The following is a 72,089-nucleotide window of genomic DNA, read 5'->3' on the forward strand; positions in this document are numbered from 1 at the left end:
CCTTACAGATCGCAAGATAATATATAGTGATAACAATAATACAAGTATCTAAATTGATACTTACTAGAATTCTTTATCATGTGTAAGGTAATTACTTATTGGATATAAGTTTTAAAAGAAGATGAAGTTACCAATTACTTCACTATACTTATACCATTTTTAGAAATCTACTTGAACTACTACTGTTCAAAGTATAATAAGATTCACGAGGTCATCCCATAGATGAGACCACAATTAAAACTTGAATATATTTGATCTTTGAAATGTTTTGAAAAGAAATGAAGTTACGAGATACTTCATTCAATGGATACACCAATAAAACAATTTTGACCCTGTCAATGCTTCGGCAACCACCCATTCGTAGCCTTTCGATCGAAATGCTACGGGTAGTGTTGCAGAATTATCCAAATGGATGATGAAATCATTACAGGAGTTTGCCGCGCCAGGAAGACCACTTACGATGATCAGTCATAGTAGTACAACCCCACCATTTTCTACATGTAGAGGAGAACCTGTCGGATTTACTTGTCAACCGAACACTGAACTCCTAAGGAATGGACCGCCTTAGTGGAACTTCCAGGCCATTTGGGCCAATATAATAATACGGCTGGGCCGGCGCTACTCGGCCACTTACGCCACTCCTAGTTCAGCTGAAATCCATGACTCTGAAACGTAAAGCTCGTCCCCACTTTCCCCAAGTAGAAACTTGTTGATACGGCTCCACCAAGAAGTCGTATCTAGTTGGAAAGGAAAACTCACCGATATTTCCCAGGCGATGCCTGTTAATGGATTAACTTGTTCCAAGAATTTTACTTCCCGAGTATTGGGTAAGTAATCAAAAACTCTTTTATCAAGACAACAACCTTGTTGCGAATATAAAATACACCACAGAGCCGGATACCTCCGGTTTTGAGCGAGTATTTAAATCCCCTTTTTAAAAGGAAGATCTTAAATATAAAAATGAGTTTTGGGATCCGCTCTAACTTTTGAAAATCATTTTAAAGACTTGAAAACACTTTAAAGAGTGTTTGGAATAATGCTAATTTAATAAAGTAAATCAGTCTCAATAAAAAGAAATATCTGGATATTATTATTTAAATAATATTTCCATAAAGAATAATCTTTATAAAAATAATTGAAGTAGAAGTTTTAAAACTCTTACTTGAATGAAAATTAAATAATCAAGGATATACTTATACAAAAGTACTATCTTTATTTGAATAATCGAAAATAAGTTTGATTATCGAAACATTATTCTTTAATAAAATAAAGAATATTATTAAATAATAAGCGGAGTCATAATACCTCGAATGAATATTACAAATAATATTCATTAAATAAAATAACGGAGTCATACATCCTCAAATGAATATTCAAGTAATATTCAATAAATAATATAAAGGAGTCATAAGTCCTCGAATGAATATTCAAGATAATATTCATTAATAAAATAAAGTTATCGAATAAACCTTATTCGATTAATAGTTTTGAAAACTATAACCATATATATATAAATATATATATATATATATATAAAATCTACTCGGGATCCTCGACTCCCGGTTTTAAAAAATGTTTTCACCTTTGGGTCCCTATACTAAGGGTATATGCAAATTACCGCTTTTCTCTAGCATAGGTTTTATCAACTGAACCAACAGATATATATGGAAAGAATACGAAATAGGCATGCATATGCACCATATCACATTCTACAATATATCGCAAGAATTTGCTAATATAACCATCATGCATCTATTACAAGATAATGCATATACAAGTGTATACATCACAACAACAATATAACGGATAAAAAACTTGCCTGAGCGACTGGGGGTGATAAAAGGCTCGGGACGAGTCTGGTAACCTATAAACAACAAGTAAGTTGGAATTAAACCAAAGTCACTTGTAAATCTATACTTTAACTAACTTAGACTCTAACGCTTGTTTTGCGCTTACTGATTCTCTTAAGTCACTCGAGTACCCTCGGCTCCACCATTTTTAATAATTTAACCATTACGAGTTTTAAGGTGATTCCTTCGCGAGTGTCTTACCAACTGCCTAACACTCTTACCATAATTGTTTCATACATTAATTAACCCTTTTTGGTCTTTAACCTATGTTTCAAAGTAAGGCGAGGGGAAAAGTTTCGTTCGCGAAATGCCGTTACTTAAAACGGTCGTTTCTCCTAAACCGTACATCGGAATCAAACGAACTACATATCAAAACGAAGCTCGTAACATGAGCTATCTAAACATGGTCAACATATAGCAGGGGGTTCTCGGGTCCTAATGTTATGAACAAAGCAGTCTAAAGTAAATTGGACATTACGACGGCTATGTTTACGCGATTTCCCAAATTTAAACCATTCCAAAACCATCACAATTCAACCCCAATTCACAACCCAATCAAACCTCCATCTAAACTACATTACAACAGCCCCAAATCAACTCATTATAATCAATCTACTTAATCCAAAAACTTGAATTTAAACTATACTACATTCTTTAACCAAATCATAAGATTTCAACAAATCAATCACCACCATTCCAACCCAAACTCTTAAACAAACAAGTTTCAAGCTACTCTTTACCCTCACAACCATAATCAACCTAATATACAAATTAAAGCTAGGGTTTGGAGATGATATACCTTCCTTGAAGTGGTGTGAGTAGCTAGGAAGCCTTAGGAAGCCTTGAGGAGTCTTAGGAATGCTTGGATCTTAAAGGAAAATCAAGAAAATTTAAGTTAAAAACCTTGAAATCACTATTCATTGTCTTCTTCATTGATTTTTTGAAGAAGATTGAGAAAGAATTGAAGGCTTAAACTCATAATATAGCCATAACTATGCATAAGGAATACTAGGGAATTATCTTACCAATTTAGGAAGTCTTGATCTTGAGTTTTGAAATTCTTTCTCTTTGAAATAGTAAAAAGCCGAGAGCAAGAAGAAAATAAAATGCCTTCTGTTCTTGTTTTGATGAAAAATGAATTGTTTGTCTTGGTTGGTTGAATATTTGATTTGTTTTTGGTTAATTACCAATTTAACCTTGATTTTTGTGTGGTTAATATTCCACCACATTTCCTTCCCTCTTATGTCATGCTTGCATCACTTTATGATGTCATCATCCCTCCTTTGTCCTCTTTCTATTGGTTAGATGACATCATCCCCACTAATCTCTATGATTAACTTCCTAATTGTTTGCCTAATGACCGTTGATCTGTTATACGGTTCGCTTAACTTTCGTTTTCGTTTATCATTTGAGGGATCATACCCGGGATCTTATTACTTAGGTTCCCTTAACGTTTCTCAATATATTATATTCCTTTTATGATCCTCTCTTATAATCCTTTAATTTAAATCCTTTTTATCCTGTTACCTTATACTCAATTCTTTCCGTATCTAATGGATTTCCGGGAAAAATCAAAGTGTTCGGTATTGGATTCTGATGATCTTTACATACACTTATATACCATGTAGAGTACTAATAAAATCTCAGAATATCTATAACAGAACCCCTACATAGTGTGGCATGAAAAGTTTTCTCATTCAGCTAAAACACTATTCATAAGGGTTACAAAAAGTTGAAAATTTTGGGGGTTATTACAATTAACAGGCATCGCCTGGGAAATATCGGTGAGTTTTCCTTTCCAACTAGATATGACTTCTTGGTGGAGCCGTATCAACAAGTTTCTACTTGGGGAAAGTGGGGACGAGCTTTACGTTTCAGAGTCATGGATTTCATCTGAACTAGGAGTGGCGTAAGTGGTCGAGTGGCGCCGGCCCAACCTAATTATATTGGCCCAAATGGCCTGGAAGTTCCGCTAAGACGGTCCATTCCTTAGGAGTCCAGTGTTCGGTTGACAAGTAAATCCGACAGGTTCTCCTCTACATGTAGAAAATGGTGGGGTTGCACTACTACGACTGATCATCGTAAGTAGTCTTCCTGGCGCGGCAAACTCCCGTAATGAGTTCATCATCCAATTGGATATTTCTGCAACACTACCCAGAGCACTTCGATAGGAAGGCTACGGTTGGGTGATTGTGGAGTGTTGGCAGGGAACAGTTTTCAAAATGATGTTTGCATCAAATGAAGTATCTCGTAACTTCATTTTATTTTGATGATATTTTAAAGATTGATTCTATACAAGTTTTGTCTTGTAGCTTAATCTATGGGATGAACTATTTATACATTGAACGATGGTAGTTCAAGTAGTATTCAGAAAAGATATAAGTATATCGGAGTATCTTGTAACTTCATCTTTTAAACTTATATCTAGTTAATGATTGCTTATGAATGACAACGGTTTCAGGAAAACGTTGAGACAAGGTTAGATATATTAGATCACCTTGCAACGATATTTTTATACAGTTATAAACTGGAACTCTTTGTATATTATGCATGGAAGAGGACTTCCAAGATTTTGAAAAGTATATATGTATCTATACTGAATATTTTACGACTTGGTCGCGTTAAGATATCAGCTTGGTTCATTTCCTCTTGACCAAGACTTTCATGAGTACTATGAGAATGCTCATATATTGTTAATCATTATACATATTGTTTTGGTGGGCTTGTTGGTCACCCTTGCTTTCTTCTTTCATCACACAACAACAGATAGAAAAGATGAACATGACCAAGCTCCCGATTCGCAAGCGGTTAGGAAACGTTCCGCAGTTTCTTGTAGGCGTTGATGCCGTTATAGCCGAGGTAGGATCTACCAATAGGCTAGGCTTTCAACTTCTGATGTACCAGATTTATGTATATTTATGAATTGTAATAATGGCAAAGAAATGTAAATTTATTTAGAAACCCTTTTAAGGTGTAATGGCTTATAATTGTGGAATAAACTGACTTGTGTTATTTTTTGGGTATTTATCTCTGAGACTATAACTTGCGGCGTGTGTGTGTATATTGTGGGGTCACAGTACGCAGTAATTGGTTGATTGTTAAGATTAAGTATTGTTAAGGGATATGGAACTCGTGACAACCCGAATCCCCGACCCCGGATTTTGGGGGTGTTACAGAAATGGTATCAGAGCTAAGCGTTATAAACCTCAGAGATGATGTGACTTTAAGGTAATAAGTTCACTCAGATAATAAGAACTCTTGCCAAGTTCATGGTCGGACTACTTAACGTAGTACTGACAGTTAAAACCCTTACGGGAACCCTTATAAATATTATGATAGTAATATAGTTCGTTCTCGTATAGGGCAGCGGGGCACCGAACCCTAAGGTTCAGGAGCATCAGTATGAGGATGTTTTATTACATGTTGGAGATCAAATTGTGAATCCGATAGAGTACCCTAATGAGGGACCGGATGAGATTCATATTGAGAATGTTACGGTTGAGGATGTTATCCCAGAAGGGATTGTTGCTGAGGAGGATCTCGGGGAGGATCCTGGAGAGAATGAAGAGATGACCGCTGAGGAATTGATGACCGTAGTTAGGGCGACTACCAGAGCAAGAATGGACGTGAGGGTGGCACTAGAGGATGAAGAGTTACCGAGGGCTCAAAGGTTAATGAGGGCAGGAGGAGTGGGGCCTTCCATGACACCAATTACACCAGTATCAGACCCTCTTCCAGAGGTTCCTGAAGATATCCATGAGGTTCCACCAATTCCTGTTCCCTCCCCTGTACAGAGCCCAGCACCTACTGAGGAAATGCCACCTTTATCTCCTGCACCATTGTCACCTGATACTGTGCTAGGTTATCCATTTGGATCTCCTGGGTCTGCACCACCTGCACCCCATGGACTGCTAGATGCTACCACTCAGGCTTCTCTTATCGCCAATTATTATATGACTTTGGGTGGCCTGTCTGAGGCCCGTAATGTTAGGAGTGATCTGTTGGATCGACTTACTGCACCGAGGATTGAGGGTGGGGTACTTCCGGCAGGATTAGCTCATAGCATGGAAAGGATTGAGGCTACCACCCGTGTTACAGCTAGAGGCCAGCTTGAGGGTCAGATTGATCCAGCTCTACTTGCAACTATCCTAGATCTCATCACCGCTTTAATGGAGCAGGTTAGGGATGTCGTGCGTGCCCGTATTTCTTGATCCATAATAGTGTGCAGAGTCTGAGCAATCTGACAAGAATTTCATGTAGCACCGCTTTTGGAGGATTAGCCTAAGTTATGAATCATTAGTTTTAATGACTAGATGATTATCTATGGTAGTACTTTTGGGATAGAAGCGATCAGATCAAATGATGTAATTCTCTTTAATGTGTTCAGCTGTCGTACCCTCGAACAAATGGTTATGTATATATTCGTTAATTTCAGTTCAGATCAGTCTGTTTGTGATAAGTTCATATTGTTAATTGCACTATTAACACTTAAGAGAGTGTCATGAAGTTTATAGAACTTGAGAATTTATAATTTGCAATCATACAAGGACGGAATGAAGGAAAGACTTAAGCAAAGTAAATAAGACAAATATCCAGAGATTCTCAATTTTTTTCCAAGCATTATGCCCCCATGAGGAATAAGATAAGGGGCAAACCTTGAATGTGATAATCAGGGAAGTCGTAATTAAGCTATAAGGAACCCATAATATAATGAAGTGGAAAATGAGGATTTTAAATTAAAAGATGACCCCAATTATGGGGAGTAGGAAGAAATATTTAGACTGAGAAAATAGAAGTCGAGCAAGATAGGAAGAACCAGGATGGTACTCCTATTGGGCAATCCATGGACCTGCCTAAAACAAAACTTATACTTTTACCCCTAACCACCACCTTGAGGAAACAATGTGGTGTGAAATTCTTTCAGGACCTTTAAGTCGCTAAGCCCTTAGAGTTCCAAGGAACAAGCTGACCCAGTCGAGGCAAGAGCCTGGCTAAAGGAAATATAGGAATCATTTGAGATTCTAAATGATGGACGAATCACAAAAGACTATTTTTGTCACTTACCCTCTTAAGAGAGAGGCCACCCGCTGGTGAAAGGCCAAGGAAGGCACGGAGCAAGTGATTATAATAAGCTGATTAAAGTTCAGTGAAATTTTTTTCGAGAAAGTAAATCCCAAGGTTATGGAGATAGTGTAAAAGCTTTAAGAGCCAAAACAAAGGTGGACGGATATGATGAGTTATGAGTCTAAGATTGTAAAAGTTGTCAAGATTCGTCTGGAGGACAAGAATCCCAGAACGACGTGATGTTTGAAGTCAATGATTAGTGGGTTCGTGAAATGGTTGTAATGGAAACGAAAATAAAAGACTGAAAAGGGCAGGAGTATAAAGGGATATAAAGGAAATAGAATTGAGAAGTGATAAGGGAGTTAGGTATGGGAAACCCTAAGAAACCCTTGCAATAAATATAGAGAAGTGTGTCATCATCAGCGCGATGGTGACTGATCATGAGATAAATTCAAGGTTTGAAGGGATAAGCGATACATATAGTTAATTCCCTTGAAGTTGACAGTATTCGATGAAAATTTGAGATAGATCGATTGATTAATAAGGAAACACGGATGGACTGAGGAGACAAGAAAGTAAGAAATTAGAAAAATTGGATGAAGGAAGTGACCTTCAAGAATGTGAAGTGTAAGTAACGCATGTGAAATGATACCCAGAAAGGGAGACGCCAGGTATGAAAGATATCCCAACATTGAGATGACTGTTGAGATAAATAAAAGAGGTAATTGAGTAGTTAGAACTAAAAGGTTCACGTTGAACACGACCAATATCTTCTAGAACATCCCTGTTATCATTACTGAATCAGGCAAGAAAAGTAGATAATCGTTGTTATCTTTTGGAGGCCATATTGATTGACCTCATTTTGAATACGGATGTTATTGTGAAATTAGGCAAATACTATCGAGGTGGGAAGGATTGAATAAGGCACCCTTATCAGGGATATATGACTTAATTTATCCATGAAAGGATGCATGTACCTTTTTAAAGGTGGAATTAAAGATAGAACATCGGTAACTTAAAATGAATCCTAGGGGAATGCATAAAGGTTGGCATTTCACCCTTAATAGGGATAGTATGAGTTTTGACAGTATGAATTGGAAAAGATTAAGGTAATAACAACCTTTAAGTATCAGTGGAGAAATTTTCCAGAAACATATAGACAATGGTTCTAGTATTAGTATAGGGTATTTTGATATGCCCTGTATCTAGGGAATACAGGAGGAACGATTCAAGGATAACCTTAGAGGTTTTACAAGGAGAAAGGTAATATTCAAAATTCTCAAGAATAGAAATGTTGATAAAGGAAATATGACGTAATTATAATGATGCCAAGTGGGGCACGTGTTAAACCACGAGAAAGTATGGATCGAACCAGTAAAGGTTGAAATTATTCAGGGAAATTAGGGCCTAAGATAAAAGATGTTCTAAGTATGATTGAGAGTCAGTCGTGACAGTGATTAACCTCTAAAGACTGAGGCAATAACTTATGGAAAAAAATGGTGATATTTTTTTTCTCATCAGATTTTAAGGAAAACATTTTCACATAAGCAGTGATTGAAATGAGATAGAAAATTTATTTGGAGGTGGTTAAAACGACATTAATGGTAAGGAAATTTTACTATCAGGAAAGGCCAAAGAGGTGGCCGACACTTTAAGTGTAAGAGAGCAATTATAGGCGCTCGTGCCAGAGGAATATAGTGATAATGGTTGAAGCCGTAAAGGTTGTATTATGGGTTGGAAGATTGACATTCCTTCTGATGATTGTACAATACCCAACTGTAATAGTAGTTTGGTAAAGGTTTAATTCGTATAATCGCCATGAGCGGGCTATCTATCTTAGAAGGTACTATCTTGAGATAAGCCAGGACCATGTTGCAAAATGACTAAATGAACCTTTGAGATGCATGTCTCCCAATAAAGACATACGATTAAGAATGGTATTAACCTGCTATCGTTGCCTTCATTGAAACTCTTCTGCAATTTTATCTGCTTCATGTCATATGTACGTCAAGTTCAGGAGTGTTCTTCATGAATCATGAACGGTGATCATGCTACCTCCTTAGAAGAATTCGATACGAGATGCATGGACTCCGTATAGTTAGCTATTAAGATTTCATCGAAAATGAATGATTACAGTAGGTCAACGGTGGACCCTAGTAGTGCAGCAATGATTCTGCGAGCAATGAGTGGATTACAACCATGAGAGTTGTATTGGAATGGATTTTGAGATTGAGTACCACTAATCGGGTCGTGGTGGTGTATAAGTTATCATTGATAGACTAATTAAGTAGATTATCTACCTATTGAATACTTATTCCTTCTTATCAATAGAGAGTCGTATTACTATACGAGGACGGTTGCGGTGCAAGCATAGAATTCTAGTAAAGATGATGTATAAAATGAGATTCCAGATTCGATTTTCGATGTCGAGGGAGTTTCAAAGGTGATTGGGTATAAGCTCGAGGAAGAGCATAGGTCCATAGAATGATGGACGGAATTGCAAAAATATTTAGGCATGTGAAATACGATGCTATAATACTTGATATTGATATATATATGTATATGTTTTGTTCTCCTATGACAAACCTCTATAGTTCAGAGGTAGATTCCAAGCCAGATATTATGTGGCAGTATATTTTATATATATACAATTCTCTTTAATTCGTTATTTTCTCTCCTTTTCATTTCATATAAGCTGAGAAGAACAACCCTTCCAGAAGGGGAGGTATTGCCGAATGACTATCTATCTGTGTGATAGAAGCCTAGTAGGATACCACATGTTGTTTAATTGCTTGTCAAGTACTAAAGGATGGCCACCTTCTGTACTAACTATGCAATAGAACAAGTGTTCATGATCATAGTGATCTCTCAACAAATTCCTTTACTTCTATATGATTGATCAAACTTTGGAAAATAGAAACAGCTGAAAAAGGAGTAGTAAAGTTATGGTGGTATTCGGAATGGAAACACATTCGTGATACTAAGGTTGACGTGGTTATTAAAAGGTTATAGAACGCTAACGAGCAAGAATATAACCAGTATAATATTAGGAACGGAAGGTAGTAGCGATTACGAACTGGAAAAGAATGGGTATGGAGAAGCAAAAGCTCAAATGCTAAAAGCTATAATGAGAGTCTGTGCAATAGACTTGAAAGAATTTGGAATGATCACTTAACGCGGGTTGAGTTTTCTCACGATAATAGATCGTATGTCAGGTATCGAGATGTCGTCTTATGAGATCTTTGAGGGAAGACAATGTCGATCCCCCTTATGTTAGGATGAAGTTGTAGAGCGCAAGATGCTCGGACCAGCAGTGATCCAAAGGACCAAGGATATAATAGATTTAATCAGAGGACGGCTGGTAGTAGCCCAAGATGGGAACACGAAGTATGCTGATTTGACTCGAAAGGACAAAGAGTATGAAATAGGGGACCTAGTGTTGTTATAGGTATTCCCTTGGAAAGGATTGATGAGGCTCGGAAAGAAATGAAAGCTACGTCCACAAATTGTTGGACCCTTGGATATATTAAGACGTATTGGGGAGTTAGCATATGAGCTAGCCCTACCCCCGAACATGTAGCAAGTCATAACGTGTTTCACATATCAATGTTAAGGAAGTGTAATTCAGATGCCAGATAAATAGGAGCATATGAGCGCCTAGACATGCAACCAGACGTAACCTATATGGAGCAACCAGGAAAGGTTATAAATTGAAAAAGGAACAAGTGCTTAGGAGAAGGGTTATCAAACTATTCAGAGTTTGATGGAAGAACCACAATGTGGGAAAATTTACTCGAGAGTTAGAAAGTGCAATGTTAAGAGAGTATCCCTATTCATTTTCTATCTGATTCCGGGACGGAATCCTTTTAAGGAGGGGAGACTGTAATAACCCCAAATTTTGGAATTTTTGAAACTCTTATGAATAGTGATTTTTCTGAATAAGAAAACTTCTCATGCCACACTATGTAGGGGTTCTTCTATTGTTATTATGAGATCTTATTAGTACTTTATATGGGATATAAGTGTATGTAAATATCGTCAGAATCCAAATTCGAACACTTTGATTTTTTCCGAAAATCCACCAGATATCGAAAGAATTGAGTATAAGGTAACAAGATAAAAAGGATTTAAATTCAAGGATTATAAGAGAGGATCATAAAAGGAATACAATGTATTGATAAAGGTTAAGGGAACCCAAGTAATAAGATCCCGTGTATGACCCTCAAACGATAAACGAAAACGAAAGTTAAGCGAATCGTATAACAGATCAGCGGTCATTAGCCAAGTAATTAGAAGTTAATCAAAGAGATTAGTGGGGATGATGTCATCAAACCAATAAGAAGAGGACAAAGGAGGGAGGGTGACATCACATGGTGACATAAGCATGACCAAGCAAGTGTGTTGTTGGTTGAATTAGAACCACACAAAAGTTACCATGGTAAAAAGGTAATAAAACAAAACAAAACAAATCAAACAATCAACCAACCAAGCCAACAATTCATTTTCACCAAAAACACAACATTTTCTCACCTTTCTTCTTCCATGCTCTCGGCTTTTTCTTCTTTTCCAAAGCAAGAAAATCAAAAATCAAGTTCCAAGCATTGTTAAATCACAAGGTAATTATCTAAGACTCCTTATGCATAGTTATGGATATCCTATAAGTTTGAGCTCCTAAATCATTCACAATCTCTTCCTAAAAATCATGGAAGAAGATGGTGAATAGTGTTTTTCAAGAACTAAAATTTTTGTTCTTGAAGTTTTGTTTAGTTTAAGCTTGGATAAGGACTTTAAGGGTGATTCCAAGCCATTCTCTTGATTCTCCACTCTCCAAGGAAGGTATAACCCCTCCAAACCCTAACTTTATTTGAGTAATTAGGTTTAGTTTTGTTGATTTTAATTCATGAGAGGCTTGCTTGTTGTGAATGTAGAGATTAGTTAGTTTTGTGAAGTTTTGGAGTGGTAATTCTTGGATTGTTGATTAATGAACTTAAGTGTAGTTAAGTTCAAGTTTAAGAATAAGTATAAATAGTTAATGTTGAGTTGTTGGGGCTGTCATGATGTAGTATGGATGGATTTTTGATTGGGTTGTGATTGTGGATTGATTGTGGGTTGAATTGGGTGTTTTAAATTTGGGTAATCGCGTAAACATAGCTGTCGTAATGTCCGATTTACTTTAGACTGTTTTTGTTCTTAACATTAGAACCCGTGAACTCACTGCTAGGTTTTGACCGTTGCAAGGATTAGATAGTTCATGTTATGAGCTTCGTTTTGATATTTAGTTCGTTTGATTCCGATGTACGGTTTAGGAGAAACGACCGTTTTAAGTAACGACATTTCGTGAATGAATCATTACCCCTCGCCTTACTTTGAAACATAGGTTAAAGACCTAAAAGGACTAATTGGAGTATGAAACAATTATGTAAAGTGTATTAGGCAGTTGGTAAGACACTCGCGAAAGAATCGCCTTAAAACTCGTAATGGTTGATTTATTAAAAAATGGTGGAGCCGAGGGTACTCGAGCGACTTAAGAGAATCAGTAAGCGCAAAGCGAACGTTAGAGTATAAATTGGTTAAAGTATAGATTGATAAGTGACTTGGGTTTAATTCCAACTTATATGTTGTTTATAGGTTACCAGACTCGTCCCAAGCCATTTGTAACCCCCAGTCGCTCAGGCAAGTTTTCTATCCGTTATACAGTAGTTGTGATGTATACATTTGTACATGCATTATCTTGTGATAGATGCATAATGGTTACTTAGCAAATTCTTGCGATATATTGTAGCATGTGATATGGTATATATGCATGTCTGTTTCGTATTCTTGATACATATATCTGTTGATTCAGTTGATAATACCTATGCTAGAGATAAGCGGTAATTTGCATATACATATATATATATATATATGAATAATTTTCAAAACTATGAATCGAATAAGGTTTATTCGATAACTTTATTTTATTAATGAATATTATCTTGAATATTCATTCGAGGGCTTATGATCCCGTTTATTTTATTATTGAATATTATTTTGAATATTCATTCGAGGGCTTATGACCCCGTTTATTTTACTATTGAATATTATTTTGAATATTCATTCGAGGACTTGTGACTCCGCTTAATTTATTAATGAATATTATTATTTGAATATTCATTCGAGGAGTTATGACTCCGATTATTTACTAATTATTATTCGAATATTCGCAACCAGTTTGCTATTTTGATAAAAGAGTTTTGATTACTTACCCAATACTCGGGAAGTAAAATTCCTGGAACAAGTTAATCCATTAACAGGCATCGCCTGGGAAATATCGGTGAGTTTTCCTTTCCAACTAGATATGACTTCTTGGTGGAGCCGTATTAACAAGTTTCTACTTGGGGAAAGTGGGGACGAGCTTTACGTTTCAGAGTCATGGATTTCATCTGAACTAGGAGTGGCGTAAGTGGTCGAGTGGCGCCGGCCCAGCCTAATTATATTGGCCCAAATGGCCTGGAAGTTCCGCTAAGACGGTCCATTCCTTAGGAGTCCAGTGTTCGGTTGACAAGTAAATCCGACAGGTTCTCCTCTACATGTAGAAAATGGCGGGGTTGCACTACTACGACTGATCATCGTAAGTGGTCTTCCTGGCGCGGCAAACTCCCGTAATGAGTTCATCATCCAATTGGATATTTCTGCAACACTACCCAGAGCACTTCGATTGGAAGGCTACGGTTGGGCGATTGTGGAGTGTTGGCAGGGAACAGTTTTCAAAATGATGTTTGCATCAAATGAAGTATCTCGTAACTTCATTTTATTTTGATGATATTTTAAAGATTGATTCTATACAAGTTTTGTCTTGTAGCTTAATCTATGGGATGAACTATTTATACATTAAACGGTGGTAGTTCAAGTAGTATTCGGAAAAGATATAAGTATATCGGAGTATCTTGTAACTTCATCTTTTAAACTTATATCTAGTTAATGATTGACTTATGAATGACAAAGGTTTCAGGAAAATGTTGAGACAAGGTCAGATATATTAGATCACCTTGCAACGATATTTTTATACAGTTATAAACTGGAACTCTGTGTATATTATGCATGGAAGAGGACTTCCAAGATTTTGAAAAGTATATATGTATATATACTGAATATTTTGCGACTTGGTCGCGTTAAGATATCAGCTTGGTTCATTTCCTCTTGACCAAGACTTTCATGAGTACTATGAGAATGCTCATATATTGTTAATCATTATACATATTATTTTGGTGGGCTTGTTGATCACCCTTGCTTTCTTCTTTCATCACACAACAACAGATAGAAAAGATGAACAGGACCAAGCTCCCGATTTGCAAGCAGTTAGGAAACGTTCCGCAGTTTCCTGTAGGCGTTGATGCCGTTATAGCCGAGGTATGATCTACCAATAGACTAGGCTTTCAACTTCTGATGTACCAAATTTATGTATATTTATGAATTGTAATAATGGCAAAGAAATGTAAATTTATTTAGAAACCCTTTTAAGGTGTAATGGCTTATAATTGTGGAATAAATTGACTTGTGTTATTTTTTGGGTATTCATCTCTGAGACTATAACTTGCGGTGTGTGTGTGTATATTGTGGGGTCACAGTACGCTGTAATTGGTTGATTGTTAAGATTAAGTGTTGTTAAGGGATATGGAACTCGTGACAACCCGAATCCCCGACCTCGGATTTGGGGGTGTTATAATCTCCCAAGATATGAATTCTGGTTATAATTGATTATGAGCTATGATTGCTTGGTTAACTACCAACCGGGAAAGGTCCATTTAGGAACAGACGTTCAAATAGAAAGAACAGAGTGAACACCATTAGGATTATTGTGAAATGGTTAAAAGAATTGCAAAAGTTAGGAATTGAAGAATAGGTTTTGAGCCGTCTTCTGGGTTATGCTGATAGTTAATTTGTTGTTAAATATCAAATGTGGTATTAATGTAGATGATTGATGTTGACTTCTGTTACGACCGGCATTTTATGTAATATTATTTGTGAATTTGGTATAATATTAAGTCAAATGAAAATATATTCAATGATTGTACGTTTGTGTGAGTGAAAATTTCTGCATTATAAATTTGCTTTGGGTAGTATATGATTTTTCAAAGCAAGAGTTTATTTAATTTCTTTATTTTTGATTTATAAGGAATATTCTAAGCTTTGGAAAAATCTTCTTTTAAAAGGCATTTTGTTCACAAATTTTGAAAATGATTTTATAAAGTCTCTAAAAATACAAGTTAATTTATGGTATAAATTTTATAATTTTTGAACTTGTATTTTATTTTATAAAAATAAATCATTATAAATTTTAGTTGTCATATTTATCAAATTACATGAATAACCTTGCATGCAAACTCTCTTCTATTTAATCAAAGGGCAAAGAAGACATTCTCAACCCCACTAACTCACATTTTGCTAACCAATTTACCCCTTTACCCTTGCATGCAAATCTACCTAACTATATTGGAGGGTTATTCTTGTAAAATCTCAAACTCACTCACATTATAGTCAAATCAATGCATAAAAACAAGTCCAAGAAGTGATCATCACCACACTTCACCCCACCACTTCACTCTCTTCTCCCTCCCTCCTCCCTCACCTCTCGGTTTTTCCCCTCCCCTCTCGGCAACCACCAAAACCGAGCCCCATCCCCTTCTTTCTTCAACTCTCACTCAAACAATCATCTTATATCCAAGTAATTTTACTCCCTATATGTTATTCTTATATATATTTCAAAAGTTTAGAGTGAAAAACCTATGTTTTGACCTTGCATGGTGATGTTTTTGTTAAACTCAAAGTGAACCTCCTTGATTCTTGTGAATCTAAGGCTTTCACCATGAGATATAGTATCATAGGGTCAAGAATGGCTAGACATAAGAGTGTTACACTTATGAAATGTTGTTCTTACCCTAATCCATTCGGCCATGACTTGATAGGAGCCGAATGGATGGTGTTTTGTTGCCTTGTTACATTTTTGTGTATTTTGTGATGATAACGTGAATTTTATAGTAAAAGCTTGATAAAACCCTTTTGCATGCTAGTTGATCATTTAGTTGTAATCCATGTTAGGCTTGCATGTTGAATTATGATAAAAATTTATTTGGAAATCATGTTGCTTTGGCTTGAAAGATCCGAAAGCATGCATGCATGTAAATCACTTTTGTTTTTTTTGGAAGTTTTGATCATTTAGATTCATGTTGTTAGTGAGCCTTAATTTCAGTAGGAATAATGTATTAATATTGATCTATACTTCTTATTGCATGGTAATAATTCGTGGTTATCTATTATAAAAACAATATATATATCTTGTTGCTTCAAGAGCATAAAGGTTTGTGATTTGTAAAGAGTAGTCTCTTTTGTTTTGCCATAGTTGCACCTTAGGTAAGGATGATCTCACCAAGGTTATTTTGAGAAAAAGGGAGTTAGTTCAGTAGAATACCATGTATAAGTCTTTGTTTAAGTTTTGAGTTGTTGTTAGATAGGTTTGTTAAGTCAAAGCCTTGAAAAATGAGAGTTATAGTTTCTGCAGAAAAATCAGTTTAGTACCCTGAGGTTTAGAGTGAGTTTTGACCATGTCATTGATGTGAACTTTGAGGCCCAAGCTACCAGAAGTTAGTATGGGGAGTATATAATAGGTTTTAGGAGTTGGGTGGAGGTTTGCATGTCATTTGGTTAGGTGCACAAGTAGAATAACAAAATCTGTCCAGCAGGGGACAGTTTTGTTGCAACTTAGAAATAGGGAGATTTGGCCATGTCATCGGTAGGCCCTCATTAGGCCCAATTGGGCCTTAGTTAGAGGGTATGTCAGAGAAGTTTTTCCAACCATAGTTCATAGGATATGAGCTAGAACCATGTGTCACAAGTTAATTCAAGTCAGGGCATTTTCTGCCCAGAAAAACAGGGGAACCTTGGACTTTTAGCTTAGGCCCAAGAAGGCCCAAGCCAGGCCTTTGAGCCACATCAAGCTTTTGAGATGCCCTTAGGTCAGGAGAGTCTTGTGTAAAAATTTTGAAGAAAAACTTGTAGTTTAAGAGTGTCTAATGCACTCAAGAAACCTTAGTTACCATTCTGAAATTTGCACCAGCGAGCACTTTCACTTATCACATAGCTTTAGAACACTTAGAAGTGAGTATTAGGTCGACCACCATAGTTTTAAGATAGTATAAGGTCAGTAGAGCAAAAGGCACAAGTGAGGGTCAATAGGTTTTGGATAATTTAGGAAAGACACATTGAGTTAGGAAGCCCAAATTTGAAGACTTTGTTTAGTTAGCGACCAAGTGACTTAAGTGGTGAGTCGAGATCATCCAAGCCTGGTGTGGCATTATGGTGTATATGATGTTATTTGGTATTAATATACGATATGTGATTATGTGGCTACGTGTGTACATTTGAAAATATAATGGTGGATATGAATTAAGTGCGTATAGGCCTAAGTGCCATCCATGTTTTATTTCGGGTTGTAAATAGGTTAAGATGGTAAGAATATATTATAATGAGGATTATTATTATTTATGTAGGATCTCGAGACGAGGGAAAACTTGCCATAAAAGTCGAGTGAAGCTCCAGTTGTTGCTCCTACCAGTCAGACCAGACCAGTCTATCTCAAGGCAAGTGATTCAACTTGACCTTCGTATTTACTGTAAACAGTTCATATATATATCGATGCAATTATCCTGAGTCATTTTGATATATTTAAATCAAGCGTATCTTTTGTTTATCTTTGAGTTACATAGAGATGCCATGAACCCTCGAGTACGTATTGCAAGTAGTTCAAAAGTCTTTCATGATAGTTTAATGCCATGATAAAATGAAGAGTTGATATATTTCTTGATTGATCCTCTTGATTAACATGTTGATGTTTCCTATGCATTGATATCTCATCCTGATACTTGAACCCCTATAGAACCTTACTTTGAATTCTGATAGTCAGATACTTCCCAGCTTGATTCCTCATTAATTGATACCCTCTTTCTTATCCTAAAGCTTGAAAATTTTGATGTACCCTGAGCTAAAAATCATTCTTCATACCTTAACACCCTTAATATTCATGAAGCTTACATTCTTAATGATCCAGCACTTGAACCTTGATGAGAAACCATTACTTTGAGCCCAAATTGGCATTACCCTTCATATTATCCATTAGCCTCACTAAATCCTCTTGTCCAATCTTTGATATATGAAAACCATTCAATTTCTTGAATATAGAATAGTTTTGTGAATCATGGCTCTGATATTCAGTACCTTGTTTCCCGTGTTTCGAGTTGATCTATAATTCCTTAATAAAAATATTTACTGTTAAAAGAGATTTTGTTACAATTCGGCATCAGCTTTTGAAATAAATAAAATGTGGATTTTCAGTCCCAAAGGGGGATAAATGTTTTCTTGAATGGTGGATCTGGACTGAGACGCGAGTCCTTTCCACACTTATATTAGGCTTAAAAGTTGCCTAGGGATTCCCAATAATGTTTTAGAACCCAGCGAGGTTCGGGATTACTTCGCGGCTGATCACCAGCTGTAATCCGTAGCGTCATAAAATGATTTTGATTAAGAATGATTTTAAAATTTGTTTTGATGCAAGCAAAATGATGCCAACTCACATAAGTTTTATCTCTCGTTATCATTGATTATGTCTTTCCATTGTCATTCGTAAAGGTATATCTCGATTTATGTTTTGCATTGTACTGTTAGCACTTGTTGAGCTTTTGGCTCACTTCTTGCTTTACCCTGATATTACAGCTAGCAGCTATGGTTAGATTCAAGCAGACTGCCCGTAAGACCTGTGATGCTGATGCTTATGTTCGAGCTCAGGTAGAATAAGTAATAATAGCTGTGAGGATTCGGTATTTGTAATCAGATGTAATAGCTGGTAGTGATGGGCTGTTCCAAACCCTAAACTGTAAGATCTTGGATTGGTTGTGTATCCTTCATTAAAATGATGTAATAACTATATTTATTTCGCTATTTAAGTTGGGGGTGTGACAGGTTTTGGTATCAGAGCTACGGTTTAGAGTCCCTGGACAGCCCAAATAGGTTATAGGATTTGTGTGTAGGTTATAGATATTATGTGAGAGAGTAGGTTAAGTAAATTATTATTAATACTCCTCTTATTGGTTGTCAGCAAAGGGCGCATTCCTCGTCATCCTCTGGGTCGGACGACACTATTGCTTTCTCCGTGTATGCTGAGTTGAGGCGCGAGTTCGACATGCTTCAGGGCAAGTACGACCGACTGATAGACCGACTGAAGAACGTGTATCCGGACAGCCGAAACTACGAAGGGAAGCCCAAGGAGCAGATGACTGCGAGACTTGAGACCTTGGTTCAGTACGTAAACACTAAGCTTGAGGAGATGCCAGCGCACCGGGACCGTACCAGCCAGTATGTCATTCAGATGGTGGCGGATGAGCTCCAGAGCATTGTGAAGACGCTTCGAGAGGAAAAGACTACCAAGCCCCGTTCAGATGGAGTGGAGCCTTAGTTCTTTCCATTTACCTTTCATGTTGTTGTACTATTAGACTCTATGGAATCCCCAGTTGTTTCCTTCTTTCCTTTAAATAAGCCTGTTATTCCTAGAATCAGACTATGTCCCAATCCTATGTACTGTGACCTTTAAAATTTCAATAATTATGTGCTATTGTTCCATTTGCTCTCAACTGTTATTTTATGTTTTTATCATCATATCTGCTTAATTTGGAAACTTGACCCCATATGTAAATGAGAATGTCATGCGATACCCTCGAATCATTTTATCATTCATATCTGTTTTGACACAACTCTTATTTCAGGATCATGCCTCCCAAAAAGAAGAACCCAACAACCACCTTCACCACAGACCCAAATATTCTTCGACTACTGGAAACCTTGCAACAGCAAACCAATGCTATAGCTCAACAACAACTAACTCTTCAACAACGAATTGAAAACCAAGATAACCGTGAGCCACACCAACCACCTGAACCACCAGTACCACCTAGACAAATTGTCACTTTCAAAGCTTTTCAGAATGTGAATCCACCTGTATTTCATGATACCACTGATCCAGTGATAGCAAACACATGGATCAAGGAGATGGAAAGGGCTTTTGAGTTGGTACAGTTAGGAGACGATCAGAAGACGCCGTATGCCACTTACTTCTTGAAGGGAGAAGTCATCTATTGGTGGGAATCAGTAAAGGCTATGGAAGTCACTCAGCAGGTTTCTTGGGAGAGATTTAAAAAGTTATTTCTGGACAAGTATTACCCTAAGTACATGCAGAATCAGATGGAGCTAAAATTTCTTGAGTTGAAGCAAGGGAACATGACTGTATTGGAGTATGAGAAGAAATTCACTGAGTTGTCAAGGTTTGTGACAAAGTATACCAGCACTGAGGAGGAAAAAGCAAAGAAATTTCAGCAAGGATTGGAGCCTTGGATCAGAGATAGGGTGGCTATGTTTGAGCTTGAAACTTATGCGGGAGTAGTACAGAAAGCTGCTCTGATTGAGAATAATGGGATGCAGTCAAGGAAAGAGAGGGATAACAAGAAGAGGAAGGTTCCATTTTATGGAGAAAAGTCTGAAGCTGGAAGTTCGCAAGATCGGAATGTAAAGAGGATTGGTTTCCAAAAGGGCGGAAATTTTCAAAGGAAGGGAAATCTGGGCAAAAGGCAAGAATTAAAAGGGAACAATCAGGCAAGCCAAGGGCAAGTTGGAGAAAACAGGTTCCAGAGGCCAGAATGCAAGCACTGTGGAAGAAGGCACCCCAGAGTATGCAATAAGCTGAGTATGACCTGTTATAGGTGCAATCAGAAGGGACATTTGGAAAACGAGTGCAAGATGCCGAAGCCAGGAGTTACGTGTTACAAGTATGGGAAGACTGGACATATGGCTAGGGAGTGTAAGGCAACAGGACCAGTCAGAGCTCTGATGAACGTGGCAAGTACCAGTGCAAGCGTGCCAGCTGAGGTATTGGCATTACCTCCACCACCCGCACCAACCCCGCAAGCAACAGCAAGGACATTTGATCTAAAGATGAAAGATGCTGTTCAGAATTCTGAGGTGATAGCAGGTACACTTTTACTCAATAATGTCAAAGCTAAAGTATTGATTGATTCGGGAGCAACAAGATCTTTCATATCAGAATCTTTTGTTGATAAGCTCCAATGTGATAAAACGGTTATGAGTGAGGTAGTAAATGTGGTAATTGCGAACCAAGAGAAGATTCCTGTGAATCAATTTTGTCCAAAATGTGAGATTGATATTTCGGGATATAAGTTCTCAGCCGACTTGATACTCTTCAAGTTGGGAGAGTTTGATATAATTTTAGGAATGGATTGGTTAGGAGAGAATAGCGCTCAGATAAATTGTAAGACCAAGAGAGTGTATTTAAAGACGAAGAGTGGAGAGAAGGTAGTATTTAAGGGGCAGAGGCAAGAGCAACTATTTCTTACAATTATTCAGGCTAAGAAGTTACTTAGAAAAGGTTGTGAGTCGTTCCTAGCATATGTAGTGGATTCAGAGAGAGGCAGCCCCAGCATGGAAGATATTCCTGTAGTTAATGAGTTCCCCGATGTGTTTCCCGACGAACTACCAGGCTTACCACCAGATCGACAAATTGAGTTCGAGATCAACCTTGCTCCAGGCACGAAACCAGTTTCAAAGGCTCCGTATAGGATGGCACCAGCAGAAATAAAAGAGTTGGCGAGCCAGCTACAAGAATTATTGGATAAGGGAGTGATACGACCAAGTACGTCGCCATGGGGAGCACCTGTTCTCTTTGTGAAAAAGAAAGATGGGAGTATGCATCTATGCATAGATTACCGGGAGTTGAATAAAGTAACGATCAAGAACCGCTACCCGCTACCAAGGATAGATGACCTTTTTGATCAGTTAAAGGGAGCAAAATGCTTTTCGAAGATTGATTTGAGATCGGGATACCATCAATTAAAGATCAAGGAAGAAGATATTCCCAAGACCGCATTTAGGACCAGATATGGGCATTATGAATTCCTAGTAATGCCGTTTGGATTGACCAACGCTCCGGCCGCATTTATGGATCTGATGAATCGAGTATTTAAGAAGTATTTGGATAAATTTGTCGTAGTATTTATTGATGACATCCTTATTTATTCTAAGTCGGAAGAAGAACATAAGCAGCACCTCTGGATAGCATTGGAGATACTCCGACAAGAGAAGTTGTATGCCAAGTTTACCAAATGTGAGTTTTGGTTAAAGGAAGTTCAATTTTTGGGGCATGTTATTGGAAATGAGGGAGTTAAAGTGGATCCGGCGAAGATTGAGGCAGTTATGAGTTGGGAGAGGCCAAAGACTCCTACGGAAGTGCGAAGTTTTCTAGGATTGGCTGGATACTATAGAAGATTCGTCAAGATTTCTCGAAGATTGCCACGCCATTGACCAAGTTAACCAGAAAGAATCAAAAGTTTGAATGGAGTGCAGAATGTGAAAATAGCTTTCAAGAGTTAAAACAGAAGTTGGTAACAGCTCCGGTGTTGGTACTTCCAGATGATCAAGGGAATTTTGTAATATTCAGCGACGCTTCACATAAGGGTTTGGGTTGTGTGTTGATGCAACACAGTAAGGTAATAGCCTATGCGTCAAGACAGTTGAAGCCGCATGAGTTAAAGTATCCGACGCATGACTTGGAACTAGCCGCCATAGTGTTCGCACTCAAGATTTGGAGACACTATCTCTATGGAGAGAAGTGTGAAATCTACACGGATCACAAGAGTTTAAAGTACATTTTTACTCAGAAAGAGCTCAATATGAGGCAGAGGAGATGGCTGGAATTGATCAAGGACTATGACTGTTCGATAAATTACCATCCTGGAAAGGCGAACGTAGTGGCCGATGCGCTGAGTCGGAAGGAGAGATTGAATATGATGATAACATCAAAAGAGTTATCTGAAGAAATCGGAAAATTGGAATTGGAACTTTGTGCTTATGGGAAAGTCAAAGAAGTTTGTCGTGCAATGACCTTTCAGCCAACACTAATGGAAAAGATAAAGAAGTGTCAAGAGGAAGTAATGGAAAAAGAGAAAAATCAGTTATCTGGAAAAGAGATTAATACTAAAAGGGATGAGCAAGGAATACTAAGGTTTTCATCCAGAATATGGATTCCTCATGTACCTGAATTAAAGAATAAGATCCTCCGTGAAGCCCACCATTCAAAATTTTCAATCCACCCGGGAAGCACCAAGATGTATCAAGACTTAAGGAAGAACTTTTGGTGGCCAAATATGAAGCGAGATGTGGCAGAATGGGTTGCGAAGTGCTATACTTGTCAGAAAGTAAAGGCAGAACATCAACGACCAAGCGGATTAATTCAGCCCCTGAAGATTCCAGAATGGAAATGGGAAAATATCGCTATGGACTTTATAGTAGGACTACCGTGAACAAAATCCGGACATGACGCAATATGGGTTATAATTGATCGTCTTACGAAGTCGGCGCATTTCCTTCCAATAAATGAGAAGTCGTCACTGGACAAGTTGGTTCATCTGTATGTGCACGAAATCGTGTTAAGGCATGGAGTACCCATATCAATAGTTTCAGACAGAGATCCCCGATTTAACTCGAGATTCTGGAAGCAATTCCAGGAATATCTTGGCACGAAGTTGAATATGAGCACGGCGTATCACCCGCAGACTGATGGTCAGAGCGAAAGGACGATTCAAACAATTGAAGACATGTTGCGCAGTTGTGCAATCGATTTTGCAGGAAGTTGGGACGACCACCTGCCATTGATTGAATTCTCATATAATAACAGCTATCATTCCAGTATCGGCATGCCACCATATGAAGCTTTGTACGGGTGAAAATGTAGATCACCAACAAGTTGGGATGAAGTAGGAGAAGGAAGAATTCTCGGCTCAGAATTGGTACAACAGTTGCATGACTCAGTCAAGTTAATTCAGAAAAGGTTGCTTGCTGCTCAAGATAGACAGAGGAAGTATGCGGATCCAGCGCGTAAGGATGTTCAATTCCAAATTGGCGAAGCTGTGTTGCTAAAGGTGTCACCTAGGAAAGGGTTGATGAGATATGGCAAGAAAGGAAAGTTAGCACCTAGATACATAGGTCCTTTTGAGATTTTGCGTCAAGTAGGAAAGGTGGCCTACGAGTTGGCCTTACCACCTCAGTATCGGCATGTGCATAATGTGTTCCATGTGTCGTTACTTAAGAAATATAATCCTGACACTAGCCATGTGATAGAATATGAACCCGTAGAAATTCAGGCAGACCTGTCATTTGTGGAGCAACCGGTTAAAATACTCGACTGGCAAGTAAAGAGTCTTAGAAATAAGTCAGTAAAGTTAGTAAAAGTACTTTGGAGGAACCCTAAGGTCGAAGAGTCGACTTGGGAGTTAGAGTCTGATATGCGTTCCCGGTATCCTCATCTGTTCTCTTAGATTCTGGGGACAGAATCCCTTAAGGGGGAGAGGATGTTACGACCGGCATTTTATGTAATATTATTTGTGAATTTGGTATAATATTAAGTCAAATAAAAATATATTCAATGATTGTACGTTTGTGTGAGTGAAAATTTCTGCATTATAAATTTGCTTTGGGTAGTATATGATTTTTCAAAGCAAGAGTTTATTTAATTTCTTTATTTTTGATTTATAAGGAATATTCTAAGCTTTGGAAAAATCTTCTTTTAAAAGGCATTTTGTTCACAAATTTTGAAAATGATTTTATAAAGTCTCTAAAAATACAAGTTAATTTATGGTATAAATTTTATAATTTTTGAACTTGTATTTTATTTTATAAAAATAAATCATTATAAATTTTAGTTGTCATATTTATCAAATTACATGAATAACCTTGCATGCAAACTCTCTTCTATTTAATCAAAGGGCAAAGAAGACATTCTCAACCCCACTAACTCACATTTTGCTAACCAATTTACCCCTTTACCCTTGCATGCAAATTTACCTAACTATATTGGAGGGTTATTCTTGTAAAATCTCAAACCCACTCACATTATAGTCAAATCAATGCATAAAAACAAGTCCAAGAAGTGATCATCACCTCACTTCACCCCACCACTTCACTCTCTTCTCCCTCCCTCCTCCCTCACCTCTCGGTTTTTCCCCTCCCCTCTCGGCAACCACCAAAACCGAGCCCCATCCCCTTCTTTCTTCAACTCTCACTCAAACAATCATCTTATATCCAAGTAATTTTACTCCCTATATGTTATTCTTATATATATTTCAAAAGTTTAGAGTGAAAAACCTATGTTTTGACCTTGCATGGTGATGTTTTTGTTAAACTCAAAGTGAACCTCCTTGATTCTTGTGAATCTAAGGCTTTCACCATGAGATATAGTATCATAGGGTCAAGAATGGCTAGACATAAGAGTGTTACACTTATGAAATGTTGTTCTTACCCTAATCCATTCGGCCATGACTTGATAGGAGCCGAATGGATGGTGTTTTGTTGCCTTGTTACATTTTTGTGTATTTTGTGATGATAACGTAAATTTTATAGTAAAAGCTTGATAAAACCCTTTTGCATGCTAGTTGATCATTTAGTTGTAATCCATGTTAGGCTTGCATGTTGAATTATGATAAAAATTTATTTGGAAATCATGTTGCTTTGGCTTGAAAGATCCGAAAGCATGCATGCATGTAAATCACTTTTGTTTTTTTTGGAAGTTTTGATCATTTAGATTCATGTTGTTAGTGAGCCTTAATATCAGTAGGAATAATGTATTAATATTGATTTATACTTCTTATTGCATGGTAATAATTCGTGGTTATCTATTATAAAAAAAATATATATATCTTGTTGCTTCAAGAGCATAAAGGTTTGTGATTTGTAAAGAGTAGTCTCTTTTGTTTTGCCATAGTTGCACCTTAGGTAAGGATGATCTCACCAAGGTTATTTTGAAAAAAAGGTAGTTAGTTCAGTAGAATACCATGTATAAGTCTTTGTTTAAGTTTTGAGTTGTTGTTAGATAGGTTTGTCAAGTCAAAGCCTTGGAAAATGAGAGTTATAGTTTCTGCAGAAAAATCAGTTTAGTACCCTGAGCTTTAGAGTGAGTTTTGACCATGTCATTGATGTGCACTTTGAGGCCCAAGCTACCAGAAGTTAGTATGGGGAGTATATAATATGTTTTAGGAGTTGGTTGTAGGTTTGCATGTCATTTGGTTAGGTGCACAAGTAGAATAACAAAATCTGTCCAGCAGGGGACAGTTTTGTTGCAACTTAGAAATAGGGAGATTTGGCCATGTCATGGGTAGGCTCTCATTAGGCCCAATTGGGCCTTAGTTAGAGGGTATGTCAGAGAAGTTTTTCCAACCATAGTTCATAGGATATGAGCTAGAACCATGTGTCACAAGTTAATTCAAGTCAGGGCATTTTCTGCCCAGAAAAACAGGGGAACCTTGGACTTTTAGCTTAGGCCCAAGAAGGCCCAAGCCAGGCCTTTGAGCCACATCAAGCTTGTGAGATGCCCTTAGGTCAGGAGAGTCTTGTGTAAAAATTTTGAAGAAAAACTTGTAGTTTAAGAGTGTCTAATGCACTCAAGAAACCTTAGTTACCATTCTGAAATTTGCACCAGCGAGCACTTTCACTTATCACATAGCTTTAGAACACTTAGAAGTGAGTATTAGGTCGACCACCATAGTTGTAAGATAGTATAAGGTCAGTAGAGAAAAAGGCACAAGTGAGGGTCAATAGGTTTTGGATAATTTAGGAAAGGCACATTGAGTTAGGAAGCCCAAATTTGAAGACTTTGTTTAGTTAGCGACCAAGTGACTTAAGTGGTGAGTCGAGATCATCCAAGCCTGGTGTGGCATTATGGTGTATATGATGTTATTTGGTATTAATATACGATATGTGATTATGTGGCTACGTGTGTACATTTGAAAATATAATGGTGGATATGAATTAAGTGCGTATAGGCCTAAGTGTCATCCATGTTTTATTTCGGGTTGTAAATAGGTTAAGATGGTAAGAATATATTATAATGAGGATTATTATTATTTATGTAGGATCTCAAGACGAGGGAAAACTTGCCATAAAAGTCGAGTGAAGCTCCAGTTGTTGCTCCTACCAGTCAGACCAGACCAGTCTATCTCAAGGCAAGTGATTCAACTTGACCTTCGTATTTACTGTAAACAGTTCATATATATATCGATGCAATTATCCTGAGTCATTTTGATATATTTAAATCAAGCGTATCTTTTGTTTATCTTTGAGTTACATAGAGATGCCATGAACCCTCGAGTACGTATTGCAAGTAGTTCAAAAGTCTTTCATGATAGTTTAATGCCATGATAAAATGAAGAGTTGATATATTTCTTGATTGATCCTCTTGATTAACATGTTGATGTTTCCTATACATTGATATCTCATCCTGATACTTGAACCCCTATAGAACCTTACTTTGAATTCTGATAGTCAGATACTTCCCAGCTTGATTCCTCATTAATTGATACCCTCTTTCTTATCCTAAAGCTTGAAAATTTTGATGTACCCTGAGCTAAAAATCATTCTTCATACCTTAACACCCTTAATATTCATGAAGCTTACATTTTTAATGATCCAGCACTTGAACCTTGATGAGAAACCATTACTTTGAGCCCAAATTGGCATTACCCTTCATATTATCCATTAGCCTCACTAAATCCTCTTGTCCAATCTTTGATATATGAAAACCATTCAATTTCTTGAATATAGAATAGTTTTGTGAATCATGGCTCTGATATTCAGTACCTTGTTTCCCGTGTTTCGAGTTGATCTATAATTCCTTAATAAAAATATTTGCTGTTAAAAGAGATTTTGTTACAATTCGGCATCAGCTTTTGAAATAAATAAAATGTGGATTTTCAGTCCCAAAGGGGAATAAATGTTTTCTTGAATGGTGGATCTGGACTGAGACGCGAGTCCTTTCCACACTTATATTAGGCTTAAAAGTTGACTAGGGATTCCCAATAATGTTTTAGAACCCAGCGAGGTTCGGGATTACTTCGCGGCTGATCACCGGCTGTAATCCGTAGCGTCATAAAATGATTTTGATTAAGAATGATTTTAAAATTTGTTTTGATGCAAGCAAAATGATGCCAACTCACATAAGTTTTATCTCTCATTATCATTGATTATGTCTTTCCATTGTCATTCCTAAAGGTATATCTCGATTTATGTTTTGCGTTGTACTGTTAGCACTTGTTGAGCTTTTGGCTCACTTCTTGCTTTACCCTGATATTACAGCTAGCAGCTATGGTTAGATTCAAGCAGACTGCCCGTAAGACCTGTGATGCTGATGCTTATGTTCGAGCTCAGGTAGAATAAGTAATAATAGCTGTGAGGATTCGGTATTTGTAATCAGATGTAATAGCTGGTAGTGATGGGCTGTTCCAAACCCTAAACTGTAAGATCTTGGATTGGTTGTGTATCCTTCATTAAAATGATGTAATAACTATATTTATTTCGCTATTTAAGTTGGGGCTGTGACAACTTCAGTATGAAACGTTATGAACATCAAAGTTCATATTGATATCTAATTTGATATGATAACAAAATGAGTATTAGTACCGAGAGACCGGGTTGGGAATAAAGTTATGATTCATTCCATTCCAAATCGATATATTTCCTTTCAGACAGTAACAAATTCTCGCTTGATGAATCTATTTGATAGTGATTGAAGGAAATTGAAGTATGCCACAAAGTGGTAAGTTAAATGCAATTGCCGAGATTTTCATTTCTAGATGTAGAACATTCTGAAGCATCAGACATTATGAGCTCGGGATATCAGGCGTAGACGAATTGGAAAATACAAGGGACCGATTAAAGATTCTCGAATCTGATGAGAAAATGAGTATAGGCCAAACTAACCAAACAGAAGAGGACATGAGCAGTAAAGTAGAACAGTCAGTGAAAATAGAAAGTTCATGAACACGAATTATTGGAATTAGAAAGAAAAGAAGGTTAGTGTAAATTAAGTTGGTCCTTTGAAATAGTGAGATAGATAGAACGATTGTGAATGAGTTGGTCTTGTTGTCACAGGTGTAACGAGTCCATAAGGCATTTATGTGTGTATGACTATGAAGAGTAATTTAGCTCCAAATATGTTAAATAAAAGATTGAGTTAGGGGTTGCATGAGCAACTGATAAATCTGATGACGGTAGAAAACTGTTGAAACGTGATTAAAGTAGTGAGTCCTGAGAAGTTTTAAGTAGATACTCGAAATGTAGCAGTGTTTATTCTTTAGCATGATTCTGAGGACAGAATCCTTTTAAGGGGGAAGAATGTAACGCCTGGGAAATATTATGTAAATATAATTATTTTCGGATCCAATATGTAAATATAATTATTGAATTATTAATAAATAAAATGTGTGATGGTTCTGTCAGATATGTGTTGCTGTATTATTAATTGTTTGTGATTTGTTGAATGCGAAGATTAATTTTATAATTAATTATCGAGTTGTATGAACTTAATTCATTTTTAAAGTGATTATATTGAATATTTATTCTTATAAATGTTAAAATTGTCTCTAAAATTATTTTTGTTGTTTTATAATTTTATTTATTATTTTTAGGAATTTACAAAATTTACAAAATCAATATTTTATTTATTAGTTATCTTTAAATAATTTTCTGACTCCATTTAAATTGAAAAATCAATATGTAATTTTAAGATGTTTCAAAAATCACGAAATTTTTATTTTATTAAGTTCGTAATATTCCAAGAATTTTAAAATTATTTTGAAAAATTTCTGGCTTTTATTTAACTGCATGTATATTCGTTAAATGGTAAGTACGGGTCCGATGCGCGTTATAAAAAGGATTTAAAAATCTTGCAAATCTAATTTTATTAACTCTTAATAATTTCGGAATTTTTAAAAGAAATTACTTTCGTAAATTTTCGAATTATTTCACCCAGCAACTACTCGTTCAATTCCCAAATTGCGATATCGAAATTGAGATTTTATCGCAACAAAAATTATAAAAGCCCCTCATGTTTATCTCCTGCACCGCCTCTTTCTCTTACCTGTGCGTATCTCTCTCGTTACTCCCTCTTTCTCATCTCTCTCATCGATCTCTCAATCTCTCCTTCCTGCTTCTCTCTTTCTTGCTTCTCTGTTACTCCTTTCCGTTAAACTCTCCACCTTCTTCTACCTTCTTGTTGTTCCCGATTTATTACCCTTCTTCCCCGACTGTTTCCGGCTACTACTACTTCTTTTTCCGGTGAGCCGCCGTCGGACTTCGGTTTGGCTTGGAGGTTTATTCGTGTGGGTATTTATCTGTGTGCGTGTGTATATCGTGTGCGTATGTACGTGCGATTGTGTGCGTGTGTGCATTGTATGTGTGTGGGTTGTGTGTGTTTGGTGTGCGTGGGCTACTGTGCGTACTGGTTGTTGTGTATGTTGTTGCCTTTCCCCTGTTTCATTTTTCCGGTCGCCGCCCTCGCTGTGTTTTCCGGCGAGTGGTGGCGCGTGGTTCGCCTGTTGCGTGTGTTCCTCCTGTCGACTGGTTGCGGTTCTGTGTTGTTAATTGAGTCCCTATTTGATATTTTTGGAAATAAAAACTCTAATGAATTTCTATGATTTTCGAATTATGATTTTAATTATTCGAAATTATTAATCGGTGGAATTTATTTGGAAACCCGAATTTTTGGGCACCAATAAATTTTGCCGCTGTTGACGATGACTTTTAACGAGTCAACAGTGGACCGTGATGAATTAATTCTGAGTCTCAAATTATAAATAAATAAAAGTAATTTTGAAATAAATTTTGGAACGAAAATGAATCATGATAACTAATAGAGTGAATTCTGATTGGTAGACGGGATTGATAAATGGATTTATGGATTGGTTGATGTGTGATTGACGTCGATTTGACTTCGACGGTAGGCCGATAAACAAAGGAGACGCTGCCCGATTTTCGGGAAATAAATTCCGAAAATACCGGAACGTAACCTATAATTATCAGAGATGTCGAATAATCATATATGATTATATTATATGAACTTAAGTGCGATTGAGACAAAATAATTTATGAATTATCGATTACCTGTTTTTCAAAACGACAAATATGCGTATTTTTTGAAATTAAATACCGAACCGATTTTCGAAGATGTGAACCATAATTGCTATGTGTATTTCAATAATACATATAAATATAAGTTGAATTATGAAATCGTATGGGTAGAATAGGATAGTGGTGTTATGTTAAGCGAAATGATTTTCTGAATTAGGGTATTTCAACCCTGTAGGTCTTAGTCGGAAGACCCGAGACGTGACGTTGGACTAGGAATGATCTAGTGATTAGATGTTGGGACTAATGAAGTTCCAATCGAAGAACCTGAGTGTCGGGATCGTATCCAGAATAGAATAGTTGTAATAACCCCAAAATTTTTCAACTTTTTGTAACCCTTGTGAATAGTGTTTTAGCTGAATGAAGAAACTTTTCATGCCACACTATGTAGGGGTTCTGTTATGGATATTCTGGGATATTATTAGTACTCTATGTAGTATATAAGTGTATGTAAAGATCGTCAGAATCCAATTCCGAACACTTTGGTTTTTCCCGGAAATCCACAAGATACGGAGAGAATTGAGTATAAGGTAACAGGATAAAAAGGATTTAAATTAAAGGATTATAATAGAGGATCATAAAAAGGAATATAATGTATTGAGAAAGGTTAAGGGAACCTAAGTAATAAGATCCCGGGTATGATCCTTCAAACGATAAACGAGAACGAAAGTTAAGCGAACCGTATAACAGATCAGCGGTCATTAGGCAAACGATTAGGAAGTTAATCAAAGGGATTAGTGGGAATGATGTCATCCAACCAATAGAAAGAGGACAAGGAAGGGAGGATGACATCATGAGGATGACATAGGCATGACATGGGAAGGAAGGAGGTGTGGTGGCTTTGTAACCACACAAATTCAAGGGCAAAAAGGTAATTGACTAAAGCAAGCACAAAAACCAAGCAACCAAGCCAAGCAAAAATCATTTTCATCAAAAATCAAAAAGCAACCAAGGCTTTGTTCTTGAAGCTCTCGGCTTTTTATTATTCATAAGGCAAGAACAATTCAAAACTCAAGATCCAAGCTTCCTTAATTGGTAAGATAATTCCCTAATCATCTTCATGCTTAGTTAGGACTATATCATGAGTTTAAGCCATTAATTCCTTCTCAATCTTCTTCATTTAATCAAAGAAGAAGACTATGAATAGTGTTTTCAAGTTTTTTTAACTTGAAGTTTTCTTGTTTTTCTTGAAGATCCAAGCTTTCCTAAGACTTCTCAAAGCTTCTTAAGGCTTCCTAGCTCATCCCACCACTTCAAGGAAGGTATACCATCTCCAAACCCTAGATCCCTATGTATTATAAGATGATTTTGATTAGTAGGATGATATTGTAGCTTGTTGTTGTGATTTAGAGTTTGGGATTTGGAATGGTAGTAAAATGGAATGGTAAATGTTGTGGTTTTGATTAAAAGAACTTAAGTATGGTTAAATTAAGCTTAGGCATAAGTATAAATGATTAAATTGAATTGGTTGGGGTTGTTATGATGTGATGAGGATGGATGTTGGTTGTATGTTGGATTTGAGGTTGGTTTGTGGTTGGTTTTGAATGGTTAAAAATTGGGAAATCGCGTAAACATAGCCGTCGTAACGTCCGATTTTCTTTGGACTGTTTTTGTGCATAGCATTAGGACCCGAGAACCCCCTGCTAGATTATGACCACTGCCATGTTTAGATAGCTCATGTTACGAGCTTCGTTTTGATATGTAGTTCATTCGATTCCGATGCACGGTTTAGGAGAAACGACCGTTTCAAGTAACGGCGTTTCGCGAACGAAACTTTTTCCCTCGCCTTACTTTGAAACATAGGTTAAAGACCAAAAAGGGTTAATTAATGTATGAAACATTTATGGTAAGTGTGTTAGGCAGTTGGTAAGACACTCGCGAAGGAATCGCTTTAAAACTCGTAAAGGTTAAATTATTAAAAATGGTGGAGCCGCGGGTACCCGAGTGACTTAAGCAAATCAGTGAGCGCAAAACAAGCGTTAGAGTCTAAGTTAGTTAAAGTATAGATTTACAAGTGATTTTGGTTTAATTCCAACTTACTTGTTGTTTATAGGTTATCAGACTCGTCCCGAGCCTTTCTCACCCCCAAGTCGCTCAGGCAAGTATTCTATCCGTTATACTGTTGTTGTGATGTATACATTTGTATATGCATGATCTTGCGATAAATGCATATTGGTTATTTAGCAAATTCTTGCGATATATTGTAGCATGTGATATGGTATATATGCATGCCTGTTTCATATTCTTGAAATATATATCTGTTGGTTCAGTTGATAATACCTATGCTAGAGAATAGCGGTAACTTGCATATACTCTTAGTATAGGGACCCAAAAGGTGAAAATATTTTCTAAAAACCGGGAGTCGAGGATCCCGAGTAATCTTGTATATATGGATATGGATATATATATATATATATTTATATATATATATATGGTTATAGTTTTCCAAACTATTAATCGAATAAGGTTTATTCGATAACTTTAGCTTTATTATTTATTGAATATTATTTTGAATATTCATTCGAGGGCTTATGACTCTTTTATATTATTTATTGAATATTATTTTGAATATTCATTCGAGGGCTTATGACTCTTTTATATTATTTATTGAATATTATTTTGAATATTCATTCGAAGGCTTATGACTCAGTTTATATTATTTAATGAATATTATTTGAATATTCATTTGAGGATCTATGACTCCGATTATTTGCTGAAATATATTCTTTAGTTTATTAAAGAATAAGGTGTTAATAATCAAACTTATTTTCGATTATTCAAATAAAGATAATACTTTCATATAAGTATATCTTTGGTTATTTAATACTCGTTTCAAGTATAAGTTTTAATACTTCTACTTCAATTATTTTTATAAAGATTATTCTTTATGGGAATATTATTTAAATAATAATATTCAGTCATTTTCTAAATATTCTGGGGACTGATTTACTTCATTAAATCAGCTTTACTCCAAACACTCTTTAAAGTGTTTTCGAGTCTTCAAAATGATTTTTAAAGTCAGAGCGGATCCCAAAACTCATTTTTATATTTAAGATCTTCCTTTTTAAGGGGATTTAAATACTCGCTCAAACCTGGGGAATCCGGCTCTGTGGTGTATTTTATATTCGTAACGAGGTTGCAGTTTTGGTAAATGAATTGATTACTTGCCCAACGTTCGGGAAGTAAGCCCATCTAATTGAGTCGACATAAGCGACAGGTCGGGGTACGGTCTATGAATGTGTAAGTGGCTGGGTGGCAGTCCATCAACGCGTGAGGGGCCGGGTAACGGTCTAGCGCGAGGTCCTAATGCGGCCAGGGTGATGACCGGTGAGGAATTCATCCATCTACAGTAGAAAAGGTTACTTATTGGTATCTTTGCCTGATCAGCAAGATATTTGGTTTATGTCAAAATTCTTTTCCTTTCCAAAATTCATTGGATGTTTCAAACTCTGTTCATACTTTACATAACAGAGGTTCCAGGAAATGTTTAAGAGATATATATATGTGGATATATATATCGGGACTAAATAAAGTATCTCATAACTTTTTCATTCAATAATATTTCAAAGATTGAATCTATTCAAGTCTTAACTTGTGGTCTCATCTATGGGATGTTTTTCTTAAAACTTATAATACTTTGAACGGTGGTAGTTCAAGTAGCTTTATAAATGATATAAGTGTAGTGAAGTATTGGTAACTTCATTCCTTGTTTTTACTTATATCTAGTAAGTAATTATCTTACACATGATAGAGATTCTATTAAGTATCCATTTAGATACTTATACTATTGTTATCACTATGTATTATCTTGCGAGCTGTAAGGCTCACTCTTGCTTTATTTCTTCATCACACAACAACAGTTAGGAGAGATGGCCAGACTCCAGCAGACCCAGCGCAAGCGCGTGGGAAGCGTCCCGCGTCTTCCCGATGATGTTGTAGCTGCTATAGCTGCAGAGGTAGATCCATTGTAGTTCAGACCATCTACTTTTGAGAATCAAATTATGTATAATTATAACTTGTGGCAGATAATGGCAATTAACTGTAAATTTATCAAGTAATCATTTTGGGTTGTAATAACTTTTAAATGGTGGATTCAAAGACTTGTACTTATTTCAATTTCATCTCTGAGACTATAACGGGTTGTGGTGTGTGTTAGTATGGGGTCACAGCATGAGGTTATTTATTATTAATTAAGTGAAGTGATATTGTGGAAAGAAAGACCGTGACAACCCGGATCCCCGACCCCGGATCTGGGGGTGTTACAATAGTAGTTTGACAATAAAGCCGAACGATCAAAATCGAACCAAAGTCAATAGCGGTTAAAGCTTATTGAGGCAAGTATTCTTGAATTTTCTTTTAAATACTGCAAATATTATTCACTCCTATTCTAAGTTCAGAATAGTTAACTGTTTTACATTTCGCTTCAATTACTCTGATTATGCACGTTCCTTTCATTATTGTTCCTATAATTCGATTGCTCTCGTGAGCAAATACCCATTCTTTCGGGTTATTTGCGAACCCTGAATTGGGAAGTTTTGACTTCAAAATGGTTTGACATCAAAACACTCTACGGGCTGGATAGTGATACTTTGGGGATTAAGTTTTACTCAATCCTAAGGACGAAAACATAATCGGTGCCTTGAGATGGGCCGTAGTGCCTGGGGACCCAAATAGATCTATATATTGAGATATAGATCTGCATTATATTCTGACTGATCAGCAGAATATAGATGTGAACTAGTGTCCAGTCTAATTTGTTATTGATCGCCATTAACGGCATTCTCTCTAGAATGATTTCATGATTCCCAAAACCGGATGAAACCCTGATTCAGGAGATGAATCGGGGAATCGCTTAACATTTTTGGATTTTAGTTAAAGGCTGGTGACAGCCAACGTTTATTCGCTCACTCACTCAAAATAAATAGAATGATTTAAAATTGTTTTAAGATTTTGTCTGGAAATTTTCTTTGATATTAATGTTTGAAACTCAAATTATATACTTGTTGGGCATTTTTGGCTCACTCTTTCTTTGTCAATTCTTATTTCTGCCAGAAACAGATAAGGATAAAAGTGAATAGCTTGAATAGACAACAGGAGTTAGAGAAATTTCCGCTGCGAGAGGTTGAAGGTGTTAGAAGAAGGTGACAAGAGCATTAATTCAAAGGTATTTATAATTGTATTTTAGTTATTGTGAGTTGTAAAGGGTTAGATTCTTGTTTTATACCATAACCTGTAAACGATCTGGAGTCAAGGGGTCAATTGAATATTCTTTTGTTTTATGTAAAGATTGTTTAGTGACACCAAATCTTGACCCCGGATTTGGGATGTTACAGTATACTTACAGTTTGTAAGCATTACACGACGGATAATGGGTGGAATTCTTACATTTTATTTTTAAAACGGCTATTTTAGGAAATTTCTATTGGTTAATTTACTCTTCTTTATTATTTTTATCCGTTGTTTTTGAGATAGTATAAAAGCTTATTTCATTCCAATTATTTTCTTTTATCACTCTCAAATTCAACTGCTTCTATTTCATTCTCTCTCAAGCAAATCTTGTCTTTCTCTCTTCAAGCTTTCTTTCTCTAACAATGGCACCTGTAGTAAAGATTATGTTTCAAACTGGGTTCATTTATGAGAAGAACAACTTCACTGCTTTGGTCAATAAGGGTATTCAGCAATCAGAAGACTATCACAAGATGATGGACTTTGTGAAGAACTGCAAGTTAAATTATGCCATGCTGGAATCACCCACAATTTTCTGTGAAATTATTGAAGAGATGTTGACCACTGCAATCTACAACTCTACTGACAAGACCATCACTCTAACCATCAAAGGTAATGAATTTTGTATCAATAGTGATGTGATAAAAACATGTTTCAAAATTCCTGATAATAATGTAACTTCACCACACACTGACACTCATATTATCAATATGCTTAATTCCATGCATTATGCACTTCCTACTTCTAAACTAAGTGATATTAGAAGAATGGGTCTTAGGAAGGAGTGGAGTTTCTTGTGTGATGTAGTTACTAAGGTTTTCTCTGGAAAAATCAGTAATTTTGATTCTGTAAACATTTCCATGCTTAACATGCTATACATGCTAGTTACAGATAAATTTTACAATTTCAGTGACCTTGTCTTGATTGAGTTAGGTTTTAAACTAGTTGAGTTAGCTAAAAGAGGAAAGAATGTGTATTATGCTAGATTCTTCATGTTATTAGCTAACCATCTATGTCAAGAAATTGTGCTTGAGAACCCAAATAACAAACTGGCTTGTTGGGTTCAAGAGAGAAGACTCATTGCAGATTTGAACAGAGCCAACCATCACAGGAATGTGCCAATGTTCTATTTTCCTGTAATGTAGACACCTCAGGTAAGTGATGTAAGTTCATCCATCCCTACAACTATTCCAACCTCCTCCATTTCTTTGAGTTCAGGAATAGCTATGGCAACTATGACAATGACCAAACAGTTGCCTACCAAAGCTGCCAAAACCACTGAAATTTCTAAATCCAAATCAAAGAAAACCCCCTTCTGGTATCTCTCAAAAGGTACCAATTGAAAAATCCACCAAAGCCAAAGAGGGGAGTGTGAAGGAGGGTAAGTTAGGTGAGGGAAGGGGTGAACATCAAAGAAACCCCAAGAATAAGGTTGGAGAGTTGAGTGAATCCCAGCCTAGCCACACTGCAGTTTCTCAACAAACTGCAGTGCTTAAAAAGGACAAAAGCTCACTTCTAGCTGTATCCTCCCAAAAGGATGTAGTTATTGAACAAAGCTCTCAGCCAAGAGCACAGGCCAAAAGGGTTAGGGACACAAGCTCACCCCAAACTTACACAAGAAAGAAGAAATCCAAAACCAATGGGGATGCACAGGGCACACACACAGTGCAAACCGGTGCTAAAGAAACAGTCCCTGCATTTTCTCAAATTCAGTTTGATGTGGCTCCAATAAATGTGGAGTCATAGCCAAAATCTCTTATAATAGAAGCATCTGATACACCATACTCACCAACAAACTCTCTGGAAGTGGATATGATAAACACTTCAATTCCTGATTCCCCTTCTTTAACTCTGTTGGGGAAGCCAAAATCTAGTGCAAGTGAGCATCATCTTTTAGATGATTTGTTGGCTCACTTGCCAATTCTTTTAGATACTATTGTGACATCTGTGCCTCAAATAACTTCAATCAATACAGAGTCAACAATAGTTTCTCTTCCCACCTCATTCATTTCCACTCTCGATGGATATCGTTCATCCGTCGAGTAGTGATTGTATCCCGACGGATAAGCTTAACAGCAGTTATCCGTCGGATAGCATTACCACTCACTCGATGGATATCACTTATCCGTCGAGTATCTCTGCACAACTTCAAACTTCAATTATTCCAAGTGCAGAAGATTTAGTGGTTGTACAGTCACTCTTAGGACTGAGAGAGGAGAGTGTATTGAGTGAGAGGCTGGGTTGCTCCCAGACAAAAGGAGAGGAAAAGAGTGAAAATCAGCAATCCATTTATTCAGGATTGGCAAAAGTGAGTGAGAGGAGTCCCACCTTAGTAGGTGAAGGTGAGGGTGTGAGGGTGGGGAGCCAGGGTGAGACCCTGATGCAACAAAAGAGAGATTTTGAGAGAAAAGCAGGTACAGGAGAAATAAGGGTGGATCCAACCATTGCTAGTGAGTCAATGATTATGGGTGATGCTAAAAAGGGAAGACAATTTCAACAACATTACAAAGCTGTAATTGATAACATTTCCTTGGATGCTCACACTTTTACTCATCCTGTGTCAGCCTATCAACTGTTGGCTGCTCAGGGCAATATGGAGGCAAAACAGACTTTAAACTTAGTACACACCTCAGAATCTCTTCAAAGAGATAAAGCTGCTGTAAATAGGATGCCTTCTCAAGCTGGTGAGCCATCTAAAGAATTTTAAGCAAATTATAATGATGATGACTCTGTTTCTTTGGATGGAAGCATGAACTTAGGGGGAGATGAAGGCCCAAGTTCTGTTTCAGATTTACCTGAATGGGCCTGGACAAAGGAATCTACACCAGTACAATTTGGTGTATCCTTGGTTAAACAAGTGATGGCTATTCAAAAGGCCCTTCAGGAAACTTCAGATGCTGGTACCAAGGCTATTCTTCAAGCTCATCTAGACTCTCTACATCTCATGAAGATCCAGCAGTTAAGACAGAATTTGAGTGTGGATGAACTAAAAAGGGATATAACTGACTTGAAGACCTACAGTTCTCAGAAGCTGGATTTAGTCATGCCATATGGTACCATGCAAGATCTATTACTAAGATTGAGGAGAGAATCAGATTCTGAAAAGAAGCTGGCCAAGCTGGAAGATAGAGTTCAAGTTATTGAGAATTCAGTGGCTATCCTTCTTCAAAATCAACAGACTCAGACAAATCTTCTCATGCAACTGGCTAAAGCACAAAGCCTAACTCCTCAACTTGATGATAAAAAAAAAGGGGGAGAGAGAATCAAGTAAGGGGGAGAAAGGACCAAGGTAGGGGGAGAAATTTCTAGTACAAATTAGCAAAGTAATTGTACCTTCAATTACTGTCTCCAATCCACCAGTTGCAGATGGTATAGATCTAATTCAAGCAGCAGCAGCAAATTTGAAAGTTGCTGAGAAAGGAAAGTTGAGTTTGATCAACTGGAATAAGATTGATGAGGAGATACAGAAAAAGTTTGAACTTGTCAAGGAGCCAGGTAATTCAGCCATCCATCACTCTCAAGTCAAGTCAATCAGTGTGAATGAGATGAGCATGAATTATCTGGAAAAAGGACAATCTTCCTGCATCAAGTCTCCAAAGGCTGAAACAATTCTTAAACCAAGGGAAAATTATCCAAAATCATCCTTGAAGAACCCCTTGGACACTGTGTATGAGACACCCAAGCTTGATGAAAAGAAGCTTCTATCAAGATCAATTGTCTTCTATAAAGATCTAGCTGATTCAGCTTCAAAAAGGAGAATTGCTAAGATATTCAGAAATGGAAAGGAAATTTGTGTGGTAGCTGGACATCCACAATTTGCTCATGCAAAGAGAGAAGAAAAAGCCAGATTGAAGCAGGAAAAGAAGCAAGCTGCTCTAGATGCAAAGAAGACTAAACAAAAGAAAGAGCATATTGCTATTTTGGCCAAGCTACAGGCTGTGAATTCATCTCAACAAATTCCCTCAACCATCTGAAGCTGCTGAATCAAAGAAGCAAATTGAAGAACCGAAGAAATTCCCAGGGAAGAAAGAATTGGCTAGAAGAACAAAAAGGAAACTGGATATTGTTGACAAGGAATTGGAAGATCAATTTCCTAAGGAACCCACACCAGCTACAACTCAAGCATCAAAACCCTCTGTGGTATTTGAAGACATAAGGGTGGTGGATCCCTATAGGAATATACATGGTGAACATCTTGTGCCAAAGGATGAGCCAATAGAGTGGGATAAAATACCAATTCCTGACTTCAGCTTACCAATCCTTAGAAAGCCAAAAAGGACAAAGTCAAGGGCAGTCAAGAAAGTGAAGCTGTCACCTCTCAAATCCAAATCAGTAGTTAAAGCTCAACCCAAAGTCAACAGGGGAGACTACTTATACTTGTGTGACATCAAAGAATTTTCAAATCTAAATCTTTATCTGGATGAACTGGATGAAGTAAGGGGAATTGATGCATACAGGAACCTACCCGAAAGGTTGGTGTTCAAGTACAAAGGAGGAAGGGAGATTCAGTGGCCACTTCACAGGATTCTTCAAGAGAGCCAAGTTGTGCTTATTAAAGTTTATTCATCCTTCAAGAAAAACTTTGGGTTGAATGTCACTGCAAGAAGACTAGTATTGAAGAAGATTGAAGAACTAAGGAGTGTTAGAGCTAAAGATGCACTCCCAAAGACTCTAATCATCCCATACACAGGGAGAAGAGTGCATCTAAGGCCTAACTGGCTGATGGAGTTCATGGATGACAAGGGTGTGAGAAGATTCTTCAGATTAGAACACCAATTGAGTATCTCTAGCAATGAGACTCTCTTGGAAATGCAAGAAAAGCTAGATCTCTCAGAATCTGATGAACTGGAATTCCACAGGCAGCTCCAAAATCAGATTGAGGAAAATAACAGAAAGCTTGGAAGAAGATCCAGACCTTCAAGGAACTAGAAAAATCTGCTAAGGCTAGAGGAGCATCTTGAAATGACTGTGAGCTAAACCTTGTACACTTTGATTATTTGAAGCACTTTCAGTATTATCTACTTATCTTTAAAGCTATATGTTTAGGATGTTTTGTTATCATCAAGTACCTCTTAATTTATGGCTACAATTCCAGTAGACATAAATTGGGGGAGATTGTTGTGCATATGTTGTGTACTTGATGATTTCATAAACAAAACATCTAAGTGGATTTTACTTAGTGAAATAATGTAGCACTCGACGGATAATAATTATAGTCCCGACGGATAACTCATTATAGTCCCGACGGATGTTAACTTATTATCCATCGAGTGAGTAGCTTATGTAATAATAAGTCTGTAGCACAGTTATGTATACACCTTTGTATAGAATCTGTAGTAGCATATAAGTCATGTTGACTTTAACTAGATATGCAGAATAGGTTGATCAATTGTACATAAATGATGTCTTGTAATTCTGTATAAGTGAAATGAAGTCATATGCTTGTTTGCTACCCGACGGGTAACCTACAAAGCAACCGCCGGATGATCAACAAACCGACGAATGATCAACAACCCGATGGATGATCAACAACCCGACGGATGATCATGTACTCAACTAATAAAGAATTCAAACAGCAGTTGAATAGTGAAAGCTGAGCACAGCCGTCGAGATGTATACAAATCTACTGTGGAAGCCCATTAACCGGGTAATAGAGGACGAAAAGCAGCAAATCTTAAGATTGATAGTTTTTATATTTGTTCAGTCTTTTTGACTTTGTAATCTTGATAATATATAAACCAAGAACGTAGCAAATAGAAAAGATGTGAGAAACACAAAAACAGAGAAATCTTTGTAAGCAGAATTATTAGCATTTCCCTGTATTCTCAACAATTCAATTTGTAAGCAGCTGTGAGCATTCTTGCACACAGAGTCCTCTCGAGATATATAATATATATCTCTGGTGGAATTGTTTAAATCCACTAGAAAGTTTTTAAAGACTCTTGTTTTTAATTACTTATGTTTTGATTCAATTAAGTTTCTATTCCGCATTGTGCTAATTAAAACATTATATCTATATTCGAGTTGAACATTTTTATTTCGAGAAAAAGGTTCAAGAATTCCATTCAACCCCTCTTCTGTAATTCTTGTTATATTGTTAAGGGACTAACACTGGGGTTCTCTGTGAATCAAATCTTTGACATATCCCTCGCAGGATATTGGATGCAAGTTCCTCCGAAATATGTTTACGGCTTCCTTTTCTTCTAAGTTGGAGAGTTGGTTGACTGCCTCCTGGAATCTTTTGATGAATTCGGGAAGGGACTCCTTACTCCTTTGCTGGATTATCTCCAAGTGGCACATTTGTAGCTCATTCATCCAGTTGGCCCTGAACCTTTTTAAGAATATCTCATAAAAATCTTTCCAGGAATCCACACTCCGGGATGGAATTTGGCTGAACCATTTTTGAGCCCCACCTTTGAGCGTTGATGTGAAGAAACGGCACCTTGCGAGGTCGCTCTAATCATAAATGTTGGAGATTTGTTCAAAGTAATTTAAATGCTCTTCGAGGTCAGCTAACCCGTCAAAGGAGTCGAAATTGAAATGTTTGAGCCCGGCTTCTCTGAGAGTTGACTCTAACTTCCTGGTAAAAGGGGCCGCCACTGCACCAACTTCCATGTCACCTGCTACCTTTCTCTTGAGGTCACGAAGAGCCCGGGCCATCTGCTCTTGTTTGGACTCCTTTTCGGGCTCCGAATCGGAGGAGACATGAACTTAGTGGGATCTCTGTTTCAACTTTGCTTCTTCATCCCCGATTCTTTTCTTAATGATTTCTTTATCCTTGGTTTCTTCGCCTTTCCGAATTCTTTCCCGGAGGGCAGTTCTTTTGATTTCATCACGGGCATCCTCTGGGGGTCTTTTCAGGTTCTTTGCAATTCGATCCAGGACAGATCCCTGGGACTCCCCGGATCGCTCCTCCTGATCCTCTGGGGGGTCTCAGGTTCGACATTATGCTTTTCCTTCCACAGGATCATCGCAGCTTGTATCTGATCCGGGGTCATGTCCCCCCAGGGGTTGGCCGAAGTTTCAGCATACTTGTGAGCAGCTTTCTCAATGATCATCCTTTGATCTCCCGGCTGGAGATTTTGAGAGGGAGTCTGGGTTATGGGGGGCCCTTCATCCACATCCTTCATTTATCCGTCCCTGGGTTGGGACGGAGGCGGCAGGAAAGATGCGGAGACAACCGCCTTGCTCTTTCTCGACGTCATGGTTGTTTTAATAAAATCGCAAATTTATAGTAACAACTCGCAATTTCAAATACTAATACAGATATTTTAGATCTAAAGCACGCTGTAATCGACTACTGAGAGCTCCAGAACTATTACAATATTATGATTAAAGTGGCTAAACAAGATCCACTAACAGTACACAATGCAAGCAAATTATGAGTAAAAAGTATATCTAAGAAATTAGGAGTGAAGTTCTTACTGAAGTGTGGTATTTTGAGTTCCTAGGTGGAGTAAGAGTGTTGGATATGAACACCACTGCACGGAGGTTCGTCCCCTCCTTCTAGCGCCAATGTTAATCTCAAATCACCCCGGGGTCCTATTTGTCTTTACACTATAAGAAAAACAGCTTCATACAACGGTCGATACACAACGTTTATAAAAAAAATGTCGTCCTAAAAAAACATACAATGGTGTTTTGATTTTGCAAAATAACAGTTGTGTGAACTAAGAACAGACAACGGTTATCCATCTCTTTTCAAACTATTGTATGTACTTTATCCTCTCAGTGACTCAGACAACAGTTCTTAAAGCGCACAGTTATTTTAAATCAATAAGACAACGCTAAAAAACCGTTGTTACTATGGTATATTATAGTGACTTTAGACAACAGTTTTAGATGTTACGTTGTGTAATACAAATAAAAGTTACACAAAAGTGTTGTCTTATAAAGCATCAAACAACGGCATAAAAACAATTGTGTGAAATTGTTTGATTAGAATTTCAATGGAGCCACTGATGAGGTGGCATCACGTGATAGGTGGTAAAACTTTCACCTGGATTGCTGAGGTGGCAAAATGAGGGCCCTTGATTAAAATCACATCAGATATCAGCCGTCAGATTGAAAATTAGTTATATTCTACCAACGGTTTTTTGTTCAAAAAAGTATTGTCTTAGTTGATATCCTACAACAATTTTTATAATACAAACCATTATCTATAGACCTCGTTCTAGAACCTTCTAGAAGCTTTGTTAAGGGTCCTAGTTACCCGTTGTGTTTATCAAACTACAACAACGATTTCATTCATAAAACCATTGTTGTTAAGTATTAAGACAATAATTCAAGGTTTAAAAGAGTTTTCTTATAAAGCATCAAACAACGGCATAAAAACAGTTGTGTGAAATTGTTCGATTAGAATTTCAATGGGAGCCGCTGATGAGGTGGCACCATGTGATAGGGGGTAAACCTTTCACCTGGATTGATGAGGTGGGGAAATGAGAGCCCTTGATTTCAATGACATTATATATCATCTGTTGGATTTAAAAATAGCTAATGCTCTTAGACAACGGTTTAATGTTAAATAAAGTATTGTCTTATTTGATCTCATACAACAGGTTTTAATACAAACCATTGTGTATGGACCTTGTTCTAGAAGCTTCTAAAAGCTTTGCTTCTCGCACAACAGTTTTGTTACAAAACCGTTGTAAGAAGGTCTTACCACAATGGTGTTTTGAAGAAACCGTTGTAAAAAGTACTATTACCTAAAACAAGAGATTCATTACTGTTTAATCGGATAATTTTTATAAACTATTTTTTTGACTATCCAACCGTACAGATGTTAAGATATATCAGTTTTAGTCATATGAAAAAATTATAAAAAAATTAAAATTCATCCAAGTCAAGAAAAATGAAGAAGGTACTTTCATAAATGAATCCAAGTACACCAAAAATTTACTCAAGAAATTTGGAATGCAAGACTGTTCAACTGTATCCACTCACATGGCCACTGCAACCAAGTTAGATAAAGATACTGGAGCATCAGTAGATATTACTAACTACAGAGGTATGATTGGCTATTCACTCTATTTAACTGCAAGTAGACCTGATATCATGTATGTTACCTGTCTTTGTGCAAGATTTCAGGCTGATCCAAGAGAACCTTATCTAATAGGTGTGAAAATAATTTTCAAGTATTTCAAGGGTATAGCTGATCTTGGATTGTGGTATCTTAGAGAATCAGATTTTAAGGTAATAGGTTACTTAGATGCAAATTTTACAGGATACAAAATAGACAGGAAAAACACTAGTGGAAGCTGCCAATTTCTTGGAGGCAGACTGGTTTCTTGGTTTACCAAGAAACATAAATCAATTTCCACATCAACTGCAGAAGCAGAATATATTGCTGCAGGAAGCTATTGTGCATATATTTTTTGGATGAAGAATCAGTTACTGGACTATGGGTTAGAATATTCTAAAATACCCATTTACTGTGATAATCAAAGTGCTATTGGTATGACTAGTAATCCAGTTCAACACTTAATGACAAAGCACATCAGCTTTAGGTACCATTTCATAAGGGAACATGTGATGGAAGGTACAGTGGAATTGCATTTTGTTCAAAAAGATCAACAACTAGCAGATATCTTCACAAAACCACTATGTGAAGCTACTTTTACAAGACTGGTAAATGAACTTGGAATGGTTTTAGGTTCTTTCTCAAAATCTATTTAGTTTTTGTTCTCATACATCAGACTTTATGATCAGTGTTTACAGATTGTCTTAATCTCAATGTAATCTGTGCTTAAATTGTAATATATTAAATACTGATTTTTATTTGATGTGATTCTATATACTCTAATAGTGTTTTAAATGTTCTATGACTATTCACTCCAATGACTTAGTAGTCTTTAAAAAACCGTGTATCCCATGTTTGAATTAATTATTTATGTTGAAATTCATTACACAAACAAACTCTGATTTTGATCTTAGTCAAAATTACTTTGTGTATCTTATTACTAAGTCACAAACTAGATTATTACTTCTCATCTGTCAAATTCTGATGTCAATAAATCTTAAGGATGAACTACATGCTTGATAAGCCTCACTTATCTGAAGAAAGCAAAAGAAAAGAAAAATTGAAGTCAGGTACCCCTTTGAGATCCAGAGTAAATATGTGAAAGGGAAGACCCAAGTGCATTGCTGGTTTTAAGTATTATAAATTAGAAAAGCAAATAAATTTTTCTTGGTGACTTTTCACATTCTCTGATTACTGGAGAAATACTATGATAATAGCATAAATTCTGATAATAGTTGTGACTCATTTACACTGAGAAGCCATTGGAAAAAGAATGTCAAAAGATGCATAAAATGAGTACAAACAGTTGAGGTGGACTCTTGCATAAACTTATTCTATAGTAGACTTCAAAATGAAGGACGAATTTTAAGCATTTTTCTTAGTTATGCCTTATTTCTAAGATATCTGAAGTTTATCAGACTTTAATCTTTATCCGATCGTTTGCAAATGCACACACTCTCACTTCATATGAATGATGAAAATTACTGTGGTGATTAAGTTGTTTTTGACAAACAGTTAAGTATTATTTGCATTAATTATGAGGACAAGTTCTGATGAAAGTTTTAATGATTAAACTCTAAAGAAACCAGTCAGTATTTGTGTGAAGAATCACAAATACAGTCATTCACTTTTTGAGTACAGAAGTCATGTTCTAATGACCGTTAAATTCTGATAATAGTCAAGTTCTGATGCAAATCCTGATGGAAACTCTGATGCTTACGTGGCATTAGTTAATTACTTGGCTTATTTTTAGTATTTACTGTAATGGTTGTATTTTGTCAGAAAATAATTAAGTGAGATAAAAATAGTGATAATCATTTGGTTAATGGGTTGCGTGTTTTTTTTGTAATAACATGTGAGCAATAATTATTGCACGTTTACCGTGCCCACTCATTACTTTTTTGACTGTTTCCATGCTGTCAGGTGTAAAAGGTCTGTTCTGCTTCACAAAAATGACCGTTGTCACGTGGAGTGTATAAATAAGAGAGTTAAAAGATTTTACAATCCTTTACCTACTATTCTTATTTTCTAATCTCTCTTATTCTCTCTCACTCTCTAATATTCTCTGAAACTATTTCTTACAGGCATTTTAACAAACACCTTTCGTACACACAACTTTCACTTAATTTATTACAGAAATGGCACCCAAGGACATCATCTTTAATGGAGCCAAGTTCGTCCCAAACAACTACATGGCTATTCTTAGCAAGGATGATGCTCCATCAGATCTTCATTTTATACAAGACTTTCTGGCTCGAAGTGAGATTGGGTATGCTCTGACCCAACCACAATTACTCTCATGAACTCAAATACTGGAGTTTTGGAGGACTGGTTTTTATGATGATAGTGGTGAAGCTGGGTCCCCAAGTATCATCTTCACAACAGGGGAAGATGAGCATCTGGTAACATTGTCAACAGTTCGACAGGCTTTGTACTTACCAGAAAATTACACTTTCAATGCCCAGATTGAGGAGCCACTGCTACAGGGTATGATGGCCAATCTTGGCTATGAGAAAGGTTTGTCCAAGGTGGGACAGCTGAAGAGGCCTTACATTAGAAAGGAGTGGAGCTACTTCTTTGACTGCATCACCAGAGCTTTTGCCAACAAATGCTCCAACTTTGATGCAATTCCCATTAAGAGTCAGCAAATATGGTATGCACTTCTAAATCAAACTCGCTTTGATTATGCTACTGCTATTCTTGGTTTTATTGGGGATAGGATGAATGAGGACCCAAATACTGTGTACTTTGCTAGATTTAGTCAATTAATTTACAGTTTTTATTATCCTGATAAACCTCAAAACTATAGTGAGACAATTCAACCTTTTAAACTTGCAAAAAGGGCCTTCACAGACTTGTTATCTACTGATAATAAGAAAGAGATACTAAGACCCCTTCAAATTCCTGATTCTGTAAAACAATTCTTAGTAAACTCTGAACCCAACACATACTCACTCAAATTTCCTAAAGTTGCACCCTCTCAACCTCCATCAGCACCTACAACCAATACTCAACCAGCTCAATCCTCTCAACCACAACCAAATCCTACCATCAGAAGTTATTTCCAACCTGCACAATCTTCTCAACCATAACCATCTGCTACATCATCTAGACCCAAACCTTCAAGAGCAAAATCAGTTCCTAAATCTCCACCAAGAAGAAGGATGATTCTTATAGATGAATCAGATGAAGATGAGCAGGCACAAGTTCCCACATCAGAACCTGTGGAGGTAGCAGCTGAAAAGGTAACTTCTCATAAGGAAACTGAAGCTGAGGGTTCTGGTATTTTAAAGAGGAAAAGACTTTCAAAATATGATGCTGCTCAAGCAACTCCTCCACATCCAGAAGATCAAAGAAGATGATAGCAGGAAGGCATATGGCTCAACCTCAATCTGAGGATGCTAAAGAAGCTGAGGAAGGGGATCAGGAATCTCTGATCTCATTAGGACCAATAGTAATTGAAGCTTTTCCACCTCCACCTCAAGCTAAAGACACTGTTCCAGACACAGTGATCACACCTCCTGTCTCTCCTATCAAAGAAAATGTTTAAGTTGAAGATTCAGGATTAAGTCCTGAAATTGACATTCATAGGCTGCACATTCCATCTGTCTAGTTTCTGGATGCACCACAAGGAGAAGTGACAACTCCACTTATTTCTCCACTAAATGCTGAAGTTCCTAACACTCCAATTCTGGATGTGGAAACAGATGAAGTTGTACCAGAATCTCCTACAGCCACACACACACTTGTGTTGTCAGAAGATGATGAGTTTCTTGCAAGTTCTAGAGAGTCAGCTCCAGTTAACACACCAGCTCAAATTCTTGGAAAGGAGGCATTGCTTAACAAGTTTGTTGAACAAGATGCTCCTGTTCCATGGGAAGAAACTCACAGAGGAGTTGAATGGACCAAGAAGTGGAATGAATCTGATTTCATTCCAAGCTCAAAAGTACTGTCAGATCATATTGTAAAAGCTGATGAGTTGTTGAAAAACTCTGACTTTAAAGCTCAACTTAAAGTCACAGCTCTCAGTACTAAAAGCCTTCAAGGTCAACACTCCATTACTCATGCCAAGGTTGATAAACTACAGGAAAATGCTGATAAGCTGGACCTGATGCTCAAGCTAGACAAGAACAGGTTTATCAGACCTATTCATGAAAAAGTAGAGGTTATTGAGAAAGTTTAAGAAAATCAACGAGTCCAATTGACTGAGGTCCTGCAGAATCAAGCCTCTCAACAGACTCAACTGAATGAAATCCAATCTTCAGTAGAACTTCTTCTATCTCTACTCCTACCAAATGATGCCAAAAAGGGGGAGATGGTAGTGAAGTCCAAATGCTCAACAAGTCGAGTACTGAAGAAGAAGGATGATAAAGAAGATGCCTAGGGAAACCCTAGCAAGGGCAAGGGACAAGGTCAAGGGTAAAGCAGCAAAGTTTCTTCAAAGAAACTAAATCCTGATTCTAGTAAATCTTCTACATAAAATAATACAAGTTCTGAAGCTGTGAATGCTCAAAATATGAAAGCAAGTTCTGATGATAAAAGTCTGATATCAAGTTCTGATATTCTCATTCAAGGAGGAAGTCAAGACTCTCAGAAGTTTTTACAAACTCTGAAGCTTAAGGGAAGGGAGACTACAGTCTATTATAAAGATCCAAAGATTCAGACACTTGATGAAGAAATTGTTAGAAGATTATTTCTCAAGCATAATCCAAGAATGGATTTAGAGACTCTCAAGGAGGAAGAATCTAGATTTGCAGCTGAGAAGACAAATCTTAAGTCTAAAGCTTCTAATGCAAAGAAACCTCCAAGGCCTAAGGCAAAATGAATTGTGATCAAGGAAAGCTATGAGGCTTGAAAGCCCAAGACAAGATCACAAGTTGAAATTGATCCCAAGGCAAAAGGGAAAGGAAAGATTGATGAACCAACAAAGACACAGGAGAAGAAGATTCGTCAAATCCTGATGAAACCACTGTGCAAAATGGTTCAAGTTTTTGATGATACAGCTGCTGAAGATGAAACTATTGTAACTCTGAAAAGAAGAAAGACAACAGAAGAATCTAAGACAACCTCTGACATAGCTCAAGTTGTTCAGAACGAAAAACAGCAAGCTACAGAAGAAACAACAAATCCTGATCAAGTCATCAAGACATCAACCTCTGCCAAAGCTCAAGTTGATTTGAACAAAATGACAGTTACTGATAAGAGAAAACTCCTATGGAAAAATGTTAATCCATCAGATCCTAAGAAAAGCCAGCTGCTATCTGATTTCATGACTGTTGGATTGAAAGCCAGAGAAGCAAGTGACATACCTGGATTAGGTTCTGAAGAAGCCAAAATAAAAAAAGGAGTTGAAGTACTTACAAGAAATCCATTTTTATTAACTGACAACCCTCTTGAAGAATTTACATAGAAACACCTTGACAAGGTTATATCTGTTCAAGTGGTACTGGATGCTCATGATAAAAGTAATGTCAAAGAAAAGTTGTTCTGTTTCTTGAAGATGGAAGAACATACATAATGTCAGAATCAGATGTGCTGAAAAAATCTCTGAAAGAACTTCAATTCTTTCATTATCTTTTGGAGATAAAGTCTGAGATTACTAGGAGATGGTCAAATTTCATCATGAAGACCATAAGGGATAAAGCCAGAATCTCTGGATCAAAGATTACAGAATTCATTCCAAATATAGTTGAAGATGATGGAAGTGAAATTCCAATAAAGAAGGATTCTACTAAACTTGAAGTTATTTTGAAAGAGAAATGTTTGTGCTATAATGAAGACTGATCTCATCCAAAAGTAATCAGACTTGGTAATGGATTAGAAAGAAATCATATCTCAACACTTAGGACTGCAATCTACCATATTGGAAGTCAAGATGAAAAAATGAAGCAAGTCAAAGCTACATTAGCTCAAGTCCTGAGGAATGTAGAAGAAAAGCTAATATCAAACATTGTCAAGAATCACTTTGGATTTAGATTGACTCAGTAAAATTGGTGAAAGCTACAAGGACTGTAAGTTGTAGTTAGTTGTCTAATTAAACTCTCATTGCATTTATACTTAAATGTTTTTGACATCATCAAATCTATGAACTTGTATATTTTTCATAATTTACAAGTTGGGGGAGATTGTTAGATAAATTTGTGATGTCATGTCTAATATGTTGTGTTTAGTTTCAGAACTTAATATCAGGACTTACTGGAAATCAGAACTTACTGAAGTCAGAACTTATATCAGAATTTAAGGCCGTCAGGATTTATATCAGGACTTAAGTGCGGATACTTCAGATAAGGAAAGCAGCTGATTTACAGGAAAGGATCATGACTAAAACAATAGAAGATATGCATGAAGAGTTGGACAGCTAGAAGACTTGTAGAAGATAATATCTGATTGATATATTTTAGGAGACATAATTATTTTCCATATCAATAAGAAGATATCTTGTAATTGTGTACTATATAAACACAACTTAGGGTTTACACTATAAGTGTTGTTATTCATGAGAAAGATTATACATTTTAACCTAGCAACTCTTAGTGATATTGTTCATCACTGAGAGAGTAGTTTAACCTACTTTGTAATAGAGCGTATTATATTGAATAAACTTGATTACTGTTACATACTTGTGTTCGAAATCGATTTGATTATATAAACACTATATTCAACCCCCTTCTATAGTGTTGTGTGACCTAACAGGTTTTGCAAATGGTGCGACTTTATATATATTCCTCATACTGTTCCTATGTACAAAAAATAAATATAAGTGTTATCGCAATTTGATGTTCATATATAATAACATAACCTATCTGTGATCAATCAGGCGTACCGTTGTGAGCATTCCCAATGGCACATCTGCCTTGGCAACAAAAGAAGCTGTTTGGGGCCTTGCTCGCTATGTTGCAATCTCCCAGGTATGACTAAAGCTCATATATATGAGTAGAAGAGTGAGTAATGTCATAAAATTAGTTTTCTTTAGTGTGTGATAGTGTTCTTTAACACGCGCACACACAACCTTTCACTTGAGTAATGGTTGAATAACATTTGAAACTTCACGCTAATGGATAGGTACCAATCGTGGAGCCCAAGATCATGCTTGATGGTGAACATGGCATTGAGAGGACATTTGAAGTGGCTCAAGCAGTTTGGGATAAAGTCTTCTTCTATCTTGCTTAGAAGAATGTCTTGTATGAAGGTATTCTCCTCAAATCATTTTTTATAGCAACCATAGAAATAAAATATAAGAAAGAGAAGAGCTGGAACTCATAAATCAATTACAAAAAAAGAAGCCAGTACTCAGAAATCCTCAGCACAAAAAAGAGCACATATAATCTATCCTCACCTCTTCATCCCCTTCAATCTCCTCTTATTCACAAAAATGATCTGCACATACAAAATTAACACATACCCACCTTCAATTTGACACAAGATTATAAATATTTCAATTTACAAATTAATTGGACTGACATACAAAATTGAGAAAATATTAGTTAAATAAAAATTAAAAAAATAAATACATGGCACACAAATATACAGAGATTTCAAGATATAGATAATAGAAATGGAGCAGAGGAGACTTTCAAACATACCTAGCATCTTGGACGGCTTTGTAGAGTGGGCTACATAGCAAATATGAAATCTAAAATGATATTGACAACTAGAAACATAGCTTCAAAAAAATAAAAATTAAGGGAAATTGTAAGATGAGGTTCCTCCTATGAACTCCAATAAAACCGATTGCAAACAAATTACAAAATGAATTTTGTCTAATTGAAAATTGATTCTAATTAGAGTTCAAAATATAGGGTTTGATTTTGCAGAAGTATATAAGATTAATGAGTGAGAGGAAGATATGGGATGGTAGGATATGAGAGAAAATGACATCAGTGAAATAGAGAAAAAAGAGTGAAACATATGAGATATGTTGGAGATGAAAGAAATGAAAGAAATGGGGCTAGGGTTATACTGAAAGAGGGAGGCGAGGGGAAAAAATTTGGTGAAGGGGGGAAAGGTTTTGGTAAAGGGGGAAATGAAGTGAATTTTACAATAAAGGGGAAAATATTTAATTTTAGGTTTTTATTTATTATTATTAAATAATTGTTTTTATTTTTGTGAGGTATTAATCAAATAAGATTATTTAATTTTTTTATGACTAAAATTGATATATCTTAACATTCGTACGGTTGGATCATCAAAAAATCTTTTAAAAAAATTATTTGGTTGATCGGGTATAAATCCCGTGTTTGGGAGCTAGACTTTTCCTCGATTTTTCTATTCCTGTCATGCAAGATGAATTTCAAATTTTTGCATAATTTTTTCTTATGACTAAAATCGATATATGTTAACATCCGTACGCTTGGATCGTCAAAAAAATTGTTTTAAAAAATTACTTGGTTGATCGGGAACGAATCTCATTATATGAAGTTGGACTTTTCCTAGAATTTTTTATTCCTATCATGCAAGATGAATTTGACTTTTTTTTAAAAAAAATTATGACTAAAATTTATATATCTTAACATCCGTACGGTTAGATCGTCGAAAAAATTATTTTAAAAATTTATATAGTAAATCGGGAATGAGTCTCGTTGTCGGGAGTTGTACTTTTACTAGATTTTTTAATCCTGACATGCAAGATGAATTTGAAATTATTTATTAATTTTTTCATATGAATAAAATTGATATATTTTAATATCCGTACTGTTGGATACTCAAATAAATCATTTTATCTAGTAAATCGGGAACGAGTCTCGTTGTCGGGAATTGTACTTTTACTAGATTTTTCTAATCCTGACATGCAAGATGTATTTGAATTTTTTGTATAATTTTTTCGTATGAATAAAATTGATATATCTTAACATACGTACGGTTGGATCGTCAAAAAAATCATTTAAAAAATTTATCTAGTAAATCGGGAACGAGTCTCGTTGTCGGGAGTTGTACTTTTACTAGATTTTTCTAATCTTGACATGCAAAATGAATTTGATTTTTTTTTATAATTTTTTCTTATGACTAAATTCGATATACTTTAACGTCCGTATGGTTGGATCGTCAAAAAAAGAGTTTAAAAAAATTATCTAGTAAATCAGGAACGAATCTCGTTGTCGGGAGTTGTACTTTTACTATAGATTTTTCTAATCCTGACATGCAAGATGAATTTGAATTTTTTTGATATATTTTTCATATTAATAAAATTGATATATCTTAACATCCGTACGGTTGGATCGTTGAAAAAATCATTTAAAAAATTTATCTAGTAAATCGGGAAAGAGTCTCGTTGTCTGGAGTTGTATATTTACTAGATTTTTCTAATCCTGACATGCAAGATGAATTTGAAATTTTTTAATATATTTTTCGTATGAATATAATTGATATATCTTAACATCCGTACGGTTGGATCGTTGAAAAAAACATTTTAAAAAATTATCTAGTAAATCGTGAACGAGTCTCGTTGTCGAGAGCTGAACTTTTCCTAGTATTTTCTAATCCTAACATGCAAGATGAATTTGAATTTTTTTAATATTTTTGTCATATGACTAAAATTGATATATCTTAACATTCGTACGGTTGGATCGTCAAAAAATCATTAAAATATTATCGAGTAAATTGAGAACGAGTCTCGTTGTAGGGAATTGTAGCTCTGAATGCTAAAAGTCTAAAGTCAAGTTCTGATAAACAAAGTCTGATGTCAAGTTCTGATATTCTGATTCAGTTAGGATCTAAAGACTCTCAGAAGTTTTTACAAACTCTGAAGCTAAAGTGGAAGCAGAATACTGTTTATTGTAAAAATCCTAAAATCTAGACACTTGATGAGGAGATAGCTAGAAGATTATTTCTGAAACAAAATCCAGGAATGGATTTGGAAACTCTCAAGGAGGAAGAAGCTAGATTTGCTGCTGAGAAGACAAATCTTAAGTCTAAAGCTTCTGATGCAAAGAAACCTCCAAGGCCTAAGGAAAAAGGCATTGTGATCAGGGAAAAGTCAAATTCTGAGACTTCAAAGTCCAAGACTAGATCACAAACTGATATTGATCCTAAGTCAAAAGGAAAAGAAAAGGATGGTGAACCTTTAAAGATTGAGAAAAAGATAAGTTCTTCCATTCCAGTCTATCAAACTACAGTGCATGATGATGATTTGATAGAAGACGAAACTGTTCAAATTCTGAAAAGAAGAAAGGTAATTAAAGAGTCTAAAATAACCACTGACACTGCTCAAGTTGTTCAGAATGAAGAATAGCAAGCTACAAAAGAAACAGCAAATTTTGATCAAGTTAATTTGGAAAAGATCACAATTGCTGAAAAGAAGAAGCTATTATGGAAGAAAGCTACTCCAGTTGAACCAAAATCCAATCTCTTGATGAGTCAACTTGCAACATTTAGATTGAGATCCAAGGAACCTAGAGATAAAGCTGGATTAGGTTCTAATGAAGAGAAAATAAAAACAGGAGTAGAAGTTACTCTAAGAGATCCTTTCATGTTGACAGACAAACCATATGAATAAATCAAATAAAAGCACTTTGACAAGGTGTTGTCTGCTCAAATCGTGATAGATGCTCATGATAAGGATAATATAAAGGAGAAATTGATTTTATTTCTCTATGATGGATTAACTTACAGACTAGCTGATACTGATGTGCTAAAGAAGTCTATCAGAGAACTTCAACATATTCACTATCTTCTGGAAGTAAAATCTGATGTTACAAGAAGATGGTCAGAATACATTTTGAAGGCTATAAGAGATCTATTTAGAATCTCTGGTACAAAGACTTCTCAGTATATACCAATGATTACTGAAGATGATGGAAGAGAAATTCCTATGCTGAAGAATTCTGCTAAGGTGGAAGTTATTATGAAAGGAAAATGCTTATGTTGTAATGAAAACTCTTCACATCCTAGAGTTATCAGACTTGGTGATGGACTTGAAAGAACATCAATTCAAGCTCTCAGAACAACCATTTATCAAATTGGTGATAGTAAAGATGAAGAACTGATGCAGGTCAAAGCACAGTTAGTTGAAATTCTGAGGAAAGCTGAAGACAAGCTAGTAAGAGACTTTGTTAAGAATCATTATGGATTCAGATTGATCCAGTGAAGTTGGTAAAGCTATAAGGACTGTAAGTTATAGTTAATAGTCTTATTAAACTCATATTGCATTTGAACTTAAATGTTTTTGACATCATCAAATCTATTAACTTGTATATTTTGCACAATTTACAAGTTGGGGAAGATTGTTAGATATATTTGAGATGTCATGTCTAATATGTTTAATATTTAGTTTTCAGATCTTAACAAACATGAAATATCAGTACTTACTGGAATTAGTATCAGTACTTACTGGAAGTCAGAACTTAAGGATATCAGGACTTAGATTATTAGAAGATAAATATCAAAAGATGGATATCAGAACTTAAGTACTGGAGGACTAATAGTTAAGGAAGGAAGCTGATTTACAGGAAAGAAGATCGAGACTAATACAAAAAGAAGATATGCATGGAAAGAGTTAGAGGACTTAAAGAATTTTATAAGATATCTGATTGATATATTTTAGGAGATAGAATTATATTCCATATCAATTAGAAGTTATCTTGTAACTGTGTACTATATAAACACAGACATATGTTTACACTATATGTGTTATGATTATCGAGAAGATCATACATTGTAACCTAGCAGCTCTCGTGATATTTGTTCATCACTGAGAGAGAACAGTTCCATTGTAACAAAGTTTATTATATCGAATATATCTGTTTACTGTTACTTGTGTTCGAAATCGATTTGATTGTACTCCACACTATATTCAACCCCCTTTTACAGTGTTGTGACCTAACATTATAATTTGCAATATAATAATTTTTTACATTCTAAGAATAAGTCGTATACTATTTAGGTATTTTTTATGACTTATTGGTTGTTATATGATTTTATAGATAGTTTACGGATTTATTTAACAATTTTTCTAATTACTTATTAATTATTTGTGATTATTTGAAAACCCGCAACATCAACGGTTTAAGAAATCTACGAACCGAAATATTTCCAAAAAATGATTTCTAGACTAATTTGGTAATTCTGAGCACTTTTCATGTTTTGATTTTTTTGATCCGGAGTACGGATTTGTCTATATGAATTCCGGTACAATTTTATGATTATATGAATATTATTTAATCCTCTCGCTATACTTGCAAGCTAGATATTTTCGCTATACGAGCTATTTTGATTTAAATAATAATTTTTTAAAAAAATTACCGTTGTCTATGATACGTGATAAATTATTTGTGCTCTTGATTGTTGTTTCGGTTTAATATTTAAACAGTATTATTTATCCTTCTATTTAGTAAATATATAAAAGTTTAATTTTCATAAATATCAAAAATATTTTAAAAATTACAAAAATTTTATTTTATTAGTTTTCAAATATTTTTGGAATTTTATAATTATTTTGGTTATTTTTTGATTTGTTTTCACCCGCAAATTGTATCGTTAAAAGTTAAAAAAATAAAAAAAAATGTGGGACAAAATCGGGGCTACAAATGGGAGAAGAGACAGGTGGTAGTACATGGACTTACTATCCCTCCTATTGTGACACGTGTCATGGTGTTAAAAAAATAAAAAAGAAAAACAACCTCAACCGCCTGACTCATTTTCACCTTTCTCTTCCCTCTCTTTTCTCTCTTTCTCTCTCTTCATCTCTCTCTCTATCCTCTCTTTCCCCCTCTCTCTCTCTGTTCCCCCATATATTTATTTTTTAACTTTCAAAAATTCTTATCTTCAAATCATTTATCCAAGCTTCAATCGCTATATATAAAAATAATCAACGCTTCGATATCTACGCATAGGTATATATATATATATATATTGCGAGGTTTTGAGAAGAAAATTTTTGGAGCATAGTTTTGTTATAATTTATTTTCGGGGCGTACACAAAGAGTTTGGTGATGTTGATTACACTGCGTGGCATTTCATCGTGTGTGTGGTTATGGTTATTAATTTAGGATTTTTTTAAAAATATTTTTCGAACATTAAATAACCTCCTGGGGTGATCAGAATTTATTTTAAGATAAAAGTTTCGAGATTTCCACTTTTGTATTTGGGTATATTATAGCATGTCATTGTAGACATATTTATTTCATAATTTTTAGAAGTTTTTGGAGAAGTAACTTTTGGCCCGAATTTTTGGTTCAGGTTGCCGTGATTTTCATTTCTGGTGTGTTTATACGTGCAAATATAAATTGTTGTGTGTTTTAAATTTATTAATTTTATTAGGGTATAGTTGGATGGTAATCTTTTGATTGATTTTGTGGGCCGGGAAAAGTCCGTTTTACAAATAAGTTATTTCAAATTGTTTTCAAAAATATTTATTTCAATATCAACTTATCATCTTTTATTATTTTTGAAAGTCATTATTTGATTTAATTATTTATAATTGATTTTGAATAATTATTTATGATTTAATTAATTGATTAATTCATTTAATCAATTAATTTTATTCATAAGTAGTTAAATGAAACGTAATTATTTATAATTAAGTCGAATAATATTCTAAAATTATTTTGAGCTTTTAAAATTATATAGAGGTATTCAATATTCAATTTATATTATTATTAATTAAATTATTCTTATTTTATTCATAGAAAATAGACCGTTTGTCCGTTTAATACGAACGAACGCGTCTAAATTTAGAAAAATATTCCGCTTTCATTAAAATACTTTCGAGACATAAATTCTTTCGTTTCAAAAGGTCTCTTATTTTGCAAACGATTCTGAGTCGCGTATATATCAAAAACATCATATTTCGATTTCAGTTTTATACATATCGAGTCGAGTGTGGTGACTATCTAAACTATGTGTTATATGAATTATTTGTTATGTGAATTATGTGAATTACGTGCATACCTGGGTCAATGGTTTTATGTTTTGACTGTTATCTTTATGTGTGGGCTATCGTATGGGTAGACGATCGAGTTTTGACGCGAAGTTCGTTAGATAATTATCGCTTAGATGATTAAAGTGTATCTTTTAAATTATAGAAGTGGATCATTCGAGAAGATAAGAATCAGATGTTGGATAAGAGTGGAATAGAATGGTATTGAATATCTAGCTTCTAACAATCGCAGGAGCAACATATTGAAATAGAAAGAAAACGATGTCGTGAGATGTCAGACTGAGATGACCGTGTTATTGCGAGTATGAGTAATTGCTAAACACCAAAGGAAAGTATCCCTATCTTCACTTATCGTTCAAGTGATGTTTATTTCGAACCCTATTATCCAAGTAACTTGTCCTAGTATCTCTTTGATTCAAAGTATTTCCTTTTATCTCAACTATATCAATATTTTACAAACCATTTACAAATGACACAAATACCTCTGACCATATCTTTTATAGTTCAGTAATTGATATGAATAAACTGTTGATTTGGAAATTAGTACTGGAATAGAACATTTTAAGTTCTGTATCCCCTGTTATTTATGAATCCTTATTTTATTTTTAAATCATATTTTAAGGGAAATGTGACTTGTTGAAATACCTATCTCGAAATTTTGGTTGATATTGGAAAATATTTAGTAATGTGTCGTTACTAAATTTTGTTGAAATGAGACACTGTTCACCTATGTCGTGAATTTTTTTAAAGAGATAGGTATAATCAAATTTTAAGAACTGGATAAAATGAATTAGATATTCTATTGGAGTTGCGTAAGAGGCCCGTTATTCGGTAACGACCCAGTGTTGGTTGGCGTAAGAGGCCCGTTATTCGGTAACGACCCAGCGTTGGTTGACGTAAGAGGCTAATTCGGTTGTGCACAACCTTTTAACCGAATAGTCTAGCGTAGACTTTTAACCGATTGGTTGTCAAAGATCTAGCTAGTATTCGAGTTCCGGAACACATAATTCCAGGACATCAGATGGAGTTGTCCGGACAGCAGATGGAGCTTGTAATGGGAACGTCCAATGTATCTGATTATTATTTTTTGTTCTTGTAATGGGACATATGGTTTTGCAAATGAAAATAGCATGCTAAAATTGAATTCTGGTGTTCAAACAGCTCACGATACATGTCATATTTTAAAGAGCATGCTAGTTTTGATGATATCCATTTCTTAGTTTTAAACCTGATTGATTTCAGAAATTCTTTTCATACAACTATTTGGCATATAGTTTATGTTCTGTCTATTCATGTATTAGTACTGTTGATTTCTTAATTCTCAACGATTTCAAAAGTTTTGTTCTTATAACTGGTCAGGGAAGTGGTACATTCATATTTCCATTTAAGATATTCTCATAAACCCTATTTTACGAGTTTTATTCTCATCGAGATTCAAAGTATTGCTGGAGCATTTTCGCTCAAAAATATAAAAAGGATTTGAATACAGTTGAGGAAACAATTATAGGGTTCCTTAACTAAACTTTTTAGTCCAGCAATTATGATTCTAAATGTTCTTCTCCATTGCAAATGTCAGTTTTATATCAAAAGATTATATATATGCTATGCTAAACTTGCTGAGAATTTCTTTTGTGTGACGGCCTCAACCCCGGGGTCATGAGTTGACATCATGAACAACAATAAACTATATATATAATACAACCAAACTCATAATATTACATCACACGACCCCCTTACCAAGATCTTTTCCAGGTTTAAGTATGAATTAAGCTACTCAATTATTAGACCATTATTTATTTAAATAATTCTGATCCACATACACATATAAAAACTCAACATACATGCATCTAGTCTAACTTAAACTACCTTATAAGATCCTGATAGAGGAGGAACTGAAACTCTGCCTTGGCTACGGTGAACAGGTCTTCTAGGCATCTGTTATATATATAAATATATAAATATATATATATATAACATTTTGCAAGGGTGAGCAATCAATTGCTCAACAGTACCAGTATATGAATAACAGAATGTAAAACATTATGCTAAACAATTATAGGAACATAAATCATAAATTAGTCATGCTTTAAAATCACTAAACAGGTAAAATTGGATATCAAAAACTAGCATGCTCTTTAAAACGTAGCATCAGTTGTGTGCGGTGTAAATACCAAAGTCCAATTTTAGTATGTTGTTTTCATTTCCAAATCAATTGTTCCATTACAGGAACTAAAACCAAAACCATTTGTTCCGTTACGGGAACCACAAAACCATAATCAGATATATTGGACGTTCACGGGTAAAGATAGCTGATCAGCTATCAACACCGGATAGCTCCATCTGCCATCCCATAATAAGTGTTCTGGAACTTAGGGACTAGCTAGGTCTCTAACACGCTAAACTAATCGGTTCAAACAGTGCGTGCAACCGACTTAGCCTCTTACGCTACCCACGTTGGGCCGTTACCGAATAACGGGCCTCTTACGTAACTCCAATATCTGATTCCTTTTATCCATTTTTCAAGTCCGTTACTACGTATCTATTTTTTAAAAAAAATTATCATAACACATTTCAAAACCTTTTCCAATATCAAACACAGTTTAGAGATGGGCATTTCGGAAGTTACTTTTCCCCTAAAACATGATTTAAAAAAAACATTTTTAATAACATGGGATACATAACTTAAAACATTATATTCCTGTATAAAATTTAAAACAACAGTTCATTCATGTATAATACTGAACCATAAAAGATTATGGTCAGAGGTACTTGCCTTGCTGAGCTTTAACGACTGAACACTAGGCTATCCTTAGACTGAATTCAACACTCGGGTCTTTCGACTGGAACCTACAGAATTTATATACCCTAAACTAGGCGATCATTTATGCTTGATATATCCTCACTATCAATTCTACCCTTACGATATCAAATCCCGACTCATATTCATATGTACTAACCCAATACAAAACAGATAGGGCTCACGTACTTGAAATTCGGTTCGGTTGATTCCCGGAAATTATGTATAACCGTCATTTTAGGAAAATAGGGTCGTCGACTATTTTACAAAATATTTCACCACGATACGAAAATAGTTTTAGTAAAATATTTGTAATTATATAATATTATATACTCGATTGGTGTTCCCGATAATTACAGGATACGTTCCTGTATTTTCAAAATTAATTCCTCGAAAATCGAGTAGCGTTTCCTCTATTTATCGAGCTACCACTCGATATCACATCGACACCAAGCAATCACAATCAACGTAATTCAATTCCAAATATCTACTATGACTTTAATAATCATAACTGACTAATTTACACTTTGAAAGTAATTTTATGAACTAAATAATATTTTTATAATTGTAGGACTCAGAATAAATCATCACGGTCCATGGTCAGCTCGTCGAGGCTTATCGCTGACGGCGGAAAAAATCGGTGTTTCCCGGTTAATTCTGGTTTCCAACACAAACTCTATTTATAAAATAATAATTTCTCGCACGAAATAAATTTATCTCATGAAATTATTCAAATATTTTCCTGTAAAAATCCAAAAATCCCAAGTTATGACACGCACAATAGACTGCAACCCAGCAGCAGAAGCAACACGCAATTCATGTGCAACACACCCAACACCCGCACACACAGAACACACACATACACACAGACGGTACAACACAGACAGTAACCCACTCCATTCAACAGATATATACACACAACATTTATGTATATCAATTAAGTAGACAACCGAAGCAAGCAACAACAGCGGCCGGAAAACCAAAACGACGACCGAAAACTTATCGGAAAACGGGGAACAAGGGAGGGAAGATAAGGACAGGAGAGAGAGGAGAGAAAATTGAGAGAGAAATATGAGATAGAGAGATTAAAGAAGAATCATAAAAATAGATTAGGCGAGAGAGAGAAGAGATCGAGAGATTGAGGAAGGAGCCGAGAGAAATAGTAAGAGTGAGAAATAGGGGTGTGAGTGTGTGTTTTGTTTTGTATTATTTATTTTACTTTTTTTCTATAAAAATTCACGCAGACGTAGCAAAAGGATTGGTATAAACCCCTTTGTAGCTCGATTTCATTCCGCATTTCGCAAATTAACGAACCAATTTACAAGTAAATATAACCCGAAAAATTTCAAAAATAATTTAAAAATTCTCGAAATAATTAAAAACTAGTAAATTATAAATTTCATAATTTTTGAAACATTTTTGAATTTAACTTTGAACCCACAATTAATACAATCAGAAAATTATTTAGGGATAAATAATTGACGGAATATTATTTTCTAAATTTTATAAATTCCTATAAATATTTATTGAAATTATAAACCCATAAAAATAATTTTAAAGATAATTTTAGTATTTATAATAATAATTCTTCAATAAAATCACTTTTAAAAGTAAAACAAAATGATAAGACTCAATAATTAATAATACGAATAATTCTCAAATACAACTAAATGACACACAATTAATATTAGCACAAAACATATATGACAGAAGCATATTATATTTTTATTTAATAATTACAATTTTTAATAATACAAAAGTACAGATCATTATAACCTCCCCCTTAAAAAGATTATGTCCTCGGAATCTCACCTAACCAAACAAGTGAGGATATTTGTCAAGCGTATCTAATTCTGTTAGATAAAATTGATGATATCAGGAAATAAACTATCATGAGTTATTATCAGGTTTTATTGAAGGTGACGTCATCAGTAATTGTCTATCAGTACTTGATGATCAGCAGTTGATGTCATCAAGACTTAGTCACTTCTATAGATATTCTAGAAGGAAAAGGATTGCAGAATTCAAGGCGACGAAGAAATCATATCCAGATTTGAATTCTGGGACGATAACCAGTGATCAATGATATGCCATTAGGGATCAATGATTTCTTCTTATGTCACTTATACATGAATCAGAGATAATGGTCTTAGGATAAACCAGAGTACCAGAATCTCATCAGAGTTATAATCCATATGGATCTCAGATTTAATCAAAATTAAATCTCAAGTTTTATCAGTGACCTTGAGATGGTTTGATAAACCTGCTCCGTCAAAACCTTCCTTGTGTGTGAAACTCACACGTGCATTGAAATATTTGAGGTAAGGTAGTGACTCTCATTCAGATGCTCTGGCTGACAGGAGAATTTTCAATAGAAATACAACCTGTTGAGAGAATGCTTCTAGTAACAGTTTTAGTGCCTTTTTCAGCTTTACATTCTTTTGAGAGAATATAAATGGGCTTTACAGTTTTCTTAGGATTTGAATACTCCACTACTTTGTGAGAGATAGAGCTGTAGGGTTGACCTTTCCTTCCTTATGAGGTGCTTCTTGGCACTATCTCCCTCACTCAACTCAACTCCAGTTATCAAGGTTCAGAATACAACTGATCATGTGGTTTTCATGTATCAGAGCAAAAGCTTTGGATAAATTCTGTTTGAGGAGTGTTTGGTTCTATGACTTTGGTCAGAACCTATTGGTTTGATAGGCTCATAGTCAGCTTCCTAAGCCACTGGGGGCAGTTATAAGTTTCAGAATACTAGGACTGGGCCTTAGGAATAATCCACCAAGTTTCAGAATGCTTAAGGATCAAGGAATGATGCCTTAGAAGTAACCACAGAGAACACATGACAGGATACTACCAGAGATCATTCAGTGTGTGATTGTGTGGTATTTCAAGTTGAAGTACATTCTGAAAGATTGGTCATACCTGAACTTTACCTTAGCTACTTTCTGTGCTTGGATATTCAGCGCAAGACTTAAACGGCAACAGAGTTAGTAGAAATGGTAAATATCATCATGTATTATTTAGAATTTAGTAAGTAGAATAATTCTTTCTAGAGAATATATCAGAGCCACATGGATGAAACATGAGATAAAGATGGAAGAAATGCTCTACTCATTTTAGTTCTAAACCAATATAAAGGGTTATCTAGCATATATCAATCATATTTTGTCAAGTATTTTGTCAAGTATGTACACATGCATAAATATTTTATGTATCAGAGCACGAGCGTGCATACATACAAGATAAATAGACATTATGATTTAAGACAATTAAACACAATTCATGGTATGAATAAATTTATCTGAGATAGAGTCCAATACAGAGAAGGGGTGCTAACCTATCTCAAGTACATACAAAGCTCCAGATAAACTAACTCAATTACCACATAACATGTAACATGTAAGATCATGGTAATCAATTAGCATTAAAATCTCAAATCCAATTATCACTAAGCATACAAGCGTACAAAACATGTGATAATCAATTTGCTTCAATCCATGGATAATGAATATGGTAAATAAACTTTACAAGGCCTCAAAGCATCATCATAGGATTTGTAAAATTTATCCCAATCAAATTACATAATATGTTAACTTCCATTTTTAAGTGGACAAGTTTAACATGCCAAGTTCACTAAACACCTTGCTAAAAGTAGCTTCATCAAGTGGCTTAGTGAAAATGTCTGCAATTTGATCAGCTGTGGGAACAAAAATTAGTTCCACAGTACCATTCACTATGTGCTCTCTTATGAAATGATACCTTATATCAATATATTTGGTCCTCGAGTGCTGAACATGATTGTTTGAGATTGCTATGGCACTTGTGTTGTCACAGTAGATAGGAATATGATTCAACTCAAGTCCATAGTCTTGGAGTTGGCTTCTCATCCATAGAATTTGAGAACAGCAACTTCCAGCAGCAATATACTCAGCCTCAGCAGTAGATGTAAAAATCGAATGTTGTTTTTTGCTAAACCAAGAAACCAATCTTCTTCCAAGAAACTGACAGCTTCCTGAAGTACTCTTCCGATCAATCTTACAACCAGCATAGTCAGAATCCGTATAGCCAATGAGATCAAAGCCCATGTCTTTAGGATACCAGATACCCAGATTCGGTGTACCCTTCAAATACCTAAAGATCCTCTTGACAGCTATCAGATGTGACTCTTTCAGATCAGCTTGGAACCTCACACACAAGCATGTTGCAAACATTATATCTGGATGACTTGCAGTCAAGTAGAGAAGACATCCAATCATGCCTCTATAGTGAGTGATGTCCACCTTTTTACCAGACTCATCTTGATCAAGTTTTGTGGCAGTTGCCATAGGAGTCTTGGCAGGTGTTGAATCTTCCATCTGATATTTCTTCAGAAGATCCCTAATGTACTTCATTTGACAAATGAAGATACCATCTGGCTTCTGGCTTACTTGAAGTCCAAGGAAGAAATTCAACTCACCCATCATGCTCATCTCATACCTACTCTGCATAAGCTTAGAAAACCTTGCACAAAGTGCATCATTTGTAGACCCAAATATAATATCATCAACATAAACTTGCACAAGTATGGTATCATTTTTATGCTTTTTATGAAATAGAGTCTTATCTGTGACACCTCTAGTGAAACCATTCTCAAGTAGAAATTCAGAGAGAGTGGCATACCATGTTCTAGACGCTTGCTTTAGACCATAAAGAGCCTTGAAGAGAAGATACACAAAATCTTCAAACTCAGGGTCTGTGAAACCAGGAGGTTGCTCCACATAGACCTCTTCTTCAGGCTCACCATTCAGAAAAGCACTTTTCACATCCATCTGATAAACCTTGAAGTTTGAATGTGCAGCAAATGCTAAGAACATTCTGATGGCTTCAAGTCTAGCCACTGGTGCAAAGGTCTCATCATAGTCAATGCCTTCTTCTTGAGAATAACCCTTAGCAACCAGTCTCGCCTTGTTCCTTGTTACAATTCCATCTTCATCCAGCTTGTCCCTGAATACCCACTTAGTGCCAATAACATATTTATCTTTTGGTTTGGGTACAAGCTTCCACACTTTCTGTCATTCAAATTGATTGAGCTCATCTTGCATAGCAATCACCCAATCAGGATCTCCAAGAGCTTCATCTACTTTCTTTGGTTCCATTTGAGAGAGAAATCCAGAAAATAGACATTCATTAGCAGTAGCTCTTCTCGTCTGAACTCTTGCTACAACATCACCAATAATGAGATCTTCAGGATGAGATCTACTCCACTTTACAGCTCTAGGAAAATTTTCTCTTGATGATTCAGCTTGATTAGCATTCTGTTGATCTGTAGAATCTGACACTTGAGGACTGGTTGCAGAAACTGTCTCACTATGTACAATTGTGTTACCACTATTGCCATTCATATCTGAACCATCTCCACCATTTCCATCAGAATCTGAATCACCATTATGATCATTGTGATGATCATCTCCATTACTATCTCTATTTGGGACAAACTCAGGTTCATCTTCATCATCAGAAAGATCTTCCACACTTAAGTGATCATTACTATCTTCCTTCTGAATACTCGGGAGCTTGGTGTCATCAAAAGTTACATTAAGGCTTTCCACAACTTTGCTGTCATCAATCACAAACACCTTGTATGCCTTAGACTCCAATGAATAGCCTAGGAAAATACCTTCTTCAGCTTTGGCATCAAATTTACCAAGATGTTCATCGTCCTTTAGCACATAGCATTTTCCTCCAAACACATGAAAGTAACTCACGGATGGTTTCTTGTTGGCCATTAACTCATATGGTGTCTTTTCAAACAACTTGTTGATCATGGTTCAATTCTGAGTATAACACGCAGTTCTAATAGCTTCAGCCCAGAAATAAGTAGGAAGATTGGCTTCATTTAGCATTGTCCTTGCAGCCTCAACCAACGTACAATTCCTTCTTTCTACCACTCCATTCTGTTAAGGAGTCCTTGGTGCTGAATACTGTCTCGAGATGCCTTTCTCCACACAAAAATCATTCAACTTTGCATTTCTGAATTATGTGCCATTATCTGATCTTATGCATCTTACAGGCACGCCAACTTCTAACTCAATCTTGTTGATGTGATCAATGATCATTTCAGCTGCTTCATCCTTTGAATGTAAGAATAACACCCAAGTGTATCTGGAATAGTCATCAACAATCACTAAGCAATATTTCTTTCTCGACATAGACATTACATTGACTGGTCTGAACAAATCCATATACAGAAGTTGTAAGGGCTCAGAAATGTCAGAAACTATCTTCTTCTTATGTGATGCTCTCTTTAACTTTCCCTTCTCACATGCTTCACAAAATCCTTCAGGACAAAATTCCATCTTGGGCAAACCTGTCACACCCCCAACTTTAACAACAAAATAAATATAGCAATTACATCATTTTAATGAAGAATACACAACCAAATCCAAGATCTTACAGTTTAGGGTTTGGAACAGCCCAACACTACCAACTATTTCATCTGGATACAAATACCAAGTCCTCACACAACTATTAAACTTATTCTACCTGAGCTCGAACATAAGCATCAGCATCACAGGTCTTACGGGCAGTCTGCTTGAATCTAACCATAGCTGCTAGCTGTAATATCAAGGTAAAGCAAGAAGTGAGTCGAATGCTCAACAAGTGCTAACAACACAACACAAAACATAAATCGAGATATACTTTTAAGAATGCCAATGGAAAGACATAACTAATGATAACGAGAGATAAAACTATACGAGATGGCATCATTTTGCTTGTATCAAAACATTTTTAAAAAAAATAATGTCTTAATCAAAATCATTTTATGACGCTACGGATTACAGCCGGTGATCAGCCGCGAAGTAATCCCGAACCTCTTCTAAAACATTAACGGGAATCCCTAGGCAACTTTTAAGCCTAATATAAGTGTGGAAAGGACTCGCGTCTCAGTCCAGATCCATTATTCAAAGAAAACATTTATCCCCCTTTGGGACTGAAAAACCCACATTTTATTTATTTCAAAAACTGATGCCGAATTATGACAAAATCTCTTTTTACAGTAAACAACTTTATCAAAGGATTATAGATCAACTCGAAACACGGGGAATTGATGCTAACTCTCAGAGCCATGAATCACAAAACTAAACTCTGTGAGGGTAACTGAACGGTTTTCATGTATCAAAGTTTAGACCAGGGAATTTAGTGAGGCTATTGGATACCATGAAAGGAAGTGCCAAATTGGGCTTAAAGCAATGGTTTCTCATCAAGGTTCAAGTGCTGGATCATCAAGAATGTAAGCTTCATGAATACTAAGGGTGTTAAGGTATAAAGAAATGATTTTTAGCTCAGGATATATCAGAATTGTCAAGCTTTAGGATAGGAAATAGGGTATCAATCAATGAGGAATCAGGTTGGTAAGTTTCTGACTATCAAAGTTCAAGGTAAGGTTCTATAGGGGTTCAAGTATCAGGATGAGATATCAATACTTAGGAATCATCATCATGTTAATCAAAAGGATCAATCAAGTAATATAACAACTCTTTATTTTATCATGGCATTTTACTATCATGAAGAGACTTTTGAACTACTTGCAATACATACTTGAGGGTTCATGGCATCTGTATGTAATTCAAAGATAAGCGAGAGATACGCTTGACTTAAACATATCAAAATGACTCAAGATAATTGCATCGATAAATATGAACTGTTTATAGTAAATATGAAGGTCAAGTTGAATCACTTGCCTTGAGATAGGCTGGTCTAGTCTGACTGGTAGGAGCAACTGGAGCTTTACTCGACTTTTATGGCAAGTTTTCCCTCGTCTCGAGATCCTACATAAATTATAATAATCCTCATTATAATATATTCTTACCATCTCAACCTATTTACAACCCGAAATTAAACACGGATGGCACTTAGGCCTATATGCACTTAATTTATATCCACCTTTATATTTCAATTGTACACACGTAGCCACATAATCACATATCGTATATTAATACCAAATAACACCATAATGCAACACTAGGCTTGGATGATCTTGACTCACAACTTAAGTCACTTGGTCGCTAAACTAGACAAGATCTTCAAATTTTGGCTTCCTAACTCGATGTGCCTTTCCTAAATTATCCAAAACCTATTGACCCTCACTTGTGCCTCTTGCTCTACTGACCTTATACTATCTTACAACTATGGTGGTCGACCTAATACTCACTTCTAAGTGTTCTAAAACTATGTGATAAGTGAAAGTGCTCACTGGTGCAAATTTCAGAATGACAACTATGGTTTCTTGAGTACATTAGACACTCTTAAACTACAAGATTTCCTTCAAAACTTTTACACAAGACTCTCCTGACCTAAGGGCATCTCACAAGCTTGAGGTGGCTCAAGGACCTGGCTTGGGCCTTCTTGGGCCTAAGCTAAAAGTCCAAGGTTCCCCTGTTTTTCTGGGAAGAAAATGCCCTGACTTGAATTAACTTGTGACACATGGTTCTAACTCATATCCTATGAAATATGGTTGGAAAAACTTCTCTGACACTCCCTCTAACTAAGGCCCAATTGGGCCTAATGAGGGCCTACGCATGACATGGTCAAATCTCCCTATTTCTAAGTTGCAACAAAACTGTCCCCTGCTGGACAGATTTTGTTATTCTACTTGTGCACCTAACCAAACGACATGCAAACCTCCAACCAACTCCTAAAACCTTTTATATACTCCCAATACTAACTTCTGGTAGCTTGGGCCTCAAAGTGCACACTAATGACATGGTCAAAACTCACTCTAAACCTCAGGGTGCTATACTGATTTTTCTGCAGAAACTATAACTCTCATTTTCCAAGGTTTTGACTTGACAAACTCAACTAACAACAACTAAATACTTAAACCAAGACTTATACATGGTATTCTACTGAACTAACTCCCTTATTCTCAAAATAACCTTGGTGAGATCATCCTTACCTAAGGTACAATTATGGCAAAACAAAAGAGACTACACTTCACAAATCACAAATCTTCATGCTTTTGAAATAACAAGATATATATTTTTACAAAAGATAACCACGAATTATTACCATGCAACAAGAAGCATAAATCAATATTAACACATTATTCCTACTGAAATTAAGGCTCACTAACAAAATCTTTCCAAATGATCAAAATCTTACAACATTCTAAGAGAAATCGACATGCATGCATGCCTTCGGGTTTTTCAAACCAAAACAACACATTTTCTACATATGTTCTATCATAAAATTGACATGCAAGCCTATCATAAGATATACCTAGATGATCACTTAGCATGCAAAGAGTTTTATCAAGACTTCACTAAGATTTTCATGTTATCATCACAAAAACACACAAAGTGGAACATGACAACCAAAACACCATCCATCCGGCTCCTATCAAGTCATGGCTGAATGGATTAGGGTGAAAACAACAATTGCATGAGTGTAGCATACTCATGTCTAGCCATTCTCAACCCTTTGCAACTATAACTCATGGTGAAAGCCTTGAATTCACAAGAATCAAGGATATTCACTTGGAGTTTTAGCAAAACACCACCATGCAAGGTCAACACATAAGTTTTTCTACTCTAAACTCTTAAGATATACAAGAACAACATGTAGGGAGTAGGATTACTTGATAATAGGATGATTGTTTGAGTGAGAAATGAAGAAAGAAGGGGATGGGGGCTCGGTTTTTGGGAATTGCCGAGAGGGGAGGGGGAAAAGCCGAGAGGGGGGGAGGAAAGGAGGAGTGTGGAAATGGTGGGGTGAATGTGGAGTAATAATCATGTTAGTTTGGTTTTTATTTGGCCAAAAGTGAGTGGATTTGAGATTTTACAAGAGTAACCTTCCAATATAGTTAGGTAGATTTACATGCAAGGGTAAAGGGGTAATTTGGTTAGTAGAATGAAAGTGAGTGGGGTTGGAAATGTCTTCCTTGCCCCTTAGTTGAATTGGAAGAGTATTTGCATGCAAGGGTAGCCATGTAATTTGCTAATTATAACAAATAAAATTTATAAAGATTTATTTTTATAAAATAAAATATAAGTTCAAAAATTATAAAATTTATATCATAAAATAACTTGGATTTTTAGAGACTTTATAAAAATCATTTTCAAAATTTATGAACAAAATACCTTTTAAAAGAAAAATTTTCCAAAGCTTAGAATATTCCTTATAAATCAAAAATAAAGAAATTAAATAAACTCTTGCTTTGAAAAATCATAT

The sequence above is a fragment of the Apium graveolens genome, chromosome 5 (genome assembly GCF_009905375.1).
Source record: "Apium graveolens cultivar Ventura chromosome 5, ASM990537v1, whole genome shotgun sequence".
Classification (NCBI taxonomy): Eukaryota; Viridiplantae; Streptophyta; class Magnoliopsida; order Apiales; family Apiaceae; genus Apium; species Apium graveolens.